At 54.0% G+C, this 72,089-nt stretch overlaps 1 protein-coding gene across 1 annotated transcript; it reads left to right on the forward strand.

The window, feature by feature from the left end:
* The first annotated feature begins 1,514 nt into the window (after positions 1-1,514).
* On the forward strand, positions 1,515-50,944 carry LOC119092942 (cadherin-86C-like). The gene is given in 29 exon segments (XM_037215844.1): positions 1,515-2,090; positions 13,372-13,617; positions 16,872-16,946; positions 18,737-18,862; positions 23,988-24,128; positions 24,754-24,877; positions 29,191-29,374; positions 30,853-30,925; positions 34,641-34,805; positions 35,654-35,824; positions 37,006-37,159; positions 37,672-37,847; positions 38,388-38,484; positions 38,973-39,125; positions 39,906-40,015; positions 41,168-41,277; positions 41,679-41,790; positions 42,050-42,204; positions 42,895-43,052; positions 44,124-44,377; positions 44,841-45,026; positions 45,670-45,808; positions 46,323-46,560; positions 46,824-47,022; positions 47,676-47,945; positions 48,848-48,952; positions 49,357-49,413; positions 49,415-50,746; positions 50,846-50,944. Coding segments are annotated over 26 exon segments (5,073 nt in total). The 5' UTR covers positions 1,515-2,090; positions 13,372-13,617; positions 16,872-16,946; positions 18,737-18,751.
* Positions 50,945-72,089: the final 21,145 nt, after the last annotated feature.

Raw genomic sequence — 72,089 nt, forward strand, 5'->3', positions numbered from 1 at the left:
CTCCGAGGTCCGAACGACACATTCCAAACAGTGCATGCAGTGTTTAAATATTTGATAGCCGCTAGAAAAGCAAGCAACAGAAACACTGGCGACCAGAAGTGTTGGGCGTCAACACAGCATACGACAGCCTAAGCCACATAGACATGCTCGTTGTTCTTTGAGGGTTCTTGATCTCCTTAAAGCTAGTGAAGCCATCTTGGAATGTCCTTGAACGGCATTGGCTGTTAATACGCGTTCCAATCTAAAGGCACGCAATTCCAGTATGGCTGAAATTCAAAGTACAGCTGGCTTAGTCGCTCAGCCGCTTGCAGGGTGCAGTACAAAGGCCGCGATACAAAGGAAAGCCCCATCACCTGGCCGTCAGCATGCATGCAAAACCCCACATGGACATTCCGCCGACCGCGAGCACGTCCAACAGACAAGCGGAATTCCGCAGAGAGCGCGTCCAACAGACCGGCGGAACTCCGCTACGAGCGCGTCCAGCAGATCGGCGGAACTCCGCTACAAGCACGTCCAACAGACCGGCGGAACTCCGCAGAGAGCACGTCCAACAGACCGGCGGAACTCTGCTACAAGCACGTCCAACAGAACGGCGGAACCCCGCAGCGAGCACGTCCAACAGACCGGCGGAACTCCGCTACAAGCACGTTCAACAGACCGGCGGAGCTCCGCAGCGAGCACGTCCAACAGACCGGCGGAACTCCGCTACGAGCGCGTCCAGCAGATCGGCGGAACTCCGCTACAAGCACGTCCAACAGACCGGCGGAACTCCGCAGAGAGCACGTCCAACAGACCGGCGGAACTCCGCTACAGGCACGTCCAACAGAACGGCGGAACCCCGCAGCGAGCACGTCCAACAGACCGGCGGAACTCCGCTACAAGCACGTTCAACAGACCGGCGGAGCTCCGCAGCGAGCACGTCCAACAGACCGGCGGAACTCCGCTACAAACACGTTCAACAGACCGGCGGAACGCCGCGGCGAGCACGTCCAACAGACCGGCAGAACTCCGCTACAAGCACGTCCAACAGACCGGCGGAACTCCGCTACGAGCACGTCCAACAGACTGCCTGAACTCCGCTACGAGCACGTCCAACAGACCGGCGGAACTCCGCAGCGAGTACGTCCAACAGACCGGCGGAACTCCGCTACGAGTACGCCCAACAGACCGGCGGAATTCCGCAGTGAGCGCGCTGTGTCGCAGACCTACTGCGCTCATATCGCGCGGACGCCGGCCAGCCAAGAGCATGAGGTTTGACCGACAGCCGTCAACTGAACTCGAGCTGACGCAGCCCGCACCTCCCCTCTGACGTGACGTCACCCGTCAGCTCTTGGTCTCGAAAGGCCCTGCGAGCGTGCCCGGCGGCGGTGGCGCCTCGCCCCCTCCCCCTGCCGCCGCGGGGTTGGAGCGGTCACGTGACCGACTGTTGTGTCCTGTTGCCTGGAGGCGGCGCCGGCCGAGGGGTTCGGTGGGCCCGGTCTGGCCCGGCTGTCCCAGTTGGTCGTCGGAGGAGACAGCTCCCGCGCGTCGGTGCCGGTGCCAGAGGGTGCTGACGCTCGCCCCAGGCGACGGCGCAGGTCCAGAGGGGACTGGAGGCCTCGGAGCGCCGTCCAAGACGCTGAAGAGTCTGCTGCTGAAGAGTCGGCCAAGCGCACAACGAAAAAGTGCCGCTTGTTTGTAAAACGCGAAGTGTTAATGGCCCACATACGTGCTTTTGTTGTCAATGGTGCCGACCTCGTTCTACACAGTGAGCAGCCTGTCTTTGAAACGCAGCGGGTGAGGTAACGCGGTGAAAGGGGCGCCTTCCTTGGCTAGCTCTGCAGCCTTAAACTTTGAAGCAGATCGACTCCGTGTCAAACAGTGCTTTGGTGGTTGCTCTCACACCGCGGCGATGTGTGTCAGACTGGTGTCGCGATGGCTGGTGCTGTTGACACTGACACCATTGGTGACGGCCAACGTGCCCTACTTCTTCGTGGACTCGAGCATGTCCCTGGTGCTGGTGCCCGAAGACACGCCCGTCGGCACCACCATCTACCGAGTCAAGGCGGCTGACTCGGACTCAGACTACCCCCTGACGTTCAGCGTACCCGGTGAGTCACGCGTTCAGAGACAGGGGCTGCTACAGGGGCGCCCACTCTCCCTGCATGCTAGCGGTTACATCAGCGTGGCTTTCGGAAAGTGGGTTTTTCTCAGGTGTTAAGAGCCGTTAGGTCTCTGTGTCCTGCGTTCAGAACACAGAATACGTGACTTCTTACAAAGTACTGTGTACATACAACATGCAAATGTATATTTCTCCTCCGCGCAATTTGTCCGTGACAAGATCACAGCCAATACCGCATTTCCATGTGTATAAAACATTCATTCATGCCTCATTTGTGTTTCCTATGAGCACAAGCCATGGGCAGAGCTTTTAAACCTCTGAAAGCTTTGGAAATTGCTGATCAAATTCCAGATGACTCGAGTCAAGCTAAAGACAGTTTGTCTCGCTTTAGTTGCTCGAAACCATTATCGCTGTTTTAGCATCGATTTATATAATGCGTTTTGGTAGGAGTTTGGCCGATGTTTTGCCGCATCACCTCAACTTCGCGGAAACCAGTGTTTGTCGCCCCGAAACCAGTGTTTGTTTGTCGTTTAGGCTGGTTTCAGCCCAAATCAGTAGCCCTAACAATAAGTAACCAACCAACATCGCCTGAAGGCACCGGCTCCCGCCGCGGGAGCCGATGTCAGGTAACTGGTGGCTGCTGGTGGCCCAGGCCGTGGGATGGTACGGGCTCGCTGACAAATACGCTATCACACATTTCTGACAGAGAAGTTATCACACGTTACTGACGGAGGAGCTGTCACACAGTACTGGCAAACAGATGATAGCACATTCTGGCAAATAGATGATCGCGCACTGCTGACAAGCAGATGATCACACATTGCAGACAAACAGATGATCGCACACTGCTGACAAACAGATAATCACACATTGCTGACAAACAGATGATCGCACAATGCTTGACCAGCAGACGACCACGCCGTACTGATAATCGGATGACCGCAAAGTACCGGCAAACAGACTATTACACAGTAATGGCAAACAAATTATCGCACATCTCTGACAAACCGGTGACCGGGCATTTCTGAGCAACGGATGACCAAACATTGCTGACAAGCAGGCACTCACACATTTCGGCAAATCAAGATGCTTGAAAACGGATCCCAAAACAGTACATGGACTGCTTAAGGCAAATTATAACATATTTTTGACATGTTCATTTCCGCCATGGCCATGTTTTCATTATAAATAATGGTGCCAGCCACCTTCGTAACATTCTTTATTGTACAGCTGACCGGCAGGCACATACACACGTAGTCGTAACTGAGGACCGGCTCGTCCCAAAGAGTCGCAGGCCGGAGGGGATTGGGGAAGAGGCCCAATCCCAAGACCCAATCCAAAGACCCAAGAAAAGGAAGGATTGTGTGGGGTGAGCTGAACCGGACGAAGAGTGCGGGATAGGATTAGCGTCTTGGACAGAGCGTGGCGATCTGTGCCCCACCAGCGTGGCCCTGAGCTCGGTAGACAATAAGCAAGGTCAGACAAGAATGTGAGGGAAGAGAGTGGCCTAACATTTATCGCGCCTGGTCAAATGCGGCTGTTTATACATCCTGAACGAATTCCTTGTGTGAATGATGGAGCAAATCTGCGGAATACCACAGGCAAAACGAATCAACCTTATCAACAGGTGACTGTTGACACTGCTCGTTGTGATGCTGGACGTCATGGCGTCATGGCGTCATGGCGTCATGGCGAGCGATCGCCCGTGTCGCATTCGGCCGGGTAAATGACCGCTGGTGACCGTGACCGGTGGATGACCGACTCACAGTGCTGGGGCGGTGTGGGTCGCACACCGGGGTCACGACCAGTGGGAACGACCTCGGGCCCGGCCGGAGCTGCAGTCGTGCGCGCGCAGACACGGCGCCGGACGTCCCAGGAGCTCCGGGGCCCGGGAGTATCGTTACTGTACCGATCCACGGCTGTCTTCCGATGCTCGGCCTGGAATTTTGATGGATGAGGCGTGACGTCATAGGCCCGCTGCCATTCCGCGGATATGCTCCTATCCATGGGGGTGCCACCTCCGGCCAAGCTGTGTATTCACTCCATCGGTCCAAAGGTCAAGCACCAGGTAACTCCATGGATATAGGTTTATCGACCTCCATGGTCTAAGGTGTCCATGTAGTTCCATGGAGTCCATGGACCTCCATATGCGCCATGGACTTTGTTTATCGAACACCCCTACACAAAGAGCAAAAGGGTTTGCTGGCCCTGGAGCGAAACCCAGGCTGCTTTGGCGCCTGTAATGCTCAGAAGACGTCTGATGTTTCTCGTGCTCAGACACTTCTAGCCCAGCTCTCGACGCTGTTTTACGATACGAGGTCCCATACATACGAGGTCCCATGACATACGAGGTCCCATGACAGCCAAGCCAGCATAGAGGTCATTCAGGTCCCGGTCTAACTGCGAGTGAGGTCGGGGGAAACGACCTTACCGGGTCACCAGAGATAGCACTAGCTCAGCAAAGATATGAGTGCCTCACCAGAGGTGTCACCAGCTCACCAGAGGTATCACCAGTTCACCGGAGGTATCGCCAGCCCACCAAAAGCGCTAGCTCAACAGATGGCAGAGAGATTGGTGCTGCCAGAGACCGGCTGGCGCTATTGAAACGGAGGCTGTGACTAGAAACTGTTTCTTTATGTCTAACAGTGGACGACTTCCGTGGATGAAACACTTACAGAGCGTCCGGGAAGCGTATATCTGGGATGGCCAACACAAGTCGAAAAGTCGAGCGGCCGAACTGGGAACCTCGCTGTTCACGCCAAGGCTGCGGTCATCTGACATCAACATCTGACAACATCTGACAACATCTGACAACATCTGACATCTGACATCAACATCTGACAACATCTGACATCTGACATCAACAGACACGTTTACCACGGTGCGGGGCGGAATCTTCAAAGTCGCAGGCGATGTCAGTGCTGGCGCTATTATAACTCGCACTTCAGTCTGGCAATTCGTAGTTCCGGAAAGGTTGACCTTTTGATTGATTGTTCTCCTGGGATCAGCGCCCACGTCAAGCAGGACATGTTGCGTGAGCCGTAACTCCGCCATCCGGTCGTGAAATTCCAGGTCAACGGCGGAATTTTGCGGCGAAAACTTGACGTGCCGTTATGTTTGGCACAGTCCACCCCACCCCCCGGCATCACCTGATCTTTACCGTTGGCCATATTGCCAGCGGCCGCAGACCGTCCCAGTCAGGGCTAAATAGCGAGTGCCTAACTGGACTCGAACCCGCCCCGCCACGGGTGTCTGAACCAGGATACAAACGCTCCTAGGGGCCGCGCTACCAGTAGCTATCGCAAAATACGATGTCCGTTAAAAGGACAAACAAGGAATGTGCGAGCGTATGCTTCAAACAGAAGACTGTCTCCATCTCAACGCTTTTTGGTAGGACTTCCTAGTTTGTACGCCTCTTCAAGCATGACCTTTAAGTCCGCTTAGAGCATGTCTCGTGTCTGACCTCTCAGCGACTGCCCATTCCCGTCTCTTCCCCTCCAGGGGACCGACGGCACACACGAAATTGATGCGGGCCCGGGGTGCGCACGCAGCGCCGCGTGGGGTCACCCGACCAATCAGACGACGCGGGCGGATTGCCGCAGGCGGTGTAGGGTTTTCCCTGAGGCGGTCGCGTGCGTCTGGCCGGCCGACAATCACGGCCACCGGTCACGCCCCTCCCCTCCCCACTACCACCCCCCCCCCCCTCCTCTCCTTCCCCCGGAATTGTCGTGCTGCCGGCTGCGGCCCGCAGCACGCCGGCGTGGCGGGGGCCGATCCGATGCGGCGCCGAAGCCAGCTGCATGCCCATAATGAGGCGTGAAAGCCAGCTGGCGCCGTAACGTCCAGCAGCAGCTGGCCAGCGGCTGCAGGCGCTGGCTGAGGCACCTGCGCTAAAGAATGGGAGCCATCGAACTGGAGCCGGGCCATAGTCATGAAATAAAAGCGCATCTGATGGTCAGTACCATGATGAGCTGAACATTTTTAGTTGCGTAGAATGCTCGGGCCTCGTTAATAAGGTCTATGCAACTTTCTCGCATATTCATATTTTAGGGGCATTCGGTGGTGAAGCGCAATTACAGATATGGCATGGAAGCATGTCCTTTTTCCATTGAGCCCTTTCGGGTGCTCCCCGAACAGCATAAATAAATCAAAGTCCTTGGACTGCATGAGCCATTCTTTACTCTCCGTTCCGCGGTATGGGGGCATTGGTGGAATAAGTAGCCGGCAGACGTGTTGTGCTTCCATTACTTCCCATTTGTTCATGCCCATGGTCATTTGTCACCAGGTCCGTTGAAACGTCATGCGAGCTGGGTCATTCGTTCATGGTTTTGTTTTCTCGCCATTCCTAAATGTGGTCTTGGAATGTGGTCTTGGAATGTGGTCTTGGCACTGGCTCGTTGGAAGCAAACGAAAGCCGTCTTAAACTCACTCAGTCACTGAATCAAGATTGCACGAGTCTCACCACATACCTTCACGAAACATGCAGCCGGGGCACGGCAGTCATTCAATATTTCAGCCGACTTCATTAGTTCGGTATTGTCCACCACAGCATTCCACGCTGTGCGCAGTCGACCGTTACGTCAGCAGACATCCACAACACAATACTCTGACATCTACGACAGATCGCCTTCGATTCCCTTGCAACGCGCCCAGTGGCCGCTTCCCACACTGTCCAACGCCCATCCACGGACTAATCCACCCGTTTGGGGCGAGGCGTCCGCGTCGAATCGTTCAACCACCACAATTGTTCCCCGTAGTCCACCGTGCCCCGAGGCGTTAGCGGAAACAAAGTCGATAACGTGCCGACACTCGAAAAGGGCGTCCAGCAGCGTGTTGACACTCGACGGCGGCGGCTAATGAGGACATCGGACGCGGCACGCCACCCTGGGGCTCCGAGAATCCAGAGCCGACGGGCTCGGAGTCCTCATGGGCTCGGAGTCCTCACGGCCTCGGGGCCCTCACGAGCTCGGAGTCCTCAGGGCCTCGGGGTCCTCACGGCCCCGGAGTCCTCACGGCCTCGGATTCCTCACAGCCTCGGGGTCTTCACGGCCACGGGGTCCTCACGGCCTCAGGGTCCTCACGGCCTCGGACGGGCGTCTTTGTCCCGTCCGAGGCCGTGAGGACTTCCGTGGGGACTCAAGACTTGTCCGTTCAGCCTTGGGCTTAAGAATATGGCCTATGACTGCTGTTGTTCATGACCACACAAGGAATATTGCGTTTACGAGGCCTCTGGCGTTGTGTCGCACTTGGGAAGCAGCACAAGCATACGTCACTGAGAATGGAGTTCACGCCTTGTGCTCGCGGTCTGAAAGACTACCTCGGACCGCATCAGTGGTTTGCCCGTCAGGGGCAGACCTAAGTGGTTTGTCGCACTGAATGATCGCATCTGTCATGTTGCGTGTAAGTATATTGCCCATTTATAGTGGAACTTTCATGACCCCACTGGCGGGCGGCGCGGCGGTATTCAATTGGAAGTCCAGTGGTAAGGTCCCCAGCTTTGGGAAGACGTAGCACGCGCCTGGTGACATTGTATGAAGGACATAAAAACTTAAAGTTCCAAGAAACGTCATTCATAGAAAGGCATAGGCGTTTGTCTTCAGGAAATACTTACTGTTCAAGCTGGAAATTGCGTCATATCGTCTGGGGTCGAGCTGCGGGTTCTACCGTTTCGTCGAAGCGCAGCTTCTACCGTTTCGTCGAAGCGCAGCTTCTACCGTTTCGTCGAAGCGCGGCTTCTGCGGTTTCGTCGAAGCGCGGCTTCTGCGATTTCGTCGAAGCGCGGCTTCTGCGGTTTCGTCGAACCGCGGCTTCTGCGGTTTCGTCGAAGCGCGGCTTCTGCGGTTTCGTCGGACCGCAGCTTCTGCGGTTTCGTCGGATCGCGGCTTCGGAGGCTCCAGCGTAACACCAAGCTCAGGCATGCGATCGATAAACTGAAGCCTTAACCCCGCGCACTGCGCATTTCATGAGCGGTATTATGACAACGGGTGGTAACCTGAGTCTGGATGTTGTGACTTAAGTTTGGAAGTTTTATGATCGAGAAGTGAAAACTGTCTGATGGTTTCGCCGGGCGCGCAACGATGTGCTCGGCTGTCAGGCAACTTTCCGCGTCGGTGTTACACCTGGATGACGACGACACCTTGGATGATGATGACGACGACTGGGTGACACCTGGATGACGAAATTCTAGTTGGCAGGCGTCGAGGCACTTCGTGGACAAACCTCATAAATTGATAATCCCAGCCAGGCGCCCAGCGAACTGAAAGTTCGTAGCGCCAGTTGATTTTTTAACGATTGGTCCGAATCTTTTAATTGCCTGAATGTCTGGGAACAGCGCCTGCGATAAGCGGCGCTTGTTGCGTCAGTTCTGACCACGCCATGCGATGGTGAAAGCCGGGTCAGCGTCTTAGTTTTACGGAGAAAGCAATGTGCCGCAATGCTCTGTATGGTCCGACCTGGCCTCTGACGTCACCTGATCTTTGACGCGACCGCTGCCACCGGCCTCAAGCCGTTTCATTCAGGGGCAGGCAGCGAGCGCAAATCGAACCCTAACGCAAATCGAACCCTGTCGGATTCAGGCAGCAGGTAACTCGGAATGCAGGCGCTTCAGCCAGCGGCACTATGAGGACGAGGAGTTTCGCCAGTCCTCGGGTTCTGCCCTTTCTCCGCGTGCCATTGCTGGGTCGCAGGCCACGGCGGCCTGTGATCCAGTGACGTCATCAGTCGGTGCGCCGCGGTATGGATCAGTTGATGGCGGCGCGGCAAGGTCGCGCGTGACGGACTTCGTCAGAGCCGAGTGTCATCGGTGGATTGGCTGGTACACAAGAGGGAGGGGAGGGGTAGGGGAGCGGGGAGGCATCGCCAGTCGGCATCGAAACTCCAGGGAGTGCCGGTGGGAATGTTGGTGGGAATATTGGGTCGTTGGGAAGATAGGTATAGATCGAGGTAAACAAACGTAATGTACGTGCTAAACGTAAACAATAAAAAGCGAATCCATGAACAATTTTCCACTTCCGAAAGCATGCGATGTCCCACTGATGTTATCTGATGTTCACATTATGCATTGCAGAAAGCGACATTACAGAGGGTATGGGCTTGTAGATAGTTTTCGGACAGTTTGAGCCTCGCGCTGCGGGGAAACAGGGGTAAGGGCTAACAAAGTCATTGGTTTTCGAGAGCCTGTAAAAAAGATACGTATAAAGTTCAGAAAAATGCGGACACTAGGCTTCATTTTTTAACACCTATGCTGTGCCACGAAAAAATTGTACCTTCTCGTGGTTCTCAGTGTTAAGCATTGGCTCATGCTCTCATGCATGTGAAGTGAGGCCCTTCATTTCTTATTTAACAATGTGGATGACTCCTGATGAAAAGTTAGGTATTGGCGTACACTTAAGATTGGAGAGTGCAGCGGATCGTTACCAGTGATTGGATGCATCCAAGCAAGCTGAACGTGTGACCTTCTTCAGTTTATGTTAAAAATAACCACCGAGCCCCACTCCTCCCCTGCCCCCGCCCTCACCATCACCGACAGGCCATGAACACCCCGGCTGTGCTGCTGCCCGGGGGCCATGGTACAGCCGGCATTTGATCCCGAGCCCGACGTGGGAGCCGCGGCCCCAGCCCGTAGCACATCACGGCCGTACAGCATGAAGCACATGCGGACACGCCCACGGTCACCAGACGAGACGAGGACCACAGGACCGTAGGACCACAGGACCACAGGACCACAGGACCACAGGACCACAGGACCACAGGACCACAGGACCACAGGACCACAGGACCGTAGGACCACAGGACCACAGGACCACAGGACCACAGGACCACAGGACCACAGGACCGACAGGATCCGCGATCATTGGACCGTTGGCCATGCAGTGGTCCCGTGCGGTGGTCCATGATGACGCATGATGATGCCTGATGGCGCATAATGAGGTATGCATGATGCTGCCGGGCACGGGTTTCGTAATGCCCCGTCGCTTGGCGGCTTGTTTGCTTGCTCGGCCGCGCTTGGCGGACGGACAGTATGAAATATGCATACCATGATTTGTTCACTGCACACAGTTTCTGTTAATTGCGGCTTCTTTGTGATTCTGGCACGAATGTTATTCTGTGAATGAGTGTTGACTTAACTGAGGGCGTCATTATTTTTGACGCTAGCAGAGGGGATCATTCCGAATTTACCAGTCGCTGCACGCAACGCTGACGATCATCTGATCTAGGAAGGGGAGGGAATGGGGCGGGAGGCACGCAGGCTTTTAGCGCGTGACTAGTGAAATATTTATAGATGATGGCTAATTGATTAATGTGTAGATTATTAATTAGAAATGGTAATCATATCTTCAGAGCATTGCAGTTGTGATACGCAAAGTTTAACCTGCTACATCATCAGCTGATAAAAAAGAATGCTCAAATTTAAAACTGTTTTAAAAATACTTGAATGTGAAACGTTTGTCAGTGTTGCAGCCTATCCAGTATTTGCCTAACATACAGCCAATCGGAATAGAACAAAGAAAACTGGGAACAAATGTTGGATGTTAAAATAAGTGGCAGTAGATTACAGAAAAGGTGATGAGTAGTGAGGCAGGAAATGGTATCCAGCACAATATGTGCTGAGCATATTCATTTACGTTGTCACTAGCGGACTGATAATAAAGGCTAATGAAATATAAGGTACGAACATTAAAGTTCCTGATGCTTTCCGCTACTACTGGCACGTTTTTGGTCTTTACCTCTCGTATTCCCATGACAATCCTGACCACAGCTGGAAAATGTCTTCACAAAACTATTGGTAGATGCCGATGCAATTTGAATGAATGCAAATAATTTAACGCACAGTGTAAACCCTCCCGTGTCTTCAACCGTCACGAAGTGCCGCATCACGAGCCATTTCACAAAGCCACAAGGCAGATTACGTGGTGCTTTTGTGATGAGTTCCGGTAAGAAGGTTATTTAAGTACCTCACTGGTAAGTAGGCGAGACCTTGCTTGTGGCATGACGTCGCGTCACATGCCGCATGCACAATTGGCATGTTCCGCGGCGGCGCTATACCGGCTTAGTCCACACGCTCCAAAGCGTCGACCTTCACGCGACCGTCAAACGTGATCTGTCACGTTTTCTCAACTGCATTATTTCTGGAAAATCCCACCTATGTGGGTGGTCCGGATAATGCCGCTTGGACAACGGATTGGCTCAGACATTGAAACTCGGTCAACTTGGGTTGTTTGTATTTTCGACTGTGAAAGTGTCTCCTAGTCGTCAAGGTGCTTGCACATCGGTGCCTTTGCCTTGCAGACCTCGTTAGACACTTTGACTCGGCATTTGGCAATAGCGAACTCACTGTAACACGAACACTGGTCCTGCTAGAGCACTCGGGTCTCGCTAGCCACGCAGCGTGCCTCAAGGTAGTCTGTTGGTTCCTGTCCGTTTCGCCGGGCCACACAGGCATCAGCTCCATCAGTCGTCGGCCGACTAGGGGACGCCTACCCCTCGGTCGCCGGGCCCGTATTGATTAGCATAAACAGGTGGAGGGGACAGCGCCCCGCACACACCCTCGCCGCCCGCCGCGCGCCGGCAGGTACGGCACACGGAAAGGAGAGGACTACGGTAAATAAGGACCTTTTTCGACGTGCAGATCCGGTGAGGTGACGCATGATAATCCAAGCGGAGGCGCATCCGATGCTGTTATGACGTCTTGGGTGTCGCGAGTATGAGTGTCTGGTATTTTATCCTTGAAAATTTGTTTCGTTCCATAGCTCACCATCAATTCATACTGTATGACTCATCATCACCCAAAGTGGGCAACGAGAGGATTGGAAACTGTTAAAATGACCTAGATGCTGCACTCACGTGCCATACGTCCAGGACAGGCTTTACACAAGCCGCTCTTCGGCCACCGGGCCCACCTCGCCACGTGACCGAAGTCGAGGGCCCACAAACAGGGGACCTACGCCACGGCGACCGCCCGTGTTGACGCGTGGGAAAACGCTCGCGCCTTCCAACGACTGTGCGTCAGGATATCGACCGCATCGACGGTTCTGGAAACAGAGTAAGGCAATTCCGCCGCTGTTGTGGGCCGACGGCTGCGCAGGGCTCTGCAGACTCGCCCTAAACTGCGTGTGCGTGGACGCTCCCGGGAAACTGTCCGTGATTGTTGTGTCCGTGTCCGTGATTGTCCGTGATTATTGTGTCCGTGTCCGTGATTGTCCGTGATTATTGTGTCCGTGTCCGTAATTGTCCGTGATTATTGTGTCCGTGTCCGTAATTGTCCGTGATTATTGTGTCCGTGTCCGTAATTGTCCGTGATTATTGTGTCCGTGTCCGTAATTGTCCGTGATTATTGTGTCCGTGTCCGTGATTGTCCGTGAGGTTGTCCGTGATTATGCATCGCGGATGACGCTCGGATACCGCTGTCAGCTGAGCAGAGATGCTGATTGAGAGTGTCCTGAGCCAAGCTGGTCCTATGACCGGTCTGACTTATGAATGGGGAGAACTCATTTCGCAGGGAGTTGGACAATGCATCGTGGAATGTACGAATGCTTCACGCATAACAATTTGTCGAGCCTGAGCAGTGGTTTTGTTAATTTTTTTTCCAACTATACCAAACATATTTTGGAGCTAAGCAACCAGCAGCGTGAAAAGCTGCTTTCCAAGTCACACACCGCACCCCGAGGCTATGTCGCTGGTATATCAGCCACATGCATAGTGGTTTGTGCGGTTTTTCAAGTTATTAATCTCCACTAAATGAATATTTATGGATACGTGAGAGCTAGTCCAACGAGTCTCACTGAGTCTCCGTAATTCATGACAGTATTTCTCTGCAGCAAGCACATGCCGTATGCAAGCGTTACCTTTTCAAATATATCGTAGGCTGCGAGGAGTATGCTATGTACTACAGTAAGTAGGTCATACCTCGTGGACGGTTGATTCCTTCTACGTCAGTTACTCTGCAGTTATCTCATCCGCCTCAAACTGCTCGAACTCGTAGCGTACTTGTCTGGTATCGCGTCGTACCTTGTCTGGAGCTTAATCGAGTGCACTGCATAACTAGACTATGCGACTGTCTAACTACGCAGCGTGTCATACCACAGCGCGATGTCGGCTCGGCAGAATTAGAATATAGTTATAATATGATTATAATTTCGTCCCATCCCAAGGCTTTCTGATCCGAGACGGGGATAGGCTGCCCGTTTGCCTGCGGCACAGAAACACCCCGCGGGCATTCTTTCATCCGACAGCCTTTCTTGTGACACCGCCACTCCCCTTCTCCTCGGCAGACACGGTGGGCCGGACGCTAGCCGACATCGTCACCTACAACTGCACCAGCTACGACGACTTCTGCGTGGCGGACATCCTGCTGAAGCGCCCGCTGGAGGCGGGGCGCGACCTCGGCCTTCCGTCTGCGCGTGCGCGACACGAGCGGCGAGGTCACCACGGTCACGGCTAAGGTCAAGGCCTCGAGCGGGCGCAGCAGCCTTGACCAGACCTTCCTGGAGCTCATTAAGCCGCTCCGGGTGTCCGAGGTGAGGCGAAGGCGTTACCTTTTGCTCTAATCGCTCCAAGCTTTTTCTGAGGTGATGCAAACTCTTTCACAGGGTGGTGGAAGAAAAAAGCACGTTTCGAGGGTGGATGCTTCCGAAGCCGGCGAATTTGCCGCGGATGTGTGATATGAGGCTTTCCTGGCCATCCCGTTCGCTCGGCCTCAGGCCAGCCCGGTCAGGAGGAAACAGTGCGCGCCCAAAGCGACTCGGACCCACCCCGCCCCGAGTGGTGAATCAAGAGGCAGGCAGGCGTTCTAACCGGCCGATCTAGCTGGACGGACTCAGAATTAACCTACAAACTACGGAAAACACTACCTGGTCGGCATGCGGCTGGATCCCGAGGCTGGTTTTAGTGTTCTATAGGGTTCCGTGTGAATCAGATCCTGGGATCTTTTTGGGTGGGGGACTTCAGATGCCTGTCTATTGCCTAGCACTCTCTTCACACACCAAATTCAAAACATTCCCTGCATTCAGTTCGACGGCCGCTGGTGTTCCGTGACATGCAGAACAGAAAATGGCCGCCTCGTAAACAACACCGTTCACCGAATTCGCCGACTGCAGCATTTCGCACGGACATTCTGCGAACAAACCACGCGGCCCTTCAGGAATGGCGTCGTAGGCTCACGAAGCTTCTGAGGGCCCGCTCAGGCCGCCACCACCCAGCCTGGAGCAGGAGGCCGCTGTCACTGACGACTCAAGTTGCCCCTGCTGGTAGGAGCTGGCGACATGGGGCAGTCTTTGGGGGACAGGCGCTCACGTTGCATGTCGGCTGCTGGGGGCTAATGAGTTCATGCAGCATTCATGCTCGCGCCTGCGAAAACCGCCGACTGCCAGGGACGGCAAAAGGCGTTGAAGTAGCGAGTCCGAACATAAAAAAACTCACTTGTTGAAATCCAGGTGAGCTGAGCCTGCTATCTTGTTTTCGGCTACTTTTGCCCAACTTGTTTACCGTGTCCCCCGCTCCTCCCCCATCGAGTCCGCTGGGCCCGCGCCTGTTCTGCAGCGTCACAGATCAATAACGTGTATTGAGTGCATGTACAGCGGACGTTTAGGGCCGGCCGGGCGGTCCGGCCCTAGGCGAAGTAACGACCCCCGCCCTGCCTGTGACCCACTTACGGGGAACGCGGGCATCGCTGCTGCAAACGCCATACCGCGTTGGAGGAACGGTGATCATATAAGTGATAACAACTGACAACAGCACCAGGCCTCTGGTGGGTGTCTGACGATCTGTCGAGAGTGTCTCGGCGTCCCTAGTGCGGGAAATGAGATAGTCTCCGATGCGTCTCTAGTAAGAGAAGTGATGTGCTCTACAAGGCGTCTCTGTGGGGGAAATGAGGTGCTCTCCGAGGCGTCTCTGGTGAGGGAAATAAGGTGCCCTCCGAGGCGTCTCTATGAGGGAAACGAGGTGCCCTCCGAGGCGTTTCTTTGCGGGAAATAAGGTGCTCTCCAAGGCGCATCTGTGCGGGAAATGAGATCCTTATTGTTGCGAATTTTGCTGTTTTGTTCGAACTCCAAGAGAATCGTGGTCTGACACTGCGATCCTGGACGCAGTTGCCTCATCATTTGTGTCATGTGGGCAGGTTTCACCGGCGGAAACAATAAATTTCCTGTCATATTTGCCACTTGAGAGCAGCCAAGATGATATTTGTTCTGTCTGCTCTGTCATGCATTCAGAAGGGCTTCCAACAACCAGCCTTTGTATCAACATGACCTACTAAGCGCGGCAGTATGCGATTACGAAATAAGACGCTCCTAGTAGGTCGGGTTTGCGCAGGAGTTGGGGGGTGGGGGGGGGGGGGGGGCTATGAGCCTTCGCTACTCCGTGCAAGCACTAGCACACTTACTACTTCTATGGCGTACTTAACCTTGCTTTCAGGTAAAGCGTCCCGCAGTCTTATTTCATTTAATTTTTGGGAACGCCATAGAGTGGACGTACTTGGTGTGTGCCTTTTAGCACTTTAGAAACTATTGGAGAAAGCCAGGTCTCGAAAGTCTTTTAAGGACGTAATATTCACTTCTACGCTGACGCCTGACAGAATTAGCTCTTGAAAACCCCTTACCTCCTCCCGTACGTTGTCGGACGGTTCCAACTCCCACCATGAGCCATATTCTCGGGGCAGGCGTGGTGGACGACGCAGTTTCCTCTGGCTTGTGCTTCATCGTCAGCACTGCTCGGCGCATCTTAACGCGTTTAGAGTTGGTATGATTTCAAATATCTATGCTGATTACTTGGATTTTACTGTTTGGATCCTTTCAAGGTCACACGTGGTCACAAGGTCACCAGCGGTGTTGTCCGCGGCGAAAATGTGGTTCCCCGGCGCTCCACGACCCGCTCTCTCCCTGACGCGCACCAGACCTTCCCCCTCCTCTGAAAGTATAGCATGTAGCTCTGTCAACTCCCGTGGTCGTTAGGGTCAAGCGAGGTCAACACCGCATCAGGAGCTTTGTGAAGTGGTTCAGATCACTATTCGGGCTCTTCATATCATTAATAAAAAGTGGCAAGATTTGTCAGTGGTGGTGGAAATGTCACGCAGTACCAAAGTCGGGATCAGCGTTTCAAAACCGGCTAAGTATTTGCAGCTAAATGCAGAATACCATAGATCATGAACATTGCAAGTGCAAGTTAATCCAAGATCAAGATCACTGTAAGAAATGTGACACCTATTGGTGCTCTTTCATTACTCATGCAAAGTAATTGCTGCACGTCCGAGCTTGGAAAACGTTACCCGTAGGGCAACGTTAGTCTACATGTAAATTGTCAGGACGTAAATTCTTCTCATTCAATCTGATCTGGCTTGTCAGCCTGAAGAAAGGCCACAAGGTATGCATTAAGACTGCAGATTATGTACGAAAATTTTCCTCCGTTTTTTGATCAGCGCTTTCTGGCATCCAGCGGGAAAACGGAAATGATGTACCGACCAACCCCTGGGTCGCCGGGTGTGGGGAATTAAAGAGCGCGAGCGAGGGTTAAGTCGATGTCGTGAGTACTCCACCTGGTTGGCCTTGACTGTTTTCTGCGCAAGACATGAATTTGGATGCTTCGATCTCACCTGTCACCTGCCGGTCGCGACACATGCGAGAACCAAACCACGATTATCCCGGTGCATTCTGAGGGTGACAACATGCAAAGCTGTGCCGTAGCAGTTTCTAACGAACATCGGTGGTGGCGCCATGGAACCAGAACACGCACGGAACTGCGCTTCAGCTCACTGCCGCATTTGTTTATTTTTCGCCAGAACACTGCGGTCGGGACGAAGCTGAAGACGATCCGAGCCAGGAAAGGGGCGCAAAACATCAAGTTCGACCTTCGGGTGAGTGAGTCGGCCATGTCGACAGCGTTCGCAATGTCACCGACATTGAGCCCGAACTTCAGGTGAGTGAGCTGGCCGCGCCGTGACCGACATTAAGCCCGACCTTCGGGCGAGTGAGCTGCCGCGCCAACAACGTTCGCAATGTCACCGACATTAAGCCCCGCCCCTGAAGCGGGTCAGTGCAAGCCCGCTGGCGCAGGTCGATGCACGCGGAGGCGACAGTGACTGGCTGTTGCTCCGAGCAAATGTGCAAGCCGACGCGTCCGTTCAACGTCAGGCTTAACACGACCTCGAGGCGGGGCTCAATTTGAGCTCCGAAGGGTTTTTCGGAATTATTTCCGATCGGCGCTGAGTAGCCACGCCCAATTTTTATAGTTATTTTTTATACTTAGCTATTGTTTAATAGCCACAGACAATCGAATAGCGCATCGTTTGGTATAAGACATTTAGATCTACCTTGTAAGGTTACTGACCTACGAAAGGTCAAAGTCTGGTTGTGAATTCTGCAAAAGGCGATTTCTAGGGAGTCGTTCAGTCTGATGCAACAACGGAGTGTTAGACGAAGCCATGCATCTCTGAGATGATTTATTTATGGCAATACAATAATTCAATTAACAAATTATGTTTCCCTGGGGCTGGGTACGAAGGTCACAACAAAGTCAAGACCAACTTCTTTGATTTTTCTAGCTTGCTGTTTGGGTTAGGTTCTGGTGCATATTTTAAGTTTATTGATAACAGGAACAGCATTACCCATCTTCCATGGACTTCTTACTGGTCGGAATAAGTCACCGACCTAAAATGACTCAGATCAACACTTTGTCTTCGGAACATGCGTCTTAACGTAATCATTGACACTCGTTCAAAGGCAAAAGTCAAAGCAGTCCTGTATGATTTTGGTTGCCATGACCTTCCAAAAGTCACACAAGGTCACTGACATCAAATAAGCACCAGTGACCTTTTACTAGAACAGGTATCGAGGTACACGGTGGTTGCATGAGAAACTCCGGGTCACTTTGGCCACCAATCAGGAGTTAGACCTTGTTTGATCTTACTTGACCCGAAGGTCATGACCAAGGAATCTTAAAATTTTGATCCAAGTGAGTTCATGTACAGGCCAATACACTGTAAATTTGGTGCTTCTTGCTCTTTTAGTTTCCGAGATCTCATTGGGGATGAAATTAGCCCCCACCCGAGCCAGAAGGTGATCTTAACGAGATCACCCGAGCGAGAAGGTGAAATTAACCCCACCCGAGCGAAGGGCACGCAACCGGCTACCTGGGCGCGTTTCAATGCTCGCCTACGACGGCGAGCGGGACAGAAACTTGGAGGGAAACGAGGCGGGGAAACTGCGCAGAGAACAAGTAAAAAACGAGGCGACTTGGAGGGAAACGAGCGTCGAGCGAGGCTGACGGACTCGTACGAGCGCAGTGGAAGCCGTACCACCTCCTCCCACCTGAGAGCTCACCTGCCGCTCTGGGAGACATGCCACCGTGTGGTGACGTCAGTAGCGGTCTGATGACGTCAGTGACGTTCTAATGACGTCATTGCTTGTCTGATGATATCGATCGGCGGCTGTCTAATAACTTGTCCGACAATGTTTTCTGATAATGCTGTCTGGTAACGCTTGTCTGACAATGTTTTCTGATAATGCTGTCTGGTAACGCTTGTCTGACAATGTTTTCTGATAATGCTGTCTGGTAACGCTTGTCTGATAGCGCTTACCTAATGGCGTCACAGTATGTCTGATGGCGTCAGCAATTGATGACGTCACCCCTGTTCCCTGTTTGCAGGGGACGAGTGCTCTAATGTTACAGAACACACGTCTCATCAGCGGAGGCGCGGCAGTTGACATCATTCTGAAGGAAAAGTTGGATTTTGAACAGGAAAACCTCATCGAGTTCACCGTCTTTGCCGAGGTGAGGCTCTGATATCGATGCGAATCGGAAATGATAATTGATATCCGTATTCAGTGCGGATATTCGATTCCAATGATGAGCAGTGCTGCTGCTATTCCCGTGGCTGATTCCCTAGAGATCATCCTGATGTCTGACAACGAAAACCGCTTCTCAATACCGGAAATCAAAAACCGTCAACGACGATCGATATCGATAAACGCCACCAACAACTGTCAACGACGACCGATACCGATGAACGCCACCAAAAACCGTCAACGACGACCGATATCGATAAACGTCACCAAAGCCCGTCAACGACGATCGATACGGCTAAACGCCACCAAGAAATGATGCCTATAAGCGGTATCCCCTGAGAATGAATAATCCCGACAGATAGAACAAGTAATCCCGGTAGCACTGATGCAAGCTACCCACAACCGGAACCAGTGACAGACTGAGGTAGCTGATGCCGATAACCGATCCCGATTCCAACCGAGACGATGGGATTCAAGTGGCTAATCGTTTGGGCGTCATCGCAAAGATGTGGCTAGGATGATTAAAGAGCCGTCAGCTCCCTTTTCCAAAATGGTTCTAGCACATACCGTTGAGTGGTATAGAACGATGATATGCTTCTAATCATCGCGAAAACAGAACTGAGGACAAGACAATACACCATGAAACTGCTCAATTGCACGTAATGTGCTCTTACCATCATTGCTCTAAAGATGATTAGTTCCACACAAAAATTCCTCCACCTAATATTTCACGCGTTCTTTGTTTTCGTACCGAGAAACCAGGGCGGTACCGTGTAAAAGGCTGACGGCACAACAATGGAGCGCATGAGCCCGGCGCGAGACCCGAGACCGGGCTGGGCCGTCGCTAGGTCAACACCCGTCTCGCGCTGGTCTGTAGGCGTGTGTTCACCTGCAGGCGAGCTTCACGGTCGCTGCGACCCGCTGTTCTTTGGACGGCGCCCCTTCGCAGCGCTCAGGCTCAAATGACCGTGGCTAATGGATCATGTCGCGCCTTCCCGACGTATTCATTCATCGGAGCCATTCATTACGGGGCGAACGTTGCCCTGCTAGACGGGCCAGCAAGGCTTTCTACAGGAATAGTTAGTTCCCCGGTCATCGATTTTTATTTTTATTCAAGGACGTCGCCAGTTATCCTGTACAATACCGCACCAAATCATTCATCGCGTTAGAAAGACCCAAAGGAAAAAGTATCGGGAATTCACCTTAAAGATGCATTTCTGCACGGTAGTGACTATGTCCCCTTACGTGACGCCCCCTGCTCTGTGGTGTCCCCCCGCCCCCCCCCCCCCCCCCCGCCTGTCCGTGTCTGGCAAGCCCCACTAATCAGGTCACACCGTTTCCAATCTCCTTTCGAACTGGGTCGCCCGCACGCTTCGTGCGACAGTTTCCGTTCCGATGGCGCCGTTGATGTTGTCTCCTTGGGTTTTAGGGTGATTCCTATACCTGGAACGAAGCTGTTTTCTGATTGGTTTCTTGATCTGCCATCCAGTAGCATGACGCGGGATTTTTGTATGAATGGTAGGCGTCTAAGGCGTGTCAGGTTAGTTTTCGGTAATTGTTTGCTGACGCCGCGTTTGTCTCGCTGCTCGAGATTTGTATTCGACTGAAATAAACGTAGGAGCTCTCTATCATACCCTGATATCTCGTAGGATCTGGTCGGGTTTTCTTAAGACTGGGCGCAAACGAACTCCATTGTTCCATTTCATCCCTCTTCCGTTGTCATAAAAAGGAACGAGAGAAGGGGAGAAGGGCCTAAGATGTACTGCAAGAAAAAGATCCCGTCAACACAATCCCCACATGTCGCTTCGCAGGTCTGCGTATAATGGGTGTATGTTGGCAAGATTGTCCAATGCGGCCTTTCGGTTTATTGTACATTTTTCTATCTCGGCATACAAGTTTTCAGTTTTGATGTAAGATTTGTATCCAAAATTCATGTGAATAGTTAGATGGATGGGAAGAGAAGCATCAAAATTTAAAACTCATTTATTTATCAAGCATTGTTCTAATATCATTCATTTCATTAAGTTATAGCCATCATTTATTCGTGTGGTTTAGCGGTATTGATCGGTAGCGGTATCTTCAGGAGACGGCGGCCGTTGCCGCGGCCCGCGGCGTGACGACCCTATCACGACGTCCTCGCCGCCTGTCCTCGCCGCCTGATGTCCTCGCCGCCGCCAATTATCACGTGACTGGTCGATGCGGCCGATGGTGCGGCCGGCTGCCGTTCGTGACCACGCTCCAGACCACACCCCGCCCTCCGGCCCTGGCCTTGGGATCGGTTGCCCTGCACTGGACGGCGGTCTCTCTGTAGGGATGGTGCTGGACGACGTTCTCTCTGTAGGGATGGTGCTGGACGACGTTCTCTCTGTAGGGATGGTGCTGGACGACGGTGGTCTCTGTAGGGATGGTGCTGGACGACGGTCTCTCTGTAGGGATGGTGCTGGACGGCGGTCTCTCTGTAGGGATGGTGCTGGACGACAGTCTCCCTGTGGGGATGGTGCTGGACGGCGGTCTCTCTGTAGGGATGGTGCTGGACGACGGTCTCTCTGTGGGGATGGTGCTGGACGGCGGTCTCTCTGTAGGGATGGTGCTGGACGACGGTCTCTCTGTGGGGATGGTGCTGGGTGGCGATCTCTCTGTAGGAATGGTGCTGTGTGGCGATCTCTCTGTAGGAATGGTGCTGGACGACGGCCTCTCTGTAGGGATGGTGCTGGACGGCGGTCTCTGTAGGGATGGTGCTGGACGACGGTCTCTCTGCAGGGATGGTGCTGGACGACGGTCTCTCTGCAGGGATGGTGCTGGACGACGGTCTCTCAGCAGGGATGGTGCTGGACGACGGTCTCTCTGCAGGGATGGCTGGACGACGGTCTCTCAGCAGGGATGGTGCTGGACGACGGTCTCTCTGTAGGGATGGTACTGGGTGGCGATCTCTCTGCAGGGATGGTACTGGGTGGCAGTCTCTCTGTAGGGATGGTGCTGGGTGGCAGTCTCTCTGTAGGGATGGTACTGGGTGGCGGTCTCTCTGTAGGGATGGTACTGGGTGGCGATCTCTCTGTAGGGATGGTAGTGGGTGGCGATCTCTCTGCAGGGATGATGCTGGACGACGGTCTCTCTGCAGGGATGGTGCTGGCGTATGCGGCGTGGATAGCGCACTGTTTGTATAAGTTTACAATATTTATGTATAGCAAGTAAGTATTTATATAAATAGTATATTTATAAAAGTAACAATATTTTAGGGTGCCAGGATATTTAGTTTGCGGGTGAACTGGGACTTGGTCGGAGGAAGGGAAGAGGGGGAGGGGGGGGGGGGGGGGTGAGCTCAAAGGAAGACGGAGCTCTCTCCTTGGCTACGTGTCATTTCAAACACTGTTCTTGCAGGCTACGTATAGGCTCAATGTAAGCGATGCCACTTCAAAAGCTCATCATTCCGTGTGAAGGTTGTTCGTGTCCATCAAGAGAACCTCAGGATCAATACCTCAACGGGCTTCTAAGCTCGCCCATTGCCAAAACCACGGTTTGCCTTAGTTTCTTATTCTTTGGTTGCAATTTACCCATTCAGCGGATCTTTTGCCGACTTGACCTGGAACTTACGGGCTAATGACTTCCAATACCGACACCGGAACGACGTCCGATGCTGCTACAAAAACACCCGATAATTGGCAAATGGGGTTTGTGCGTGGAAAAACATGTCGGGCGATTCAAAGCCATCTGCACCGCCTCACGCAAGATGGAGACGCAAACACATTTGAACGCGCTTTGTCCGTTCTATCGAGTTTGCAAAAAAAATACCGCACGTGGATGTGAACACGGACCATTGGTTTCGCCGCGTCAACAACATAATCGATCGTTCATATTCGGCGAGCGTCGTTCTCGAATTCGCTGGCATGTGTGCAAAGAATCAACCAATGTACTAGAACAGGTACTATCAGGGTATAAGACACCGTGCAGAGCATTACGTAGCGCTTCACTGTCACCTAGTCCAAACCCTGCACTTTCACTGGACTTGCATATTTTAACTAGTTTCTGGGGATTTTTGTGAAACTCAACACCACGCGACGGTGTCAATACGAGAAAACCCGTGGCGGCATTTACAGCCGGCTATGAAATCGCGCTGCATACAGTTTGCTGTGTGCTGGGCGTCGCCGCGAAATACTGTGACGTAGCCACATCCGGTCGACGGAACACATCCAATCAAACGGCGAGCTCCACAAACGTCGCAACGGCAGCCAATCAGAAATCGATACTTCAAACTGCGACGGAACGGGCAATCCCAGCCACACCGCGGCCTTTTCTATCCGTGTTCGAGTGGGTGCCTCTTAGCTATTTTCAACCTTGCATAGATGCACGCGCCAGACGCATTCCTTTGGGCCCACATGCCGCCCATGCTAGTCTTCCCTACTAGCGTGACCTGAGTACGCCCCTGCGCCGGTCGAAGTGGGCGGCAGGTGCGTCAGTCAGGCGCGCTAGGTCATCGTCTGTAATTTGGCCGCAGGCGGCGATCTAGGTCAAGTGAGACGGGTTGGTGTCCTTGGACGGCCACAAATGTGGCCGAAAGAGGTCAGGAAACGCATGGGGAGGCACCACGAATCCGGCCCGCGGTAAACAATTACTGCTCCTCGTTGAGCATGATGAGCTGTCAACGAAGGAATGCGACAATTATTGTATGTGGATTAGGCCTACTGAGCTGGCAAGGAATGTATCGCGTTGCCAACTATTTACTACATTTTTTTCTCTCTCAAAGGATGCTGAAACTGCGGTGATAAGGCTAGACAGACGGGCTGGCTGCAAACACGCTATGACTTGCGACACGGGTTGAATGTTGTGTACAGAAGCAGGCTTTTAGACAAAAATCTATCATAAAAGTAGCTAAAAAGGGTACTTAAGGAAGCTACTATCACGCCTCCTGCTGTCAAGTAATCCCTCGTTATATTGTTTATACAATGTGCATGTGTGGTATATACTGCAAACGTCCGCGGTGTATTGAAATTTTAACGCTTACGATGCGCCACCATGGGCTTCAACACCAACAGCACCAAATTGCCACTACAAGTGGTGCTGGTCGTCCGTGCTCCTTCTACGCCCATGATAAACGCAGGCTGTTTCGTCCACAGAACGGCTACAGGAACACGAAGTTCGACACACGGAACGTCGTGGCCATGCCGATGATCTTATTGGTTGAGGACGAGCAAGACACGCCTCCCTCCTTCATCAACCCGCCCTCCGTTCTGCGGATCAGCAGCTCCAGCAAGCCGGTCAGTGGGCGGGGCTTTCATCAGTGGGCGGGGCTTGCGTCAGTGAGAGGGCTTACGCCAGTTGGCGGTGCTTCCGTCAGTGGGCGGGGCTTACGTCAGTGGGCGTGGCTTCCATCAGTAGGCGGGGCTTCCGTCAGTGGGCGGGGCTTTCGTCAGTGGGGGAGTTTCCGTCAGTGGACGGAGCTTTCGTCAGTGAGCGGGTAATCTGTTAGTGGGCGGGGCTTCAGTCAGTTGGCGAGGCTCCCGTCGGGTGTTCCGTTCAGTGTCTCTCTGTCTCTTGTAGCGGCCGTTTAGAACATACTCGCCAATCAACCCGGTTTTCCGTCATGCGGTTCAGGATTTACCAGCCCAATTGGCCCTGCCCTTTTCCCTACAGATGTTATTGTGAAATGACTCACGTCACACCGTCACCTAACACATTCCGTGTCCCCGCTTCTAACCATACCACGCTTTACGCGCCACCGTATTGTACTTTTCATCATTCTTATGCGCCATTTGCACCATCACGTTGCGCTCCCTGTGACTTAGGTGAACCCCTGGCAGCACCGTCTCCCCTGACCTGTGACCCGACCGGCGTACCAGCCGCGCCTCGTTCCTCGTTCCACGCCGCGGCGGACTGTTGCAGGGCGACTCGATCGGCTCGTTCCGGGCGGTGGACGGTGACAAGCGCGGACAGAGGGAAATCCGGTACCGCCTGGTGCCTAACGGACTCGGCTACGACACCTTCTTCAGCATGGACCCCGTCACAGGTCAGCGGCCAGGGGACGGGGACGCGGTGGGGGTGGGGGGGGGGGGAGGCGGCGCGAGCACGGGCGTAGTCACTGGGAAGGCAGGGGCACACGCCTTCTACAATGTTTACGAAATGAGATTTTGCCCTCTCCAATTTTGCCTGTACAATGTACGTTTTTATGTTTGCCCATCCAAAGAACCATTTTAAGGTTTGGCTTTTTCTTAGATTCCGTACTGGGCCCCGAATCCTGATGTGTCGCCTCCCAACCTCGGAGCTGGGGTCAAGCCCAGGGCCCTATGTCGTCTGAGTGTCGCCTCCCAACCTCGGAGCTGTGGTCAAGCCCAGGGCCGAATGTCGTCTGAGTGTCGCCTCACAACCTCGGAGCTGGGGTCAAGCCCAGGGCCGTATGTCGTCTGAGTGTCGCCTCCCAACCTCGGAGCTGGGGTCACGCCAGGGCCGTATGTCGTCTGAGTGTCGCCTCCCAACCTCGGAGCTGGGGTCAAGCCCAGGGCCGTATGTCGTCTGAGTGTCGCCTCCCAACCTCGGAGCTGGGGTCAAGCCCAGGGCCGTATGTCGTCTGAGTGTCGCCTCCCAACCTCGGAGCTGGGGTCAAGCCCAGGGCCGTATGTCGTCTGAGTGTCGCCTCCCAACCTCGGAGCTGGGGTCACGCCCAGGGCCGTATGTCGTCTGATTTCACTGAGTCAGTGTGTCACTGAGTCAAAGTTCCAGTCTGGATATTCGCAAGTTGTCTGATGCCCCCAGTCGACTGTGATCACGTGGTCGCTGAGGCCAGCATAGTCAGCTGATACTGCCGGTCAGCTGAATTCAGAGGCTATCGATGAGATCACAGGGTCACGGGATGGGATGGGGCCGTACCTCGACTGAGGTCACGGGCCGGTGACCGGCTCATGTTTCACCTGAGGTCACGGGTGATAAGATGAGTCATGTTAGAACTGTGATGACTGAGACCGTGACTTATGTTACAAGACAATAATAGGTATTTACGTGCCCCGTAGAAATACACAAGTCTCTACTTGATCTACTTTACACCAGGCGTCATGCATGCCAAACTTATGAAGCATTGCATAGAAAGTGTCCTGATTTTTGTGGCCGCTATAGTGCGATTAAAAAAGTTCTGTCAATCCTAGGTCCGTGTCAGCAGCCAAGTGCGGAGTGTCAGGTCCGTGTCAGCAGCCGAGTGCAGAGTGTCAGGTCCGTGTCAGCAGCCGAGTGCAGAGTGTCAGGTCCGTGTCAACAGCCGAGTGCAGAGTGTCAGGTCCGTGTCAGCAGCCGAGTGCCGAGTGCCAGGTCCGTGTCAGCAGCCGAGTGCCGAGTGTCAGGTCCGTGTCAGCAGCCGAGTGCCGAGTGTCAGGTCCGTGTCAGCAGCCGAGTTCAGAGTGTCAGGTCCGTGTCAACAGCACAATCCAGCAGATGATCTCATGTCATGTGGGACACGTGACACGGCACGCGGTGTTTTTGTTCTCCTGCCATTTCACACAGCGTTACCTACGTGTGGCAGGTGAGGGAGCTTGCATTGCAGAACGCAAAGTAACGCTGGCAACTGAGAACCCGTTCAACCGAATTAAAGGGAGTGTTCCACAGCTATGTGGGGTTTTTAATTCAAATAGCCATGTCAAAGACCATTCGGTGCAGTTCACAGCCCCGTCCTTCTTAAGGCCTAAACCGCTCTAGTTTTCAGCCACACGCCCTCGAAGATGTGCAGACTTCTTCGCGGAGGCTATTTTAAAGTCACTCAGGCATCCGTAATGTAAAAGTAGCGTCATTCAAATCATGCCATTCCATTGGCGATGCAGCGATAAAGGCCAATAACAATATAATCGTCGAGTTGTTCGTGTCTGGCATTTACTAGCACGATTTCCCGATGTAACGGTCGTTAATTGGCTTTTAGTCAATGTTGTACAAGGCACGAGTCCGTTATCAAACAATGACGCGTTAGGGAGCTATTTTTGCCGAGATACTTCGTTGTCGTGAGTAGCCTTTTCCACTTCAAAGCATGCCGACAGTTATAAGTGAGCTTGTTTCATCCTATGGGATGCTATCACTGTCACTTCACTATCTTCAAATGTGGAATATTCCCTTCAAGAGATCTCACCACGAGCAGGTAGACTGAACTTTGACATTTGTTCGGCGGCACAGCATCCGTCTCAATGTTTGCAGCTGTCGCCCAACAGTCTCTGCCGCGCTGCCCGCCGGTTTGCGGAAAGCGGTGGGTAGGCTGTTCCGCATTACGAACTTGTAGAGCGGCGCAGCATACCTCTTTTTGTTATTGCATAGTGACTGCGGGGAATCGCATTCTTCGGCTCTGAATCTGATCCAACCACTACGTCCTGCTCTTTGTGCAATCATGCTACTTAAAATGCGTCGTAGGCACAGATCTTCAGGGAGAAGCCTGGTTCTTTGCTAGGTACTACCTCTGGACTAATACACAGATTGACAGGGTGTATCTAGTGTCACGTTTTGACTTAAGTTCAACTATCGCTGTTCCCGTGTCTCAAAATATCCTAAACTATAAACTTCTTCCTGATTCGCCGTTTACCATACCGCAAAGTGATGAGGGGAGGGGATCGTGCAAGCCCTGCCGTTTACAATTTAAGAATCCACCTCGCAGAAAAAAATGGCAGCTTGTTCCACCGTGATCTCGCGACTGGAAATAAGGTTTACGTTGCCAGGCAAATAGATGACCACACTACGCCAGGTCGAAGGCAAAAGTTTCTTGAAAATAATAATGTTTCAACTTTACATGCGCATATTTACGGAACCATGTCACTTAACAACATGAGTCTCAAATGTACGTGCTGCTTGTTTAATTCTGGGCACATTGATATGCAGTTTAGTTTGTTTTTGGAGCATGTTTATGCCATAGGACAGTGTTAATGTGTCGGTCCGCCGCGCGCAATCGGCGGATTCGTCAGTTGCTGTATGCCGCCCGCACCCGCCATAGATCACGGTGCAGTGTTCCCTAAAAACTCGCCCTTTCTGAGAAACCAAAAATGTTATGGACATGGTTTTACTGTAAAACACGCATGATGAATGCTCCAGAGGCGCATGTAAATCATGGGCGGCATTGCACACGACATGCTGGGGAGACATTCCAAGAAAGCCTTAGGGGCGGAAGGCACTGACCCGCCCCATCGCGGCGAGGGTTAAGCTTTACCTGTGTGACAGTCGTCCGGCGTACAAAAGACACCCTTCACGGGACGGAGGGGTTTCATCTCAAGTCGGGAGTGCGCCAGGACCTCTCTCTCTCTCTCTTCCTCTCTCTCCTTCCTCTCTCTCTCTCTCTGCTCTCTTCTCTTCTCTCTCTCTCTCTCTTCTCTCTCTCTCTCTTCTCTCTCTCTCTCTCTCTCTCTCTCCTCTCTCCTCCTTCCTCTCTCTCCATTCTCTCTCTCTCTCTCTCTCTCTCTCTCTCTCTCTCTCTCTATCTCTCTCTCTCCTCTCTCTCTCTCTCTCTTCTCTCTCTCTCTCTCTCTCCTCTCTCTCTCTCTCTCTCTCTCTCTATCTCTCTCTCGTCTCTCTCTTCTCTCTCTCTCTCTCTCTCTTCTCTCTCTCTCTCTCTCTCTCTCTCTCTCTCTCTTCTCTCTCTCTCCTCTTCTCTCTCTCTCTCTCTCTCTCTCTCTTCTCTCTCTCTCTTCTCTCTCTCTCTCTCTTCTCTCTCTCTCTTCTCTTCTCTCTCTCTCTCTCTCTCTCTCTCTCTTCTCTCTCTCTCTCTCTCTCTCTCTCTCTCTCTCTTCTCTCTTCTCTCTCTCTCTCTCCTCTCTCTCTCTCTCTCTCTCTCTCTCTCTCTCTCTCTCTCTCTCTCTCTCTCTCTCCTCTCTCTCTCTCTCTCTTCTCTCTCTCTCTCCTCTCTCTCCTCCTCTCTCCTCTCTCTCGCTCTCTCTCCTCTCTCTCTCTCTCTCTCCTCTCTCTCTCTCTCTCTCTCTCTTCTCTCTCTCTCTCTCTCTCTCTCTCTCTCTCTCTCTCTCTCGTTCTCTCTATCTCTCTCTCTCTCTTTTCCTCTACGCAGTTCTGTTTGTTGTGATGGGGAAATCCACAAAGTTGGTGAGGTTTAAGGTCGGTTTGTCCGTCTCTTTAGCCCGCATTATGTGCGGGCCAAACACGCCATGCCGACGTCCTTCGCGAGCAAGCGAGACGCATTAGAAAGGACACTCACGCGCCAGCTCATACTCAGCCATGGGTCTGCACCTGACCTACTGTCAGGCATTTAACGTCTTCCGGTTCAGACACCGCCAGCTTCTGCGAGCGTCAACAGCATCGAAGCCAAATATGCAATGAATTCGGTCAAGCCTTGACCGACGCCACGTGCCGCCACAGGGAACCTCTCAGTGACGTCATCGCTGCTGGACCTGACGACGCCGCGGCGTGAGCCGATGCGGGTGACGGTGGCGGCCGAGGAGGTGACGCGGGAGCTGCGCGAGCGGGGCCTCTCCGTCACCACCGACGTGGTGGTGCTGCTCGAGGACGACGTCCGCCACCCGCCCGAGTTCGGACGGAGCTTGTGAGTCCGGCGGAGGCGACGTGGGAGGAGGGTGAGGGGGAGACATGTGACCAGGGGTGTAGTGTGGGAGGGCCTTGGGGTACGTTCCGCTTGTGAGTCCGGCGGAGGCGACGTGGGAGGAGGGTAAAGGGAGAGATGTGACCAGGGGTGTAGTGTGGGAGGGTCTTGGGTATGTTCCGCTTGTGAGTCCGGCGGAGGCGACGTGGGAGGAGGGTGAGGGGAGAGAATGCGACCAGGGGTGTAGTGTGGGAGGGCCTTGGGGTATGTTCCGCTTGTGAGTCCAGCGGAGGCGACGTGGGAGGAGGGAGAGGGGAGGGATGTGACCAGGGGTGTAGTGTGGGAGGGCCTTGGGGTATGTTCCGCTTATGAGTCCGGTGGAGGCGACGTGGGAGGAGGGAGAGGGGGAGGGATGTGACCAGGAGTGTAGTGTGGGAGGGTCTTGGGGTATGTTCCGCTTTACGACATTTTTACATGCACTTTTTTGCATGTGAATGAATGTGAGTGAATAAAAGTCAAGCAAACACGTACAAAATGACTACATAGAAAACGAGTGATATGGTCATACAACATGCAGCAAATTTTGTGCGCGTGCGGCAAAGATAAAATTATGATTGCTTAATTAATTCATTAAGTAATAATATTAATAATATTCATGAAAAATAGTGACGATGATTTAATTAACGATAAAAAGATGTCCGTAACAACTTTACGTGGGCCTGTTCCCCATTGCGAAACCCTACATACTCCCCTGACTGTAAGTTGGTACCAGATTCGGGTGCGAGATGTGAGTGTCCATCATGTTCTCCTTTTTGGGGCTGTGTCTCATGGAGTCACTGGTCTGTGTCGGGCATTCTCTCACATCGAGAGGAGACGCTTTCACGGCGTTGGGGAGAGCATGGGGGTAAGGCATTGTGACCTTCATTGTGACCTTGGCCGTGTCGAAACGACCAGTGAAGCAGTGTCAGCAGCGCAGTTTCGGGAGAGCGTGAGGGCAGAGACGGGAGAATCGACACCGTTACACAATCCTGACTTGATTGATTTCACCATCTGCGAACCACACGGGCATAAAAATTGCTGTTGAGTGTCGGTGCCCGAAGGATGGGTCAAATCGAGCCTCGACAGATGTGGCTGTGTTGTGTCTGGGTTAGAGGAGAATTTTTGATTTTTAAAACAGCCTGGTGCCGCTGCTAGAGTTGACCTGACCTGACCTGACGGTGACCTGACCTGTGAGTTCATCGCGGTCGGGCATCTCCCGACAGCGGAAGAACATCGACATGAATCCGCCTTCGCATCGCTCCGGTACCGCCGGTATTGATCCAGCACCAACCACGTTGTCGGTTCCGGCGGATCAAAGAGCTACGTTTCCACTCCGTATGTCTGGCGATGACGTGACGCCTGAGGTACCGAAAGGTGGGCTCGCCGCCCGCGGAGCGCCCTCTCCACGACCTCTGACCCCAGGCCCTGACCGCTGTCGGCAGGTACGTGACCCAGCTGTTCGAAAGCCCGCCGCTGGGCACCATCCTGAACTTTGCCCCGCCGCTGGAGACCACTGTAAGTTTTCCAAAGGTCAGGGCAGGTCAGCACTCCCACGGCACACGCGTAAGGTCCAACGGAAACGAGTCCGTGTCCGCGATGTGACCCTAGAACGCTTGCCCGCATGCCCTAGCGTGGTGCTTTGCATGCCGCCGTTGCATGCCGGCGTTTGGACTTGGGACAGAAAGGCTGCGGCTGCTTGACAGGTTATGGTGAAGTCGTCAACCGTCGACGACGTAGGCCGTTCGAAGAACGGTCATTCGCGCTGAGATCGACGTACGGGGTGTTACATGATTAATTGTTGCAAGAAGCAAGCCGCCCATGATACCTTTGTCAGTATTGTCCGTGACGACTTTACAAACATGTGAGGCACGCTCCGTTATTTTGGTGCGGAATGCATACGGGGTGTAAGTTGAGTCAACTTGATTAATGCGCTCCTCGGTGGAACTAATCCATGTTTGACATGGCTTGCTGTGAAAATGTTACACAGACAATTTTACAATGATGTTTGGGGTATTTTGATCCTGCCAAGCTGTACGTTCCAGATTTGACCCACAGCGACCAAAGTTGTACCTTGTTATATCTAATGTAACGTATCTTATGTATGACATGTATCTTGTACCAAGTTCATAACCGCATTCTGACGTTATGCATGACAAACTTGACCTGCACTGACTGCTCATAAATTGTGGCTTTCTCTTAATGTGATCACGCCGAAATTTTCGAAACGAATGGCTCGCAATGTACGAAATTGAAGAACGAATTTGGCAAGTACTGACGGCGACGCAGGATCGATAAAGCTACACAGTGAAAAGAGTCTGCCGACATCCCTTTTACGCACCGAATAAGCACAAAAGAACACGTGGCATTCCCGAAAGGCACAGTAAAGGTGAATCAGGCGTCCGTGTTTGCGACAACACACTGCCGGTGGAGAAGGCCCGCCACTTCCGCCACGGCGTGAGGCTGGCGTGAGGCTGGCGGCCGTGCGTGAGGCCGGCGTGAGGCTGGCGTGAGGCTGGCGTGAGGCGCAGCCGTGCGTGACGGGGCGCAGTTTGCCGCCGCCGCCGCTGCGGTGGCCATTCGCCCTCTCTCTCACGTCCGCCCACTGTGTGGCCGCGCCTCCGGGATCGATGGGAGGAGCGACGACAATCATAACGGTCAGCCCGGCCGGCACGGGCAGGCCTCTCCCCCCTCCCCCCCTCCCCCCCCCTCCCCCCCTCCCCCCCCGCCCGGGGACGCGCCGCCCATCGGCCGATGAGGCTGGAGACGTTTTGGCAGTGGCGCTTCTATGGAAGGCTTCAATGGAATCCCGGGTGCGGTCTAGACGTCTGCACAAATAAGGTCTCGAGGCTGCAAGCTGTCTCAAGCGATCTTTTGATGGGACAGAACAGTTCAGAACAGAACAGAACAGTTGATTGGCAGTTCGGACCGTGTTGTTGAAGGGCTGCCGGCGACGGACGTTTGGCTGTCCACACGCCATTCCAGCGTGCTCTTTGTGTTGAATCAACTTCAGTGCCATCTGGCCATCCAGTTATGCTGCGCATGTCTTGTTTGTATCGCTCGGTGGTGTTTTGGTGATGCGCATGCGGCATTTTACGTTACTTCAATATGAATACGGCTGGGTTTGCTTTACCCAGTAGGGGAGTCCATGCCGAGAAGCACGCTGCCTGTCTCATACCTCCGTATTTTAACCGGGTGCACTTGTTTCAATGGCATGCCCCCGAAACAACACCGCACATCACATGCCAGTGTGGCCAACATCCATGCGCTGCAGACGATGACAAACTTTGTGTTGTACCTACATGTGCGCGTAAAGAAACCCTTCCAACGCCATCAGAACACATCGTTATGCATATGAATGTGCCATCAAGCTCGCTATGCTGAACATTTTCAGTCAGGCTGTTTTTCTGTCGGTGTTCGTCAATGTGTGTTTATTTTACACTTAGCAGTACACTTGCGGGACGAAATGCTTAAAGCGCTCTTACTTTGTATCTGAATGCGTGCAAAGCCCCTGTGGAGCATGCCCTGTCAATCCGTTTAATCCAGATTGGCTTGCGCAAGTCCGCCTGCTACGCTGTTCACCTCTGTCTCCCATCTCCGTGCCGCCCCACGTGCCTCTGGTGTGCACTGGTCTAAAGAACGATACAAAGTTGAGAATCTCCCAAAATGACGTACAGAAAGCTAGCAGCCTTATGTCACATGTCGAGTACCAGTAGGACACTTGGCTTTCTGTTAAACGTTAAGCGCATTGTGCCTCCTAGCTTGAGGCGAGATGCCATCACAAGCTTTTCCCAAGCATACGCGGAGCAAAACAAACTGAAAAGCCCAGTTCAGAGCTTTGCGTTTAGCATTTGGGGGATCGCTCCGCTTACGAAAACGAATTTCAGAAATCAACACTCGCACACCTTATGAACATTCCGCCGGCCTTTTTGGTTTGATCCTACCAGCAGTGTCTCAGAGTCAGTCTCAGTCGGTCTCAGTCAGTCTCAGTCGGTCTCAGTCAGTCTCAGTCGGTCTCAGTCAGTCTCAGTCTCAGATTTCAAGGCCAGTGCGTGCCTACGCCAGCTCTCTTAGGGTGCCAGTCTGCGATTTTAATGGCAAGAACCACGTGACACAACGAACGAGCTGTGCACACGACTTTGCCAACGGTTTAAAGACAAAGCGCTCCCAGATTGTCGTGCCGGATGTCAGCGGCATTAATCGCATTCCTGGAACGGCCCGGCTCGGAGGTATCGCCAGCTTCGCCCCGTGTTGCCGGCACCGACACTGGCCCATCGACCCGACCCCGACGCGACCTTCAGTCGGCGGGCAGGGGCAATGCCACTCACGTCTGCGATCCGCTATTGGAAAAACACGGCGCGGTCTCATCACGAATGCATCACCGCACTGGCCGTGGTGAAATTGCGAAAATTACTGGACTTCGTTTACGGTGATGCCGGTGTCGTTGTTTAGCTTTGTGGAGAGCTTTGGCTGCCCACTTACTGAGTCTGCGTCAGTGTCTATCCGTCTGTCGTTTTCTTTTGTCATGTGTCTAAGCCATGTCTGTTTCTCCGCTAATTGTTTGCTGTCGCTCTGCGTCAGCTTGCTCTTTTGGGCCTGAATGGGCCCACTGTTAATTCCCTGTTGTCGTCCAATGTGAATGTTTGCCCTTCGCCGTCCAGTTCATTTGTTCTTTTTTGTCTTCGTCTGTTCTTCGCTACGTTTGACGTCTGTCGCATATGCTCGCATGTGTCTGTACTCGTGCCTTCGTCATGCTTGCTCGCGATCGGCGTCGCCGAGAGCTCTTCCTTTCGAATATTTCCCTCTTTTCGCCTTTGAAAACCATTCAACCCTCCCTATCTTGCCATGGCGCCGATTCTGCTCATCCACTTCAGCAGCTCATATACTGCATAAGCTCCCGTCTCCTCCCCATCTGAAACAGCAGAGCACCGTCTCCTCCCCATCTGAAACAGCAGAGCACCGTCTCCTCCCCATCTGAAACAGCAGGGCACCGTCTCCTCCCCATCTGAAACAGCAGAGCACCGTCTCCTCCCCATCTGAAACAGCAGAGCACCGTCTCCGCCCCCGACCACCGATGAACGTCACCACGTAGTTTTCTCGACTCTGCTTTTCAACCCTACCTCGTCGATAACGACCATGCACCAGGCCTTTGCCTGTCCTCGCCCCCCTGCCCCAGTCCTGACCCAATCCCATGTTCTGACCCCTGACCTCTGACCTTAGCCCTGGCATGCAGGGTCAGCGGGGCACGTTCGCGCTCAGCATCATCGGTGACCTCGCCTCCAAGTGTTTCGAGGTGGAGCCCACCGTTCTCAGCGGTGATGTCCAGTTCGACATCCGAGTCAAGAACAACCAGCTGCTCGACTTCGAGAAGCTCGTGCGGCCGGAGATCCGGTTCAGGGTGAGTGCCACGTGACGCGGATCTGACGACGGATCTGGCGCGGGTATGACGCGGATCTGACGTCGGACCTAACGATGGACCTGACGCGAATCTGACGGCGGATCTGGCGCGGGTCTGAAGACGGATCTGACGCGGATCTGGCGCGGATCTGACGACGGATCTGACGATGGAGTTAGCATGGGCGCAGGGTAGGGGCAACTGTGTAGCATATTCAGGCTATTTCATTATTTTTTATTAAGAAACCGGAGCACCACGCACAGTTTGCTGCGCCGCTTGCATTGAGCACCAGCGAATGTATTGGCCATATTAGCGTGCAGGGGCCATGGCGCAGCCGAGATTCGAACCCGGGTCCCACGTGGAAGTCCGAAGTGTGTGTGCTAACCGTTCGGCTATGACGCTCTCGAAGTGACGTAGGTCGGGGAGAAGAAATGAGGTGACAAGCGCTGGAGATGACAGGGTGCGTGTAGTCTGAGTGATCGGTGTTTACTAGCGACACTAGGAGTCTGCTGCCTTAGACCGCCATGACATTCAAATTTCGCTGTCACTTTTGACTTTACTTGCAAGATGAAGGTTTCAGAGGTATGACTCCACTCGGGTGCTGATTCCAAGCAAATTTCACCATCACAATAGAAGTAAGAAACTTAGTAGCCCTCCAGTAGCCCTCCAGCGGGGATATCGAAACTGCCCTTCGTCGACGAGCACCGCCGTATATTGATTACGACCCTATCCGGGCCGCATCCTACCTTCGCAGTCCTCAATCTTGTTCCGATTTTTTGTCCCGACTCTGATCGTGATTCTGCACGTGTCGTGACCCCGTCTCTGACCCTGACCCGTTCTCCACCGATCAGATCAAGGCTCAGGAGGTGGAGCTGGCCGGCAGGACCCGGCCAACTCTCATCAGCTACACCAACGTTACCGTCACCGTCATCGACCAGAACGACAACGCGCCCACCTTCGAGAAGGATCTCTACGAGGCGTTCTTCGACGAGAACATCGAGCGGGGGACCCCCATTCTCAAGGTGGGAGATTGAGGGCACGACGCCACTTGTGCGCAACCCCAAAATCGAATGACTAAACGCACTTTATTGCGCTTTTTCCATTGCGATACCATGAAATTAGAGCTTAATTAATATGGACAGTTCGCTGCCAATGGCCCACCTGTTCTTACGGCCCTGGCACCATCATCACCAAGGCCGTGTTTGGCTTTCGCTGCCGGCTTGTAGACAGAGTCTTTGTGCGGGAGACACCACTGCCTCAAGGTGAACGCCTCGTCCACACCATGATCAGCCTGCACCTGGCCGCCAAATGCGACAAACGGGCGAGTTTGTCCTGCCGTGCGCGCATTGACGCCGAACGCGGCGCGCCGGCGGCAATCGGCGTCCAGTGACGTCACCGCAAACAAAGAGAACCGCTGATCTGGCGGGAATCCGCGCCATTGGCGGATCTGCGCCGCAAACCCCGCCCTAATGAGGCCTGGTCACGTGATCCGGCTGTTAGGTGACGTCACCGGTCGGCTGAGTGCGGGGTCCTCGGATCGGAAGAGGCCTGAGGGACCAGCTGAGCGGTAGGACGGCTCGCCTGTCGGACAAAAACGCTGACAATAAAATCACGCAACACGAATTCGAGAAGCCGAGCGCCTGGTAAACACGTGGGCCGTCTTCCGTACCTCATCAGATATTCTGGAGCGACAGACCATCGTTTTTGTTGCTCAGAGAAGGCCGATGACCTTGTTTTTTTGTGGCTACCTTCGTTAACGAATACCGATCGGAACAAACACCGCGGCACTGATGCAGAGACGAGAGGACTGACTGGCATGCAACGCATGAAGTATGTATCTGAAACACGAAAGGACCGTTTTAACTCACACGGCTTGCAGAATGGCACATTGTTGACATGTAGCCCCTCTACTAGAATACTATTCATTCTACTACAACACAAACCGCACGCACACAAAGGAGAGCAGATCTTCGTTATTATTTATGCGACGTCGGTATGACGCTGGTATGACGTCGATGTCTTTCGTCATCGGTGTGTCCTTTTCCTGATGGCGTTTAACTTTAACAGTGTAACATCACTGCGTGTCGTACGCCTGGTGTCATAACCGGTGTCACGATACCAGTGTCATCACTGTGTCATCAGTGTCGTTGTCGCCGTCTGACAATCAATATCGTGACGTCATTTGCGCCCTGCCCCCCGCCAGGTGGCAGCTATTGACGCCGACCAGGCGGACGGCGGCCGGGTGGTGTACTCGGGACTGACCGGCGACAACGCCGATGACCTGACCCTGGACCCGACCTCCGGTCAGATCTCGGTCAAGGTCACCAACCATCGCTTTGACTTCGAGACTCAGGAGGGTGAGTCATCAGAGGCGAGCACCATAACAGACATGGCTGATGGGCAGGTTTTACGTAAAGAAACCATGTGTTTACAATTTCTGACTTACGAAATGTTTTTGTAGCCACATTAGCCGAGAACAGCCGCCGGACTTGTCGGCTGTTGTTAGAAAACTATTTCCATTCATGGTAGTGGTGGCTGTCATCTGATGACGTCATCGTATCCTCGGAATCCACACACAGCGGGTTGACGCAGCATGTATTTCGCGTACAAGGGGTTGCCATGGCAACCTATTGAAATTATTATTTTTGGCATTTCATCTGTAGAGTACCCGTCGCCGGTCACTAACACGGAAAGCGCGTTAACCTCAACGGGCCTCTGATGACATCACGCTGTCGTCACAGAGTACCGGCTTCATGTGTTCGTTAACCCCAACGAGCCTCCGCTGACGTCACGCTGTCGTCACAGAGTACCGGCTTCGTGTGTTCGTTAACCCCAACGAGCCTCCGCTGACGTCACGCTGTCGTCACAGAGTACCGGCTGCAGGTGTTCGCCACCGACAGCGGGGTGCCGCAGCGGACGGGGACGGCCTCGATCGTGCTCACCGTGCGGGACGTGAACGACAACCCGCCCGTGTTCACAAGCCCGATGTATAGCGGCAAGCTGAGTCCGAAGGGCGACAAACTGGAGGAGGCCGTCCAAGTTCTCGTGAGTGTTGCCCGAAGAGTGGGGGCCCGCCGCGGCTCGCGAGGAGGGCGATGCAGTGGGAGGCTGAGTGGAGGCAAGAGGACGTCTCCATGATGGGTCGATCGCGGCCTGGTTGAGTGATGTAGGTTCGTTAGAGGACTGAGGACTGAGGACTGAGGACTGAGAAAGGCGCTCCCGAGGGACTGTTACTGGTGAAGCATACCATGCGTGTACGGACCAACGTCAGGCCAAAGGAAGAGAGCGTCGTTTTTCCTAAACGTTTGGAAATTTGATCGCTTAAAAACATAAGCATCAATATTGCTAAGCCTTTAACATCATCAGCAATTGTTATGTATGGAACGTCTTGATAGATCTGTGCCTGGGGATCATTCGCTTATCAACATGCTTAGTAATCCAGCAGTTGTTAATCCATCTATCAGTTAAAGGACTTGCAAAACATTGCAAAAGGTAACATCAGCACCTTCCAGAACCGCGTACCTGAGGCGACATAACCTTGTCTTGACCTGACCTGACCTGACGTGATGACCTCTCGACCCTCAGGCCGTGGATCGCGACTCGGGGGCCAACAGCAAGGTCGCCTACCGGCTCCGCGGCAGCAGCAAGTACCGCGACAACTTCGCAATCGATCGCAACACAGGTGTGATGACGCCATTCCATGTCCATCACAGGTGTGATGACGTCATTCCATGTCCATCGCTCGCATATTCGCCTAGCTGGTGGTCGCCTGGCACGGCGATTTCCCGAGAAAAAGAGCTCATGTAACTGCAAACTTTGATATTTCTTACTTTCATGCACTCTGTGCACCGAAAGTGCCGTGGTAAAGCTGCGCGTCTGGGAAGTCGGAGACACGGGCTCCACTCCCCGCAATGTCCGTCGTTCCTGCCTGGGTGAGAGACAAGCAGCGCCATAGGGCCTCAGCAGCTGAGAGCGTCGTAAAGCCCCAAGGACACCCACATGCAGTTATTAACTCACCTGAAACGATGCTTCCCCTCCACTTATGTCCGCTCCGTCCCGTGTCCCTGACCTCTGACCTGTACCTTTCCCCAGCCGCTTTTCACATGGACGCGCATCGCCCTTCCCGAGCCCTGGCACCGCTCCTGCGATGACCGCAGCCTTGACCGGCAGGCGAGCTGAGCGTGCGGAAGCCGGTGCCGATGGAGCTGACTGACAGCAGGGACCCGCGCCGGCTGCCGGAGAACCAGCCGCTGACATTCCAGGAAGCGGGGTCCGAGGCGGTTAACGACAGGATCGAGCTGCAGGTCGAGGCACACGACGAGGGTGAGCTGGAGAACGCGGCCCCGTGTCCTGAGTATCAGCACGACGAGGGTGAAGCTGGAGAACGCGGCTCCGTTTCCTGAGTATCAGCACGACGAGGGTGAGCTGGAGAATGCGGCTCCGTGTCCTGAGTATCAGCACGACGAGGGTGAGCTGGAGAACGTGGCTCCGTTTCCTGAGTATCAGCACGACGAGGGTGAGCTGGAGAATGCGGCTCCGTGTCCTGAGTATCAGCACGACGAGGGTGAGCTAGAGAACGCGGTTCCGTGTCCTGTGTATCAGCACGAGGGTGAGCTTGAGAACGTGGCTCCGTGTCCTGAGTATCAGCACGACGAGGGTGAGCTGGAGAATGCGGCTCCGTGTCCTGAGTATCAGCACGACGAGGGTGAGCTAGAGAACGCGGTTCCGTGTCCTGAGTATCAGCACGAGGGTGAGCTTGAGAACGTGGCTCCGTGTCCTGAGCATTAGCACGACGAGGGTGAGCTGGAGAACGCGGCTCCGTGTCCTCAGTATCAGCAATGCGGTGCGTTGGGATTGCCCAGAATGAAACTGGGATCACTGGATGTTTTTGCATTCTTGGGCGAGGGCGGTCTTTTCAGGTCCGTAGCTTTTGATAACCGTGGGCGACTTTGACCAGAGGTTGATGGCGGGTGTGGAAAAAGAACCATAAAGGCTAGCGAGCCAAGCTTGACTGAGCGTGCACACATATGGCTTGAGGTATGTACCGCACCTCTCCCATACCCCACTCCCAGCTCGTCACCAGTCTCGCCTGGCTTCGTGCAGGTAGCCCCCAGCTGTTCAGCAAGGTGCCCGTCTACATATACAAGAAGGAGAACGTGCAGACCATGACATTCCTGGTAAACGAAGACGTGGACACCGTCCTGCAGAACCAGGTGCGCCATGGGTGCAGCTGCTCAGGACGGCGGACGTCGTCTGACGGCGGAAGAAATGCGCTACATGCACCCTGGAGCGAGTAAAGCGCGCTCCTTGGCTAGGCCTTGCGTAGGCTCGACCAGCGGGGTTCTCAAAGCGAGGGAGATGCTCAACCGGCCGCAGGCTGTTAACACGCGCCCGGTTGGTTGGTTGAATATCATCCGCTCGGGTGGGGGTCAGTTTGCCCCCCCCCCGAGATCTCAGAAACCAGGAGAGCTAGATACACAAAATTCACAGTGTATCGGGCTGTACATGAAATCACTTGGGGAAAATTTGAGATTCCTAGATTATTGCCTTCACGCCAAATAAGGCAATATTTTAGATTTGGTGTCCAAAGCGTCTCCGCACACTCGCATGCAACCATTGTGAACCTAGATGCCTGTTCTAAGCAAAAGGTCACTTGTGCCAAAGTGGGGTTAGTGACCTTGTTTGATCTTTCGAAGGTCATGTTAGCCAAAATTACAAAAGACTGCTTAATTTTTGTGTCTGAATAAGTGTGAAGAATTGCGTTACACAGTATGTTCGTAAAAACAAAATGGTGACCTGGGTCGTTTTAGGTCAATGACATATTCTGACCTTTAAGAAGTCTATGGAAGTTTCATGATGCACTCGCTGTAATCAGTAAACTCAAACTGAGCACCAGAAACTGCCCCATACAGCAAACGTTATAGAAAAAAACAGGTCGGTTTTGACCTCATCATACCTGACCTTAGGTGAATGAAATTTGTTAAGTGAATTGCTGTGTTGCCCAAGAAACCTCCCAGAGATGTACGGCTTTGTCTAGCACTCCGCTGTTGCATCAGATTAAACGATTCCCTAGAAACTGTCTTCGCCGAATCCATGGCCTGACTTTGACCTGCCGTAGGTCAACGACCTTATAGGGGAATCGAAATCTTCAATACCAAACGATCTGCTATTTAATCACCTACAGCTTTCTAAAACACGAAGTGGAGCGTCAGCTGTCGGTGTTTACGGTTGTGGTGTGACGTCTGCCGCAGGATGATGTGGAGCGTCAGTTGTCGGTGTTCACGGTTGTGGTGTGACGTCTGCCCCAGGATGATGTGGAGCGTCAGCTGTCGGTGTTCACGGTTGTGGTGTGACGTCTGCTGCAGGATGATGTGGAGCGCCAGCTGTCGGTGTTCACGGGCGGCACGGCCACCATCACCAACGTCAAGCGATACGAGGGCGACGACGAACTGACGGGCAGGAACGGCCAGCAGCTGTGAGCGTTCGCCATTAGACGGCGGCATTCGGCGGACCTTGTGATGACCTTGTGATGACCTTGTAGTGACCTTGTGGTGACCTTGTGGTGACCTTGACGGCGGCGATGTGATATTCGCCATCGCAGTAGTCGCACTCCGGTTCGCCGTCTTACGATGCTGGTGCTGGACAATCCACTGGTCTTTGTCATATAATGCCAGCAAAATTGGCTGGGTCGCTGTTGTGTCAGCTCACCCGCATCTCAGTCATGTTGGTCAGAGTGTTTGGGCCTCTTGCCTTCTCACTCAGATGACGCATGCGGGCTAACATCACCACGGGGCGCCTTTGATAGCTTGGGAGTGGTTCGAGGGCTTGGATTTGGGAGCCCCTGGCTGCCGCTGACGACACCACCTCTGACCGCAGAGAAGGAAAGACGGCCATTACAGCCAGGGTGCATCGGCCGTATGACGCCATCTTCGACACCACCAGTCTGGGAGGAGGAGCAGGTTCCAAAAATGAAGACGGTGGCACTGATGTAAGTCCGTGTGAGAAACCGACATCCCTTCCGGACCTGTTGGCGTCCTTAACCCGCTCCCAGACGTTTGGCGTGCGCGTGCCGTGTATGTGTCTTGAGGCGGCACTTTATCTGCGTAAGTGCAGAATAGCGCCATTTAAAAGATAATGAAGTGTTATGGATAGTGAAGTGTCATGGACGGGCTGCGACCGACGCCTCCCCACGGTATGCTCCCTGGACACCAGCTAGCCGCCAAAGTCATCGCTGTCGTTGCCAACAGGGGGGAGAGGCTATTGATCAGGCAGCAGTGAACAGCGTCTGGTTCTGGCTCCTGATAGCTCTGGCCCTCATTATCATCATCATTCTTATCATCGTCTGCTGCTGCTGCTACTGCTCCTGCTGCTATGCCTGCTGTCCTCTCTGCAGCTGCCACAAGTGAGAACGTAGTCCAGAGTAAGAACATAGTCCAGAGTGAGAACATAGTCCAAAGTGAAAACGTAGTCCAGAGTGAGAACATAGTTGCTGGGTGCCACTAGTGCAGCTATCCTCGATGCTGGAAGTGATTGCGATACTCAATAACTTTGCCGTAATCGTCACAAAAGCATCATAATCTAAAACACGTATGCTGCTGCATAAGAAAGGTCTCACAACGGCTCTAACGTTTGGAGCAATGGAACTAGCTATGCGTGATATATCGCTCATCAGTGCGCAGCCTCACCAGCGGCATTCACAGGTAGACGAGAGCATACCGCGCCATGGTATATGTGGACTTTGGTGGTTGTTATTTGCGTTGTGTGAATGTGACGTACAACTGATGTGGTCCACGCGACGCAACAACTAATGTGGTCCACGCGACACAACAACTGATGTGGTCCACGCACCACACCTGCCCATGAACCCCCTCCCGTGCCCAGACTGTCCCTGAACACCCTCCCTTCCCAGGTTGCTGCCTACCCCTCCCCGCACCCAGGCTGCCCCTGAATCCCTTCCGGTCCCAAGGGTGCCCCTGAGCCCCTCCCACTCCCTAGGCTGCCCTGAACCCCTCCTGTGCCCAGGCTGTTGCTGACCCCCCCCCCCCCCCCCCACCGTCCCAATGCTGCCTCTGAAACCCCTGTTCGTGCTCAGGCGAAAGATGGTGAAGGAGTACGACGAGGAGGCGGTGGCGTACGTCAACGTGAACGGCGGCGATGCACAGCAGCTGAACCGCAGTCACGGGCGCGGTGGCAATGTCCTGCAGAGGATGCGTTCTGCCGTGGCCGGTCCGGCGGAGAGGGTGCGGTCAGGTGAGGCAGGGACTCCAATCAGGATCAGGGGAGTCAGCATAGTCCGATTAGGCTCAGGGGCGTCATTTTAGTTCGATCAGGGTCAGGCAGATCATAAGGGGATCAGCTCGGGATCAGAAAAGTCATTACAGAGCCAGATCAGGATCAGAAGAGTTCTCAGGGTCCGACTAGAATCAGGAGAGTCATCGGAGAGTCATATAACGATCAGAAGAGTCATCAAGGGAGTCAGTTCAGGAACAGTAGAGTCATTAGATGGTCTGATCAGGATCAGGAGAGCCATGAAGGGGTCAGACCAGGATCAGGAAATTCATCGGAGAGTCAGATCTGGTACGGCCGATCAGAAGCTCTGATCACTATCAGATGGACAGCAGCAAACGGGGCGCGAGTCTTCGTCCTTAGTTACACCTTGCCTCTCTCGCGTTGTTCCATAGCGTGAGGGATGGTGAGTGACGTCCGTGGCCCTTACATGTGGTTGCCTTTATATTAAATTAAAGATTGCGTGACTGAATGAGCAATTATATCAGCTGGTTGCCCGTTGATCAATATTCCCATTTTCGCAAGTCATCTTCAAAGCAGAGTGTCACCAACCTCTGAAGTCAGAGTGTCACCAGCCTCTGAACTCAAAGTGTCACCGATTCCTGAGGTCAGGGTGTCACCGATCTCTGAATCCAGAGTGTCACCGATCTCTGAAGTCAGTGTCACCGATCCCTGAGGCTAGAGTGTCACCGATCTCTAAACTCACGATCTCTGAACTCCGAGTGTCACCGATCTCTGAAATCCGGGTGTCGCCTATCTCTGAACTCAGAGTGTCACCGATCTCTGAAGTCAGTGTCACCGATCCCTGAGGTTAGAGTATCACCGATCTCTAACCTCACGGTCTCTGAACTCCGAGTGTCACCGATCTCTGAACTCAGAGTGTCACCGATCTCTGAAGTCAGTGTCACCGATCCCTGAGGTTAGAGTGTCACCAATCTCTAAACTCACGATCTCTGAACTCCGAGTGTCAGCGATCTCTGAACTCAGAGTGTCACCGACCTCTGAACTCAGAGCGTCACCAATCCCCTTTTTCAGCGGCCAGTCGCCAGGCGTGGTCCGGCAACGGTCGCTACCGCCAGCTACCGGCCGGAGGGAGAAACTCTCACTCGTCGACGCTCCGCTTGGTGGACGCGGCTGAGACCGAGCCGGGCCGGGAGAACGTGGTGATGCTGCGCCAGGGAATGGAGGACGAGATCTCACGCGTGGTGCGAGGCGGCCGCGACAACCAGATCGTGCTCGTGCCCAACGAGATCGGCAGCCTGCACAGGTCTAGCTCCAGGGCGTCTCGGGTCAGTGCTGGTGACCTGCTGAGGTCAGGGTGGAGCGACGCCTTCCTGCGCTTTACGAATGTTGTGTAGGACTGGCTTTTAAGCTCCATCCAGTGTCAGAATCAGGGGTCCGCTCTCGAGTCTTCCCGTGCTTTACGAATGTTGTGTAGGACTGGCTTTTAAGCTCCCTCCAGTGTCAGAATCTGGGGTTCGCTCTCGAGTCCTCCCGGGCTTTACGAATGTTGTGTAGGACTGGCTTTTAAGCTCCATCCAGTGTCAGAATCTGGGGTCCGCTCTCGAGTCTTCAAGGGTATCGTAGACGTGTCGCTATCAGCGATCATCGACCCCGCCTTCTCCTTTTCGTTTACTACGGCCTTGACCACTGACCTGTGAGCCGCGCTCCATGACCGCCGAGCCGAGCTCGATGACCTCTGGCACGTGAACTTTCGCCCATGACCTCTGACCACGACCCCTGACCGCGCAGGGCGGCCCCAAAATGTACCGGGTAATGCGCGACGGTCGGCGCCAGCTCCAGCTGGTGGACGAGGACGGCTACCGCGTGGAGGACCTGGAGCTGGACGACGCCAGCCTGGACCGGCTGGAGCAGGAGCGGAGGTCCGTCGTCCTGGACGGGGCGCGCACCGCCTCCCGCCGCACGCCCTCCGTCGAGGTGAGCCACCGCCTCGGCTGAGGAGCGTCAGCGTCCACGTCACGGCCGACCATCGACCCCGCCTTCTCGATAAGTGACGTCGCGTCCACGTCACGGCCGGCCGTGACGTGGACGTGGAGCATGCAGCGGTCTTCGGCGGTTCAGGGAGTCTGCCCCGATAAGTGGGAGGTTTGGACTGTAGGCTTATAGCTGTGCATGACAAGAAGCAAATATCAGTGTCATGCCCCCCCCCTTCTATCGTGCTGATGGCAATGGCATATACCATAGCAATCTCATAGCAAAGCCGCTGTATGCCCGGTGGCATGAGCTGTGGACGATGCCCAATCGTAGGTGACCGGACCACAACAGTTTCTTCATACCTTCGTGCCCCACTCAGGGGTGCTGCAAAAGCATGGGTGGCATGAGTATCACTACCAGTCCAGGTGTTGGCAAAGGATGAGCAGAACACTCCATGTGTCCATGTACTCTGGCCAAGGTGCTGACTCTCGATAGCCACAACACACCCGTCACACCCGTGCTTTCCGTCCCCAGGTGCTGACTCTCGATGGCCACAACACGCCCGTCACACCCGCGCTTCTCGTCCCCAGGTGCTGACTCTTGATGGCCACAACACGCCCGTCACACCCGCGCTTCTCGTCCCCAGGTGCTGACTCTTGATGACCAAAACGGGGGCAGGGACGCCGAGTACCACCGCAAGGGCCGCAGCGACTCGCTGCGTCTGTACACGTCTGCCAAACGACGCCAGAGGGATTTCTCCCTCGACAGGGACGGAAACCCGATCGGTAAGTGCGGCGGAGAGAGTGGCGAGCGTGGAGGTGGGAGCGGCGAGGGTGCCGGAGAGCGCGGGCGAGCGTGGGAAAGAGAGTGGAGGTGCGGCGGAGAGAGTGGCCAGCGTGGGAGAGAGAGAGTAGTGAGTGCGGCCGAGAGACTGGCTAGCGTGGAGGAAGGAGGGACGAGTGCGGTCGAAAGAATGGCGAGCGTGGGGGTGAGAGCGGTGAGAGTGGCGGAAAGAGCGCGGGAGAGGGAGTGGCGAGTGCAGCCGAGAGAGTGGCGAGCGCAGAGGAGAGAGGGATGGGAATGGCGGAGAGAGCGGTAAATTGCGGATGCGCGGAGGATGGAGACTGCTGTCCTCACAGTACACCAGATCAGTGACTATCCTGTGTATAGTCTCGAGCAAACGTCCCAAGTACGCGTAGTGAGTGCATGTCCCTCACCTTGCCCCCTCAGGGAGTCACTCCGCGAAGCCCCTCGCGATCGAGAGTCATGTGACGTCACGTGACGTGCTCCCCCCGGCAGAGCGTCCGGTGTTCCGTGGCCGACCGCGGGACGACCAGGACGTGCGGTACGGCCAGCCGGTGGGGCCGCATCGCGCCGGGCCGCGCCGGCGCACGCGCAGCGAGGTCATGGTGGTGCACGAGGACGACGAGCTCGAGGAGGACAGGCTGGAGGATGAGGACGGCCGGTTGGAGGACGATGGTGGGGGCGGCAAGGCTATGATCATGACGCGCTTCATGAACAGTCAGGAGGGCGCCCGGTGAGTGCATGAACCGTCAGGGGTGACCAGAAGAGCACATGGGGAGCCGGGAGGAAGGCAGTGATACATGAACCATCGGGAGAAGGGGGCCTGGCGGGTGCATCAGTCACAAGGGTGCCTCAGAGAAGAGCATGAACAGCAAGGAGAACCCCACTAGGTGACCAGAAGCGTCAGGGGTGACCAGAGGGGCACATAAACAGGGGGGGGGGGGGGCGAGATGAGCACATTTAAGTTTTGACCACGCACGCCCGCCTTCTGAACAGGTACGAGTCGGACCAGCTGCGCAGGGAGGAGGAGGAGGAACAGCTAGACGTGCAACAGTCGGGCCAGCACGGCGTCACAGTGACGTCACTGACGCGGCGTGGTGACGTCATCCAGGGCGAGGCGCGTGTGTCGGCGCGGGCCATCAAGACGCCGATCCAGGAGGAGACGCAGAGCGTGCTGGAGAGGGAGGAGCGGGAGGTGAGGGGTCACGGCAGAGGTCCGAGGTCAGGGATCAGGAGGTCAGGGATCAAAGACAGGGGTGAGAGGTCATCAGAAGAGGGAAGAGTGAGGGGTCGAGGGCAGGGGCCCGAGGTCAGGGGTCAGAGACAGGGATGAGCGGTCATCAGCAGAGGGTGGAGTGGGAGGTGAGGCGTCGAGGGCAGGGGTCCGAAGTCAGGGGTCACGAGGATAGGCGTCAGGGACAGGGGTGAGCGGTCATCAGTACGTAGCGGTAGGGGGGCTGTGGCCAAGAGTCGGGGATGTGAGATCAGAAGCCAGCAGAGAGGTGGACATGAGAAATCGCCGAAATCGGAGGTGGCGTGTATAGTATGTAACCCAGTGTGAGAGCATGATAAAAAACATGATATGCAGTACAATATGCATATATCTTGTAATGTAATTTTGTTTGCATGATTAAGTGTCACCTGCACAAGATGTAAAAAGCTGATTTGAGGTAGAGGAGATAAGTCAGTAAACTCAAGGCAAGTAGCACGAAAAATCACGGAGAGTGGCGGAAACTGAGCATCGTGACGTCTCCAGCCCTGACCCTCGGCATTCCCTGACCCTGACCCTGACCCTGGGCACTCCCTGACCCTGACCCTGACCCTGGGCACTCCCGCCCCCCACTACAGATCCACGCGCCGCTGCCGGGCTCACCAGAGCCGCTGTACGCGCAGACCAAGGCGTCCATCCTGCGCCGGCGCAACAGCAAGGCGGTACTGCAGGAGGAGCTGCAGCAGGCCGGTCTGCTGCACGCGCACCGCCAGTCGGACGGCGGCGAGCCGCGCCGTGCCTCCGATGACTCGACCGGTGCAAAAAACGGGGGGCGCCGGCGGTTCACGCGTGATGAGGCCGCCGGCGAGATGTACGAGTCGAAGCTGCATTATGCCGAACATGTGCAGGTGGGTGTCAGATGGGAGTGGGAGGAGTGAGCGGTCGCTGGGTGTGAGGGCGCTCCAGAGGCTATCACTGGGAGGGAAGCGCTGTACTGGAGCGTCATGACTATGTGAGGGTCCAGACCTGACTGCTTGAGCGACGTCTTCGTTTTAAAGGCTGATGGATGTTCCAGAAAATGAGGAATGTTCCACATTTAAAGATAGTGGAGCAAGCATGCAATATGATGGTATCAGCTCACTGATAACTATTGACACGCTCATTAGTGGCAATGAGTGCGTTAGACAGCATCATTTCTCTGTTTAGATAATATGCTCCCCATTGCGTCATTGTTTCATAACGTCACCGCATCTCGCACAACATTGATTGAGGACTAGTTCAAGAACATTTTATCTGGAAATCGTGCCCACGAACACCAGATATGAACGATTCGACAATTTTTTTCTTGACCTTGATCGCCGCGTGCTTGGAATGTCAGGAATGGCAGAATTTGCATGGCATTATTATCGCGTCATAGATGCCCGGATGTCCTTGAAAAAGTCTCCGCGCAATAGTCCGCACATCTTCCCGACCACGTAGCTCAGAAACTGGAGAGGTTTAGGTCTGAAGAAGGACAGAGCTGTGAACCGCACCGAATGATCCTCAAAACGGCTATTTCGGCTTAAAACGCCGTACAAATGTTGAATACACCCTTAGATGTTGGCACGTTTTTGGCTTTTTATGAGAGCTATGGCAGAACTTATTGCTCACACCTAATTTATCCGTGTGTGCCAGGCGGAGATTGACCTCATATATCCGTGCGCGCCAGGAGGAGATTGACCCCGTATATCCGTGTGCGCCAGGCGGATATTGACCCCGTATATCCGTGTGCGCCAGGCGGATATTGACCCGGTATTTCCGTGTGCGCCAGGAGGAGATTGACCAGCGCGCGCGCCAGGAGCGGCGCGCAGCAGCCGGGGACCGGCTGGATGCGCCGCGCCAGTACCGGCGCCAGCGGAGCCGCAGCGAGGAAGCGGCAGAGCCGGGCGGCCGGCGCCGCTCGCGGGACCAGGACGAGCGGCGCGACCGGCGCCGCTCGCACGAGGAGGAGCCGGCGCGCAGCCGCCAGGGCGGCGAGGGCCGCGGCCGGCAGGTGGCACCTGCGCACCGACGCGCCGCTCTGGGCTCGACGGCCAGCCTGCGTCAGCTGGACGACTCGCGGCCGGGCTCCCAGCTGAGCCTGCAGTTTAGTAGTCATATGTTGAACGAGACGCGTCAGCAGCGGGCTGGCTCGCCTGCTGCTGGCGGCGTCGGGCGGAGGGAGGGCGAGGGGTGGAGAAGGGAGGGTGAAGACAGGAGGAGGGAGAGTGACGAGAGGAGGAGAGATGGTGAAGAGAGGAGGAGGGAGGATGAAGAGAGGAGGAGAGAGGGTGACGGCAGGAGGAGGGACGACGATTGCAAAAGAAGGAACGACGATTCCAGACGGAGAGACGAGGACAGTAGAAGAAGGGATGGCGGGGACAGAAGAAGGAGTGATGAAGGGAGAAGAAGGGACGATGCTGACAGTAGAAGAAAGGATGAACCTAGAATGATAGATGAAGACAGAAGGCGATATCACGATGACAGAGGGAGAGATGCTGACCGTGGGAGGGAAGGTGAAGTAGAAAGGAATGGGAGAGATGTCACGAGCGGCATGAGAGCGAGAGACGACCGGTATAGAGATGATCAACGTGATCAGAGGGATGAGAGGAAGGAAGATCAACGCGATCGGAGGGAGGAGAGGAATGATGATAGACGCGATCGGAGGGAGGATAGGAATAATGATAAACGCGATCGGAGGGAGGAGAGGAAGGATGATCAACGTGATCGGAGAGAGGAGAGGGAGGATGGTCAACGCGATCGGAGGGAGGAGAGAAGGGATGAAAAGGGTTCCGGGAGGCGGAAAGAGAGAACAAACAGCCGAGACGAGGACAGAGACGGCAGGGGCAGCGGCGAGCGACGAGATAACGACGGCCGCAGAGCGTCGGGGTCAGGGGACCACGACAGCAGAACGGAGGACTCAACCACCTCTCAGATCACGGCAGGTGGGAGCAGCTCGTCAGGGAAGGGCCGCCGCGACCGCCGAGGGTCGGATGAACGCCGCCGAGACAGCACCAACAACGGGACGGAGACAGGCGAGTCTTCGTCGAGTAGGGACAAGCAGTCGAGAGATCGAGCGGCTGGCGATGAATTGCGCGAAAGCAAAGAGAGCAAAACATCAAAGAAGACTTCGAAAGGTGAGGCGTTGAAAAAGAGGAGCGAGTCCTTGGAGGTGGACGGCAAGAGAGTTGAAGAGCGTTCAAAGGACAAGAAAGACACTCGAAAGCGTGCAACGGGGGATGCTACCGCTGGAGAATCCAAAGACACCACACACTCGTCTAAGGAAGACAAAAAACCTCGACGCTCCGACAAGAGCAGTAACAAAACTACAGACGGAAGCAGTAAGGAGAGCAAAACCAGCAAGGACAGCAAGACCACCAAAGAGAGCAAAACCAACAAAACAACAAGGGAAAATCACGAATCAAAGTCAACGAAGAACGACAAGAACAACGACACTAAAGGCACCACCAAGCAGCATGCTTCCGAGACGGCCAGCTCCGACCCAAACACTGGCTCGTCTGACTCCGCCCCGGCGGCCTCCTCCTCTGGCGGCGCCGTGGTCCCCGCGCCAGACCCGGGACCTCCCGGAGGGGCTCCCGAGGCCCCCGGCCGCCACAGCGACATCAGCGGCGACAGCGGCATCGGCGATGTCACGCGTCACGTGGCGACGGTGGACGTGACGCAGCTGGCGGTGGCGCAGCGCCTGAGCGCCGGCCGCGCCGCCGGCGCCGGCGACGACGACGACTCGACGCTCTCGTCGACGCTCGTGCCAGGCGTGCGGCGCAAAAAGAACCAGTTCCTGGAGAAGAAGAGCATCTTCACCATCGCCTACGATGACGTACACACGCACCGGCTGCGCAGCGACACGCCGCACGAAGCGGACGTGTAGGGGACATCGCTGTGTCGGACCAGGCACAGGCGAAGGAGGCGGGGTGCTGTGGAGGTTCGCTGGCGGACGTGTAGGGGACATCGCTGTGTCGGACCAGGCACAGGCGAAGGAGGCGGGGTGCTGTGGAGGTTCGCTGCAGATATCCTGGCACGGGCGGAGAATTCCGAGAAGGGCTGACGTGGTGGGGCCGCCGCGGCGAGCACATTTCGCCGGCGAACTGTTAATGTGCACTGATATTGATGGAATAGAGAAGGGAGATAGACGATAGAAGCCCGTTGGAAGACGGAGGCTGGAAGATGGAAGATGGAAGATAGGAGTCCGTTGCCCGTTGCGCTCGTTGCCACACACGCGTATTGTATTATACACGGACAGGAACGGCAGAGACACAGACGGGATGCTGTGCCGATCGGAACTAAGACATACGCAAGGTATCTGTTTAGAATCGGAGGAATTGTTGCTGTGGGAACAGATGCGTGGTTGAGTAGCTGGCGTCGTGCGGACACCCCAAAATAGCTTTGTAATCGCTGGGCGATGCCTGAGGCAGTGCTGAAGCCTGCATTTTGTGATGCATGCTCTGACCGGTGTGGCTGCCGTTCTGAACACCGAAGCGCAAACCTGTGGCCTTACACGTGTTTTCGTGGATGTAAAATGCGATGCTAATCTGTGTACATAGGCATGTGCTGTATTTTGGTATTGTCCTCCCATACACATCAGTCGATCACAGTTGCAGTCATTACACTCGGGGCTGGTTCAAATCCAACTGAACTGGTGATTTGTATCATTGTGCAATACATCAATCCGTGTGAGAAAAAAAAATCACCAATGGCATGTCACGATGGTACCAACGGTATCACAAAATCACGGGCCGTGAACTCCTAAATCACGTTTCGTGGTGTTCTTCTGGGTCGTGTTTTTGTGATAGCTCTACTGTGTTCTGCCGGCTTGCTTGTCCGCAGCATCTGCCATGCAAGAGCGCCGTACATACCTGCGCGATACTGAGCAACATACCACAGCATTGTCGAACTATTGTGATTGCACATGCTTACGCTCTTTGTAAGTGTAGCTGGGCAGACTTCGAGCGCAGGTTTTTTGAACGACTCCGTCCATCCGTCGGCTTTCTATGCAGGTGTGTGCTTGTTCAGTGTTGGCTTATTAGCCTCGATTGCAGGTTCAACAACGAATATCCGTCCGCGCATGCGTGGTGTGCGGCCGTCTGGCGATGTGATTGGCCCTCGCCATTTTCCGTCCATGCCGCCCCGCCCACTTGATGTTGGTCGTGCGGTGGGGGTGCCCACGAGGCTGGCGCGCAGGGCGGTGCCGGAAGCCCGCACGATCGCGGTGGAGGCGCGGACAACACGGAGGACCGCAGTCGAGAGCGTCTGCTGGACCGCCAGACCGCCGCCCTCGCCGGGTCCTACCGTTCTGACCAGACCAGCGTGAGGTTCCACCGCGACCCTGCGCGCCGCCACGCGCTGACGCTGCTGATGCTGGGAGGTGGGCGTGGGGGTGTCGTCGCGTTCAGAGGAGCGGCCGCCATCGGAGGGCGCCGCTTGTGCCAGTGACGGTCGAGCCCCGTCGCTGTGGAGCCGCTGGCTGCATGTGCTGCTGTGCGCACATGGGGGGTGCGGGGGTGAAGACGACGCACCGGCGTTGGGGCTACGCACGCTGCGGCCGTGACCTTGGTGACCTTGGTGACCTTGGTGCCCCACCTTAATGTGCGTCCTATAAAAGCCGGCAACCTGACCGTCGCGGGCTGGACGGAAAGGCACGCATGAGAAGGCGTCAGTGTCACTACTGCGGATCTCTTGCTGGTGGTGGTTAAACATTGCAACAATAAATACGTCGTTTGAAAATGGGCTTTCTTTTGAACCGGAGGGCAACTTCCCTGCCCAGTGCACATGGGCTCGAGCTATTGTCGGTAGGTGCAAGTTTCCAAGGAAGATGCACGTTACCCTCGTCAGCGTACTTAGCATACTGGCTTCAGATGGCCCTAGGGGGCAGCATTAAACAGGATGCATGAATGAGGTGGGCTTACTTCTTGCTCCTCTTCAACGCCTTTCATTGGCGTCTCTACGATGAGTGCCCTCGACATTCCTCTGGTCAAGGTCAAGGTCTGGTCAAGGTCGGCCCAACAGCAAGGGTGAAGGTGCAAGTGCACCGAGCTGCACTGATTACTTCGTAAGTAAAAGTAGTAGGAAGTAAAAGTAAATTCGTGTGACCGGAGACCGATCGGGCCGGGTTCTCTTCTCAACTGAAGGAAATGTTCCGCATCTGGAGATATGGAACCAAGCGTCAGAAGTAGCCAAGCACCAGAAGATATTGAACCAAGTATCAGACGAATCCGACCATCAGAAGATATTGAAACAAGCGTCAGACGAATCCAAGCATCAGAAGATACTGAATCAAGCATCAGACGAATCCAAGCATCAGAAGATATTGAACCAAGCATCAGACGAATCCAAGCATCAGAAGATACTGATCCAAGGATCAGAGGCGCTTACGCATTATCAAAAGATACTGAAACAACCATAAAGCGTCATCAAAAATAAGCTCACTCATTACTTTGGGTATACTTTTAAGTGAAAAAGACTGATATTGGCAACCCAATTTGTCTGTTAACACACGTGCGCGCGGCCGGTCGATCATCCTTCCCCCGGGCGGGGGGCATTTTGAGCTCCTTGAGGCCTCAAAAACCGAGAAAGCTGGAGACGCCTATTTCCCACGGTTTTTTAGTCCGTACATGAACTCACTTCAAGGTCAAGGTATGAGATTCCTGGGCCACGACCGTCGGGTCAAATAGCGTCAAACAAGGTCAAACCCCAGACTGGTGTCTCAAGTGCCCCCAGACCTCATGCGACCACCGCGAGCCTAGATGCCCGTTCTAAGCAAAAGGTCAATGGTGCTCATTAATTTCCAGTAAGCAAAAGGTCAATGGTGGGCAATGGTCAATTAAATTACAGTAACCTTGTGCGAATTCTTGTGTGACTCCTTGAAGACTTCTGTGACCTTCTTGAAGGTCATGGTCGAACAGAATCATACAAGACTGCTTTGATTTTTGCATCTGAATAAGCTTCAAGGATTATGCTAGACAGTATGTCCCTAAAAGCAGACTGTCGACCTGCGTTATTTTAGGTCATTGACCTACGCTTGTATGCAAGAAACAATGGAAAATATATAATGCGGTTCCTGTTATCGAAAAATTCAAAACAAGCACCAAATGCTACCTCATATAGCAAAGTCTAGGGTAATAAAACACGCTGGTTTTGTGACCTGTGACCTTTATACCTGCCCATAGATCCACTGTGAACTCAGTTGCTGTGCTTCCCAACGAACTCTCACAGAGATGTATGGCTTCAACCTGATGCAACACTCCGTTGTTGCATTAGATTGAAGAGTTTCCCGCAGACTGTCGTCGTTGAATCTATGGCCTGACTTTGACCTGTCGTAGGTCAGTGACCTTACGAAGTACATCTCAATGCTTCATACGATTTGAGCGGCTACACCGCGCCGTTCGGAAGTTATTCCGGGGAGACCTTGTGAGCAGCAAGTTGACACCTATCCAAACTCATGTTAAAAGTAAATATGCCATTGTTCCTTTTTCAATACGCCATTGTTTGATGACGTCATAGTACCTTGCACAACATTCATTGATTGCCGATTAACGGTCGGTATATCTGGAAATCATGCTCACTAATGCCAGGTGTAAATGGCTCAAAAACTTTGCTTGGGGCTTGATTGTCGTATGGCTCATGGAATGGCAGGATATGAGTGGCATTATTATGGTGTCATGGATGCCTGGGTGACATTAGAATAGTCTACCCAGAATAGTCTGCCCAGAACTGCAATTCTCAGTGAGCGTGTAGCTCAGAAACTAAAGGGGCTTATGTGGGGGCTGGGAACTGCACCGAATGATCTTCAAGATAGCTGTTTCAGCTCAAAATCCCACACAAATGTCAAGCACTTTCTTTTTACCTCAGACCTGGCTCGCCGTTTTTTTTATAACGCGGCCTGATCGGGTGTCGATACAGCCTCTGCCGTTTCCAAACTGCAAAATATGAAGCTCAACGGACAAAGACCGTGGCTTGGTCTCACTGCGATCTCGCGACTGAGACCAGCCTTATGTTGCCAGGTCTGAACCTTACCCTGCCATGTCAGGCAAAATGCCAAGTTTTCCACAGAATCACATTTTTTTCAGCTTTACATCATGCATACGAGACCACGCCCCGTGGTGACACAAAAACCTAAACGGGCGTGTTCCCTGTTCAATATTGAGCGCAATATTCCATATTTTTGTTTTTTAAGCATTTTTTGTTTTCATTTCAATTTATTACAGTATTAGGTGTTAAGTATATGGTTAAGTATCAGCGGAACTATATATATATATATATATATATATATATATATATAAATAAATATATATATATATATATATATATATATATATATATATAAATGGCTCCGTTAATGTAACAATGTGGGTCCGCCGCGCGCGTTCCGCGGCATTGTCGGTTGCCGCCCGTCGCCCACGCTGGCTGTACGTGCGGCCGCCGCCGTGCAGTGTTCTTAAAAGGGCCGCAACTCCTCCGAAACCGGAAAAGCTAGGGACATGTTTTTGATGTCAAAACACGCGCAATGGATGTCCACGGGCCACTGAAAAAGTTGGGCAAAAAAATTGCACAACATGACTGAAAAAGATCCTAACAAAATCTTGTGGGGATCGCGAATCTGCGCGAGGTTAAAGATACCGGATGCTTTGCTAAGTAACTGCTGTCGACATGCGTCATTGCTGTATCAGAATCTATTTTATATTCACACAAACTAAGCCCAGACACGTATAGGTGGCATCTTTGGTTATACGGGACGAACACTGATGCGCTTATAACTAGTTAAATGTTGTTGACATCAGGATACTTAAGCTGTCAATTTCCATCGTTTTAGATATGGCTGAAGTGAGTTTGAAGTGTCATAGCCGACTAGAGGTAATTCAGCCGCATTCATTTCACATCTTTGCTTGCAAACAAATGGAAAAAAATGAATCTTAAGCTGTGTCTTGTACAAATCTGCCTTCGTCCATCTTCCAAATGGCGTTAAGCTCAAGTTTGTCACTTGCTAAGACCGTGACGAACGAGCAGTTAATGCTGCAATCAAAATAGTCACTTCACAGGACTCGATTATCGAAACTGGACTCACACCGGAATCCAGTGACTGGACTCACACTGGAATCCAGTGTCCTCTCTTAGCTAAGCTGAGTTTGGCACAAAATATTGATTACAACATTTATGAGTATATCATGCATCACCAGAGCAATTGCGGCTCACATATTACAGATCACCCCACCAGAATTTGCGTTTGTCACGGCAAGAACTTTCATGCCCCACCTATCATGTAAGCCTTCGTTCATTTAACTTAATATAGAATGCTAGTAGCTGGGCAAAAAAGCCACCCGTATAAGCCAATCAGCTGTCCGGTGCGTTTGAAAGCATATTGATTTTAAGTCATGGCTGAAGCAGATTCGAAACCCAATGCTCCTATAGTTTAAATGGAAAGTGCTCACTGGCCCCAAAAGGCTGCAGCTATTATGCTTCGGTTCACAACATCAACATGCACCGAGAAGCGAGGTGGACGAAATACTCCCCCATTTGTTTTTGGTATTCACCTCTACTTCTAAGAAACCGCCCCGTATTTTCTGTCTTGCATAAAACGAAACGAGCTTACACACGGACCAAGCTTTTCTCCCAGACAGCGTGCACACTAGTTGCGATGACGCGCCCATACAGAACACGGTCGGGTGACCAGTATCGTGTTTCCAGCTCCGCACGTTGGTCCGCTTTGACTCGTGCGAGCGGAAAACGCATCAGAGGGTACCGCGTCTTTTCTTCGCAACGTCCACCATCGCCTGTTTGTTGAGGGTCCCTCGACTTTTCATTTGATGTTTAGCGCGTCACGTGCCTTGGGACTTGCTTGTCCGCCGCTGAGCGCCAGGTCAGTCCGGGCTGGCCGCCATATCGCTCACAGCCAGTCACAGAAGGCAATTTAAATCACTTCACGGCCCGCCAGCGCGACTTCTCCTCAAAGGCTAGGGCAGGAATCCCCGCACCACAATCAGCTGTTCTCCGGCAGCCGCGACCGGAGCTAGTCAGCTGATCGGTGGCCTCCGTGACGTCACAGCTGGCAGGCGACGACCCGCTAAATATAGCGGGAGGGCGGCGGCGGCGCCGGTGTTGCGTTCCCCAGTCAGGTGGTCACTGGACGGCTCGCGGCGACCTGGCCCCGGCGAGAGGCGAGGTCGTGACCCCGTGGCGCCGGCGGCGCGCCCGGCGCGTTGCCATGGCGACAACAGGCGCGTGACCAGCGGCAATGGAGCTGGAGTACCAGGGGGGGCCGCCAGGGCCCTTCTGGACCTACGTGCCCCTACAGGAGCAGCCGTCCCTGCAACATATCACGGTTGAGCAGGTAAGCACCTGCCAGGCTGGCCGCAGGGGCGGTCAGGGGCGGTCAGGGGCGCGGGCAAGGGTCAGGGTCTGGCGTAATTCTGTGCCGCTCTGTGCCGCTCTGTGCCGCTCTGTGCTGCTCTGTGCCGCTTCGTGTGACCCAGCCGATCCTCGTTCGACGGGCTTACCAGTGCTCACGGTGCAGACCAGTGCAGACGGGCAACCATATTCATCCAGTTATCACCGCAACGGCAGGACGAAAGCGGCAGAACGCGCAACCGCCATATACGTGTCACCCTCAACGTAACTTTTAGCGTGGGAACACTGCGGCAGGCTGGTACTTGAGTGGCGAATGCATGTACACTTCAAGCAATTGCCGCCTCCGAGTCCCGCACAACGATATGTCGGCAAATCAAACTATATCGGTGAGATGCTGCCAGGGTCTCAGCTGGGGTCCAGATTGGTCTGTTCAGTCCACAATTTTTTCATCAGGGATATTGTCCTATTGTCCTACTGATCCGTGTTTTCGGTTCCGCCCGTATATCGCCCTGAATCCTTGCATGAACCCACGTCATATGGGCCAAGATGGCGATGTGTTCCATCACTACGCTTACGTTTTTCATGAGATAAGTACCACTTTGTTTCCCATCCCTCCCTCTTTTAATCTCTAAGAGGACTCGCCAAAAATTGCTCAGGAGTCTGGCCCAACTATCTGGAACATTCCGGGCCCGCTGAGCGACGTGTTCCGTTCGCCTGTTCTTCCGTTTGCACGCTCGTTCGTTTGTCCGTTGGTCCGTTGGTCCGTTCGTCCGTACATCCGCTCACCGCATAACCGCGAGACTGAGCTTCGGGATACTGGGAACGTTTTCGTTTTCACTTGCAAGCTACTCGAAGCGCTGGAACGTACCCCGGTACGTTTCTATCCGGCCCTGTCTGTCTCTTGACGTACGCCGGGTAACACCGTCACAAGATCACTGAAGGAACTTTAAAGTTAAATCTCCACCATGCTACGGCTTACATCACGGAAGCCGTAGATAGCGTGGAAGAAAATGGTCGGTGTAAACAAAAACTTCCGTGTCAGCTATATATCTACTGCCCGAACGCAACGAAATAGATGCACACTATGCATATGAAAATAGAAGGACTTGATTTTCCTGGGCTGAAGAGGAAAACTACGTCGGTCTGTGTTCGGCCACGTCTCATGTCGCGTGGATGCGCTGCTCAGGACTATCAAAAGTTGATGTTTGTCTGCATTAGTTGACGTTTGTCCGCATTAGCCAGCACGAGTAATGGTGCATCAACCAGGACACGGGACCAGTGGTGTGATGGGAGACAGCAACATATCGGTGATGGGATATAAGACAGCAGCACACGGGTGGTGAGACGGGAGACAGCAGCACACAGGTGGTGAGACGGGAGACAGCAGGACACAGGTGGTGAGACGGGAGACAGCAGCACACAGGTGGTGAGACGGGAGACAGCAGGACACAGGTGGTGAGACGGGAGACAGCAGCACACAGGTGGTGAGACGGGAGACAGCAGCACACAGGTGGTGAGACGGGGAGACAGCAGGACACAGGTGGTGAGACGGGAGACAGCAGCACACAGGTGGTGAGACGGGAGACAGCAGCACACAGGTGGTGAGACGGGGAGACAGCAGCACACAGGTGGTGAGACGGGAGACAGCAGCACACAGGTGGTAGGACGGGAGACAGCAGCACACAGGTGGTGAGACGGGAGACAGCAGCACACAGGTGGTGAGACGGGAGACAGCAGCACACAGGTGGTGAGACGGGAGACAGCAGCACACAGGTGGTGAGACGGGAGACAGCAGCACACAGGTGGTGAGACGGGAGACAGCAGGACACAGGTGGTAGGACGGGAGACAGCAGCACACAGGTGGTGAGACGGGAGACAGCAGGACACAGGTGGTGAGACGGGAGACAGCAGCACACAGGTGGTGAGACGGGAGACAGCAGCACACAGGTGGTGAGACGGGAGACAGCAGCACACAGGTGGTAGGACGGGAGACAGCAGGACACAGGTGGTGAGACGGGAGACAGCAGCACACAGGTGGTGAGACGGGAGACAGCAGCACACAGGTGGTGAGACGGGAGACAGCAGGACACAGGTGGTGAGACGGGAGAGAGCAGCACACAGGTGGTGAGACGGGAGACAGCAGCACACAGGTGGTTGGACGGGAGACAGCAGCACACAGGTGGTGAGACGGGAGACAGCAGCACACAGGTGGTGAGACGGGAGACAGCAGCACACAGGTGGTGAGACGGGAGACAGCAGCACACAGGTGGTGAGACGGGAGACAGCAGCACACAGGTGGTGAGACGGGAGACAGCAGGACACAGGTGGTAGGACGGGAGACAGCAGCACACAGGTGGTGAGACGGGAGACAGCAGGACACAGGTGGTTAGGACGGGAGACAGCAGCACACAGGTGGTGAGACGGGAGACAGCAGCACACAGGTGGTGAGACGGGAGACAGCAGGACACAGGTGGTGAGACGGGGAGACAGCAGCACACAGGTGGTGAGACGGGAGACAGCAGCACACAGGTGGTGAGACGGGAGACAGCAGGACACAGGTGGTAGGACGGGAGACAGCAGCACACAGGTGGTGAGACGGGAGACAGCAGCACACAGGTGGTGAGACGGGAGACAGCAGCACACAGGTGGTGAGACGGGAGACAGCAGCACACAGGTGGTGAGACGGGAGACAGCAGCACACAGGTGGTGAGACGGGAGACAGCAGCACACAGGTGGTGAGACGGGAGACAGCAGGACACAGGTGGTAGGACGGGAGACAGCAGCACACAGGTGGTGAGACGGAGACAGCAGGACACAGGTGGTGAGACGGGAGACAGCAGCACACAGGTGGTGAGACGGGAGACAGCAGCACACAGGTGTGAGACGGGAGACAGCAGCACACAGGTGGTAGGACGGGAGACAGCAGGACACAGGTGGTGAGACGGGAGACAGCAGCACACAGGGGTGAGACGGGAGACAGCAGCACACAGGTGGTGAGACGGGAGACAGCAGGACACAGGTGGTGAGACGGGAGACAGCAGCACACAGGTGGTGAGACGGGAGACAGCAGGACACAGGTGGTAGGACGGGAGACAGCAGCACACAGGTGGTGAGACGGGAGACAGCAGCACACAGGTGGTGAGACGGGGAGACAGCAGCACACAGGTGGTGAGACGGGAGACAGCAGCACACAGGTGGTGAGACGGGAGACAGCAGCACACAGGTGGTGAGACGGGAGACAGCAGGACACAGGTGGTAGGACGGGAGACAGCAGCACACAGGTGGTGAGACGGGAGACAGCAGCACACAGGTGGTGAGACGGGAGACAGCAGCACACCGATGGCGGGACGGGAGACAGCAGGACACAAGTGGTGAGACGGGACACAGCAGTACACCGGTGGTGAGACGGGACACAGCAGTACACCGGTAGTGGGATATAAGACAGCAGTACACCGATGGCGGGACGGGAGACAGCAGCACACCGGTGTCACTCCGCTGTGACGCCCTCCGCTCGCCGCCGCCGGCGGCAGGACGTCTTGGCAGCCGCTGCAGGGGCGGCGCAGATGCCGGGCGGGCCACTGGGACGCGCGGGGCCGGTCCACCGGCGAACGCAGCGGGGAGGAGGCCCGACCGGGGCAGCTCTGGTAAGGCCACGCTGGCCGTGTCTTGCGCCCGCCCGCGCTCTTACTCGCGTCTGGGGTTGCGTACGTGGGGCTCGGGAGCATCTCATCCGGTAGACAATGTGCTCAGCCTATCATTCGCGTGCAGAAGTTCGACATGTACGTCGTCTTCAAATCATGTTGAGAATGTGATTCAACGTTCGAGTTATGGAGCACATATTGGGTAATGAGTAGGAAAAAACAAACCAGAAAAGGTTTTAACCTTCATACCTGATTGCTTAGCATCGATCTCTTACACGCAACACCGGCGCAAATCCCAGTCGGTCAAATCGGCTTGACGGCATCTGCCGTCAAAATGCGAAACTTTGCCAGCTGGCGAACGATGTAGCAGCGTGTGGCGCCCCATCAAAAACTGTCGCTCAGCACTCAGCTCAGCTCAGCACTTCCTGCTCGCATCGCACGCGCATACCAGCACGTGATGGCACGATGACAATGGCACGCCGGCGATGGCTTGGCCAAGTCCTTGCCCGCATGTGGCGACCGCACCAGGGCGCTCGCGAGATGATCAATCAGATCAGATCAGATCGGATCAGATCAGATCAGATCAGATCAGATCAGATCAGGTCAGATCTTCGCCGGTGGGAAGGTGACTGGACTTTACAGGAGCGAGTGATACCTTCAACGCGCGTGATGCGGTATCTGCATCACAAAGCCGTGAAGCAATACGTTCGGCTAATCAGCCATGGAGCGAGGCGCGCTACCCCACCAGCGTTCCTGCGACCACAGCGTAGCAGTTCATTGTGCTCCCCCCCCCCCCCCCTACACACACTCATTCCCTTTCTTGTCTTAGGTAAGGCATTCGTCCTCCAGCGACCGGAAATAAGCCACATGAATCAGCAGGAGGAGAGACGCGCCCTCGCCACAGCCGACTGCAAATATTTTTATAGCTGTCCTGACCTTACCATGACGTTTTATTGAACAAATGTGCAGGAATGATCATGGAAATACAATTATAGGGCCATATCACAAATTATGGGGCCTGAGGTCTGGCCATGACACTCTTTGAAGGATGTCATGGCTCGAGCTCTCGCCTTCTTTCACGGCACGTCTCAACCCTGAGAGCATGCAGCTGGCGCCTACGGGCACCGGCATAGCGGCAGCTGATCGCACGAATGGCACGAGTTCATTGTCGGCAGTCCTGCGGGAGGACTGGAGTGCCCGCCGCACCCGTCTCGGCCGGGGATAAGATTGCGTTGGACGTGGTTTCGCAGCTCTGGTGACGTCAGGCTCAGCGCTCCGAGGCGAGTTGTGAGTCGTTTCTTGATCGTTCTTCCGATCTTGAGCCGTTTCTTGATCGTTCTTCCGATCTTGAGCTGTTTCTTGATCGTTCTTCCGATCTTGAGCCATTTCTTGATCATCCTTCCGATCTTGAGTCATTTCTTCATCGTTCTTCCGATCTTGAGCCATTTCTTGATCATTCTTCCAATCTTGAGCCATTTCTTGATCATCCTTCCAATCTTGAGCCATTTCTTGACCATTTTTCCGATCTTGAGCAGTTTCTTCATCGTTCTCCCGATCTTGAGCCGTTTCTTCATCGTTTTTCCGATCTCGAGCCGTTTCTTCATCGTTCTTCCGATCTTGAGCCGTTTCTTGACCATTCGTCCGATCTTGAGCCGTTTCTTCATCGTTCTTCCGATATTGAGCCGTTTCTTGGTCGTTTTTCCGATCTTGAGCCGTTTCTTGACCATTCTTCCGATCTTGAGCCGTTTCTTCATCGTTCTTCCGATCTTGAGCCATTTCTTCATCGTTCTTCCGATCTTGAGCCATTTCTTGACCATTCTTCCGATCTTGAGCCGTTTCTTCATCGTTTTTCCGATCTTGAACCGCCTCGATGATAATCTGGAACAGCAGGAGCCAGAACTCGAAATGAGACTGAACATTCCCCTTGCACGAAGCTCTCCAGCGGCGTCACTGACGAAACTTCGCAACAGGAGAACGGTATTGGACGCTTATTTTTTATTTATATCACCGGCCATCTCAGGAGTTCAGCAACTGAGAAAGCACAGAGATGACTATGGGCAAAGTTTTGCGACTTTGGGGAACGGCTCTTGTCCCGACGTGGCTGAAGCAAGGCGTTGCCAAGGTCACCCAGAAGGTCGCCGAAGCGGCGCGTTGCCGAGGTCATCCTGAACGTCGCAAAAGCTGTACGTTATCAAGGCCACCTGGAAGATTGCTAAATCATCGCATTACCAAGGTCGTCTTGAAGATCATTGACAGGTGAAAGTGATATTTGACGTTATCGGGTCATCATCACATTGACCAGATGACTGATGAGCGAGATTGGCATTTGGCATTAAAGAAGAACAAGAATAACCGACAAAAACGTTGACATTTGTCAACATCGAAAGAGGCGCCGTTTGGGACTCACTGGAGGGCCCGGCGACGGTTGATCCATTTTTCGTGCCCGCTGTTCGGAACGCGTTACTGATGTCATGCATGGACGGCGAAAAGTCTATTGAACTGTTGGAACGTGCTTAAAAACTATGGCTTCGGATGGATGAGCGGGGATAGGCGGCGTCTTCAAGGAGCGGAAGTTGGAGAAGCGAGTGCGTAGCCTGGCTCGTCGGCATTACACTCACGGCATCGTCACAGAGGCCGTGTTTTCGGCGTCCATGTGGCAGTAAGCTGAGTGGGCTCGCAACATCTTCAAACGCTTACGGAGGGCGCGGGATCGCATCGACCAAACAACTCACTCTACCGGAGCACGCGACCCTACCGGACTCTACCGGAGCGCGCGACGAGCTGGTCGCAAAAGCTGTTCGAGAAGCTCGTGATGGTGCTGCTAAGTTTGCCGAGAAAGAACATCTTGAAAACATGAACATTTGAGTCTATAGACTGGAATGCGTCTCAAGTCTCTCTCTCTCTCTCTCTCTCTCTCTCTCTCTCTCTCTCTCTCTCTCTCTCTCTCTCTCTCTCTCTCTCTCTCTCTCTCTATCTCTCTCTCTCTCTCTATCTCTCTCTCTCTCTCTCTCTCCTCTCTCTCTTCTCTCCTCTCTCTTCTCTCTCTCTCTCTCTCTCTCTCTCTCTTTCTCTCTCCTCTCTCTCTCTCTCTCTCTCTCTCTCCTCTCTCTCTCTCTCTCTCTCTCTCTCTATCTCTCCTCTCTCTCTCTCTCTTCTCCTCTCTCTCTCTCTCTTCTCTCTCTCTTCTTCTTCTATTTGCCACCTGAATACTGACTAGCGAGAGATTCGCTGTTGGCGGTACACGCCTTGCGGTGTATGCTTTAAAGTCCCAGGAAGTCGGCACCGTGCTCATTGGATAGCTGTGAGTACCTTCTCACACCCTACACCTTGAACCTGGTTATGTCCCTGAACAAGCTGGATGCATCGTGAGCTGAAGAAGAAGCCGGCCCATGGCGACCATCCATGAATGACGTCACACATTTTGTACATATTCAGCCACTCTCCCGTGATTACGCGATGGTAACGTTGGACACGTTTCTCCCTCCGCTAGTTAGGCTGAAAACGTCTTTGCTGATGGAGTGTAATGTATTTAAACGATTGAAAAACACGATAAATTACATCATAAACATAAAAAACAGTGTGAAATTTCAGCATGATTGCAAGCCCACCGCAGCCTGTCACGCCGCCCCCGAAAACCTATCACCCCCTTCTTACGGTTTTCGAGTACATTCCATCCAAACCTCCCCTACCCCTCTTCCATATGCGACGCAACTCACGGCAAGGGCCGACTCTGAACATTTGCGTGGTTGTGGTCTTGGCCAGTACATTCAGAAGTGATATACATCGCTACCGTTTGTCTCGCTTTAGCACGGTGGTTACGACTCATGCCATCAATCAGTGAATACCCAGGAGTCGATGCCCATCAATCAGTGAATACCCAGGAGTCGATGTCCATCAATCAGTGAATACCCAGGAGTCGATGCCCATCAATCAGTGAATACCCAGGAGTCGATGTCCATCAATCAGTGAATACCCAGGAGTCGATGCCCATCAATCAGTGAATACCCAGGAGTCGATGCCCATCAATCAGTGAATACCCAGGAGTCGATGCTTCAATTTCAGCAGCAGCTCTTCAGAAGCACCAAGGCCACATTCGGTATCTGAACGAAACTTTGGTGCCTCTGGTGAAATTTTGGTGCCTCTTTGGTGCCTCTTTGGTGCCTCTTGGTGCCCTCTTTGGTACCCTCTTTGGTGCCTCTTTGGTGCCCTCTTTGGTGCCTCTTTGGTTACCCTCTTTGAGGTCATGGGCGCCGGCGACAGACCAAAACGGCCCCCGCCGCCTTGGATTGTGCGGCGGGATGTTCCGAGTGGGGGGTGGGTGAGTGTTCGAGCACGTAAGCGCAATCGGGTCTGAAAGTTTCTTTACAGACGGAGGAATAGATTGTTTTTGCATCGCGAGAGAGAAGTCTGAATTCCTTGAAAATGATCCAGCGAGATGGAGCTCAGATGACTCAGGTGACTCAGATGACTTTTGAAGAGTCGGCCAAGGTTGCAGCGCATTTCTTCTTGGAGAAGGGTCCGGCGGGCTGAGGAGGGGCAACAGGGGGGGGGGGGGGGTCGGCTCAAGGATGAGTACAATAGTTTCATAACTACTGACGGAAAGCAGAAACCGCATGAAACATTGTAAGCTATTTCTGAGCATCAGAAGCTGTTCCCCCATGCTATCAACATACCAGATGGATGAGTTGAAAATAGAAATGCATCTTTTTAGCGTTGCAGTGCCTTGAGAAATATCCTGCTACACGTCTCAACTTTTTCACTTAATGCCTTTGAAAAGGCAAGCAAATGAAAGAGAGCTGAAGAAAGGTCACCAATCCCGTTTATGCTCATGATAGATTTTTCACATGCAGCGTTGACGCAAGTTCCCTTTTCATATGCCATATCATGGGCCGATGTCATATCACATCATATGTTATGTCATATCACAATCATCTGACACCGAGAACTATCACAGACACAGCCGCTGTGACCCTGTGAATATAACTGCATTCAATGCAAGTGCATTGCGACGCTAAGCATGCACTATTCGTATGCGCATACCTTGTCGGAAAGATAGAGTCTGCATGTGAGTGTAGAATTAAGCTGTCCATTTCATCAAGCTCAATCTTGGCGTTTCACAGCCAAACCCGCAAAAGTCTTTGGCTATACCTCAGCACGTGACTGTTGTGAAAGTGCTATGTCCACCGTCCAGGCCCGGAGTGCTTCAGAGCTTGGGTGTTAGTTTGAAGGGGGACAAGCCAGAAGACCTACCCCCAGGAGACCTACACTCACTGGACCTACGCCCAGACCGATGTGACGCGTTCCGCTCAGCAGTGAAGTACTGCGGCACAGTCTAACCCTTCGGATGCGTGTGGCGTAGGTTTCTGGGAGTGGCCGCTGATTTTGACGACAGTTGTATTGCTAATCAGGTGGCTGGTCATTGGCTACTGGGCTGGATTTGGTGCGGGTGGAGGAGCAGCTGTTTCCCGACATGCAGCAGCTGTTTCCCGACATGCAGCAGCTGTTTACCGACAGCAGCTGTTTCTGGGAGCAGCTGTTTCCCGACGTGCCTGAGCCTCACGCTGCAATCGCCCACACTGACACACAGCACTGACACTGTGACACTGACACAGCTCAGAAGTCTCTCATAGCACTATCCGTCCGTATCACTTTTACGGATTTTTGCACGCTGCACGTTGCAAAAGTTTCGTTGCGTCTGTTTATAGATGGCGCTTCAGGTCGTCCGAGCGTCAGTAGATGTCGCCCAAGAGACTGGGGTTCGTCCGACAAGAGGGCTAAGTTGTAGCCCACTCTGACAGCGCCCAGTGCCATAGACCGTTCACGAATAGTTCAGTACGGAAATGGACCCTAGCCTCTGATGCTTGATCTCCCCTCTCTATGCTCTGCGACCTGATCCCTGATCTCTGGCCGCTGACAACCGGCTGCTGATCTCTGGCCTCTGACGCATGACCTTTGCTCACTATGGTCTGCGAATACATCCGTCCCTCTTATTCTCTATCTTGCTTTATCCTGCATCCTCGCGACACCCCGCTTTTCCGGGCCAGACTGCGTGCGTCAGCCACGAGTTGGCCGCGAGCCCCGTGGGAAGGGGGACCTCGGCCGGGTACCCAGAGCTCGTACGGGTGTTAAAGCTCGGCGGTTGTCCCCCCAGGCGCATGCAAGCCTGCCCCGCCGTTAACTATTTTCCTTCATCCAATAGTCCTGAAATGATCATTTCTGGTCGAAAGGGCTCTAATCCAAACAACCAAATCTGACCCCTGATCCTGAATGCGACCTGACCCCGGATCTGACAAGTGACCCCTGATCTCTCATCCATGATCTCTGTCACTGAACCCTAATGTCTGTTATGAACCCTCTGCCCCCTGACCCCGATGCCGGACCCCCGATGCTCGACCCACGAACCCTGCCCCTGAACCCAGGTCCGTCTCCTCTGCCGCAGGCAAAGCAGCTGCAGCCGTTCTGGGGCCCGATGCCGTCCTGCGGCGGCGGCGGCGCGCTGGGATACGTGGTGCCTCCCATGGCCTACAGCTTCTTCACCACCGCCGGCTGCCAGCAGGACGGCTCCCTGGCCAGCGGCAGCGTCTCCAACAGCATCAGTGAGTCGGGCGCGTCGGCGGTGGCGGCGGCGGTGACCCGAGAGCGTCGTTCCGCAGGTCACGCGTGCCGGATGCTGTCAAGCTGGCAACACCGGCAGCGCGGGGGCGTGATGGAGACATGAGCTGACGCTGTGGCTTACCTTCCCATCAGACGTGCGTTGTTTCCCCATCATTCCACCAGACGTGCGTTGTTTCCCATAATCCCATCAGACGTGCGTTGTTTCCCCATCATCCCATCAGACGTGCGTTGTCTCCCCACCATCCCATCAGACGTGCGTTGTTTCCCATCATCCCATCAGACGTGCGTTGTTTCCCATAATCCCATCAGACGTGCGCTGTTTCCCATCATCCCATCAGACGTGCGTTGTTTCCCATCACCCCATCTGACGTGCGTTGTTTCCCATCACCCCATCAGACGTGCGTTGTTTCCCCATCACCCCATCAGACGTGTGTTGTTTCCCATCACCCCATCAGACGTGCGTTGTTTTCTCATCATCCCATCAGACTCGAGCCTACGGACATGTGTGAAGTGACGGGTGCATCGAACCTGACCTGCGTCTGGTGAGATGACTTAATCGGCGTGGCTCACCACATCTGAGTCTGATCTGATCTGAGTCTCCAGATCTGATCTGATCTGGTTTTTACACGAGCTGAGTCGGTGCCCTGCCGTGGGCAGCGAATCTGATCCCACCGGTGTTTTGTGACCTGGCATGGCCTGTTTCGTCGACCTGGCCGCGCAACTTGACCCTGGCCCGTATGGTGAGACGTGACCTGACCTGACCTGGCCCGTGTGACGTCAGGTGAGCTGGCCGAGCAGTTCGGCGATCTGTCCCTTGGTCTGGAGCGGAAGCCGAAGCTGCCACCAGAAACCTACCTCTGCCACCTCTGCTTCCAGAAGGGTCATTATATCAAGGACTGCCCAGAGGTAAAGACCCAGCAGCGTCACTGTACCAAAAAATCACCCAGGATGGGGAAGACATGCAGTCGGTAATTTTGCTGCTAACATAGAGCGATGACTGGCACTTTACGATAAGCAATAAGAGGAAATAGAAAGTCCGTGCACAGCACCGATAAGAGCGCAGGGGCAGTTGTCGCGTCTTTTAGTTCAGGAAACCTGGATAACAGCTATTGAGAAAGCCATGCAGAGTTCACACACATTGTAACACTTCTTTTCCAGTCAACAACAGACTGCCGTCCGCCCAGAACGTTATGACGCAGCGGCGTAACATGCATGAATAAGCGCCCGCTGCCTATCGTGAGCGCTCGTCCTAGAAACTCATGCAATCAAAAGCTTATGACAAAAGGTCTCCAAACTATGTTATGCGTGTCGAACAGCGGATGCTATATATGTATATATATATATATATATATATATATATATATAATATATATATATATATATGTGTGTGTGTGTGTGTGTGTGTGTGTTTGTGTGTTGAAGGCGTGTCAACTACCTTGGTTATTTGCGCCGAAGAACACGAACATGAACTTGAACATGAACATTCTTGGTGTGAGCCATCACAAGATGGCATTGCCCTGTTTTGAGTCTCATGTCATTTAATGCAAACAGCAGACCGCATCAGACATACCCACCGCATATTGCGTCGGTGAGCCCAGGACACGGTCCCACACCACAGTTCTCACCGTTCTCAGATCACCGTTCTCACCGTTCTCAGATCACCGCTCTCATCGTTCTCAGATCACCGTTCCCACCGTTCTCAGATCACTGTTCTCACCGTTCTCAGATCACCGGTCTCACCGTTCTTAGATCACCGGTCTGATCGTTCTCAGATCACCGTTTTCACCGTTCTCAGATCACCGTTCTCACCGTTCTCAGATAACCGTTCTCACCGTTCTCAGATCACCGTTCTCATCGTTCTCAGATCCCCGTTTTCAGGTGGTTGTACTGACGCTGGCTGAGTGTCCGATTCAATTGTCAATTGAGAGGTTGTAAGAGTCGCCCTGCGTTTATGGTCTCCTTACTCTTCATTAATGGCAACACGTCTATACGCACGCTGTTGGGCTTCCATATGCTGCCGCATAAAAGATCAAAGTAGCTGCAGAATGCCCAGGTATTCTAACCAGGCTCAAGGGCGAATTTTCACACCAGATGCTTGCCGGAACAAGTTTATAAAATAGGTTCGGTGAGGAGTCTTTACGTGATTCTTTCACAGAGCTAAACGTCAGGCTTATGACTCCATGGGAGAGAGTTAAGTTGCGAAAAGACAGTGATTCAGAAAACGCCGAGATATATTTGAAAACAGCTGGCAATGCATTTGTGATTTGATTATCCGCATCGTCTTCTTTAACCAGGCTTTATCTGAAGACTCCCAACAGTATTAGAGCCAAGCTTTCATGCTTCGCAGCCATGTTTTAGACGGTTCTCGGTTTTTACCGCATCACTTCCCATTATTTGCACACGACATCAGACAAACGACAAAATCTATCATTCGCACTCAAATAGAAACCAGCACCACGGCAGGGCACAACACTGGCGCCAGCATTTCAAGTTCAAGATGAGTGGCATGCCGGATGCGTTGGAAATCTCGCGTACGTATTACTCAGGGCTTTTAAAGCCTTAAGTATGTGTGGAAAAGTGTGCTATGAACATCTAATGCACTGTTAAAAGGGATTCGCACAACAAGAAAGGTGAATTTTGACCACTTAGAATATTTTTGGGCATGCTCTAATTATTTGTAAAAAATTGATTTTGGTGAAAGCTTGCTTATGTATGCTGCACTTGAACTGTAGCGTATTAAGTTTAAAATATGTTCTATCGAAAGCATGCACACAGTAGATGTACTTTCGGTACGACAATGCTTTTATCCTTTGAAGGCGAATGACAGAAGTTATTGTGCTGCGCACTCGGGACTCGTTAATGAAAAATGGCTTCTCGATCAAAGCTTTACGCTCGTTTCGGAAAAAAAATTGTTGCGCCCAATACCGTCAATTAAACCTCAACCGCTGGAGAAGACCGCGCCGAAGCGTCGCGTTTGGGACCGTCTCAAGGAGCATTCCGCGTTTGCACGGCACGTGCATCATCCGTCCACTCTCAGCTCTGGACAACTCAAGCCAAGGCCTAGCAGCTCGGACCCGGCGGCGCGCCCGCTCCGCTTACGGCGTCAACCCGGAGGGCTAATTGAGTCCATCATGGCGACCGCGCCGACTGATAAAACGAGCCGTCGGACCCGGTGTGGCCACCGCTGGCCAGGCCGGAGCTGCCGCCGCAACACCATTTCCGCCGGAAGCGATCCCATTCCGGGAATTGCATTTGGCAGATCCAACTGCCGGGAGGTCGCCAGATATTTCCCGGTCGGCGACACGGACTTGTCGAGTATGGATGTTGCACGTGCTGCCCGCTTCTCAAAGCTGCTGCCCCGCAGCGCCGCTCCTCCTGGCGGTGCTCGTCCCCTAGCACTGACCGTCATCCTGCACTACCCGTCCACCAGTACTGCCCGTCATCCTGCACTGCCCGTCATCCCGCACTGCCCGTCATCCTGCACTGACCGTCCACCAGTACTGCCCGTCATCCTGCACTGCCCGTCATCCTGCACTGCCCGTCCACCAGTACTGCCCGTCATCCTGCACTGCCCGCCATCCTGCACTGCCCCGTCCACCAGTACTGCCCGTCATCCTGCACTGCCCGTCATCCTGCACTGACCGTCCACCAGTACTGACCGTCATCCTGCACTGCCCGTCATCCTGCACTGCCCGTCATCCTGCACTGACCGTCCACCAGCACTGCCCGTCATCCTGCACCGCCCGTCATCCTGCACTGCCCGTCCACCAGTACTGCCCGTCATCCGTCACTGCCCGCCATCCTGCACTGCCCGTCCACCAGTACTGCCCGTCATCCTGCACTGCCCGCCATCCTGCACTGCCCGTCCACCAGTACTGCCCGTCATCCTGCACTGCCCGCCATCTTGCACTGCCCGGTCCACCAGTACTGCCCGTCATCCTGCACTGCCCGCCATCATGCACCTGCCCGTCCACCAGTACTGCCCGTCATCCTGCACTGCCCGCCATCCTGCACTGCCCGTCCACCAGCACTGACCGTCATCCTGCACTGCCGTTCCACCAGTACTGCCCGTCCCCCAGTACTTTCCGTCTAGCAGTTCTGCCTGTCTCTCAGCACTGCCCGTCCCTCGCCACTGCCCGGGCACCAGTTCTGCCTGTCCATCAGTACTGCCTACGGCCTGTCCATTAGCGCTGCCTGTCCATCAGTACTGCCCATCGCTCAGCAATGGCCGTTCCTCAGCACTGCCAGGGTTCAACACAAAGCTGGGGTAGCAACCTTCGTTAAGCAAGTTTTATCAGCACGAGGTAGAAATTGACCACTGTGGAATGTTTAGGAACCCATACGCATGGTCGCAATAAATCAAACTCAAATCAAACTCAGGAGGCCAGTCAGATTTGGCCATGCCGAGAAAATCGTAAC

Source organism: Pollicipes pollicipes, unplaced genomic scaffold, assembly GCF_011947565.3.
Source record: "Pollicipes pollicipes isolate AB1234 unplaced genomic scaffold, Ppol_2.1 Scaffold_1600;HRSCAF=1878_pilon_pilon_pilon, whole genome shotgun sequence".
NCBI lineage: Eukaryota > Metazoa > Arthropoda > Thecostraca > Pollicipedomorpha > Pollicipedidae > Pollicipes > Pollicipes pollicipes.